Source organism: Corvus moneduloides, chromosome Z (genome assembly GCF_009650955.1).
Source record: "Corvus moneduloides isolate bCorMon1 chromosome Z, bCorMon1.pri, whole genome shotgun sequence".
In the NCBI taxonomy this organism is placed as follows: Eukaryota; Metazoa; Chordata; class Aves; order Passeriformes; family Corvidae; genus Corvus; species Corvus moneduloides.
In genome coordinates, this window is record NC_045511.1 from 46,829,867 (window position 1) to 46,901,955 (window position 72,089).

The 72,089-nt window shown below is 42.4% G+C and overlaps 1 protein-coding gene across 1 annotated transcript; it reads right to left on the reverse strand.

Annotated features, from left to right (window-relative positions):
* Positions 1-36,043: 36,043 nt before the first annotated feature.
* FEM1C (fem-1 homolog C) lies at positions 36,044-53,510 on the reverse strand. Its single transcript, XM_032097464.1, has 3 exons — positions 53,394-53,510; positions 52,121-52,848; positions 36,044-38,592 (listed from the first exon to the last, which is right to left on the reverse strand). Exons 2-3 carry the CDS (start codon positions 52,662-52,664, stop codon positions 37,283-37,285), a joined length of 1,854 nt encoding a protein of 617 aa, XP_031953355.1. The 5' UTR covers positions 52,665-52,848; positions 53,394-53,510; the 3' UTR covers positions 36,044-37,282.
* Between the last annotated feature and the right edge of the window lie 18,579 nt (positions 53,511-72,089).

A 72,089-nucleotide genomic window follows, 5' to 3' on the forward strand; every position in this document is an offset into this window, starting at 1 on the left:
TCTGCTCTGACCCTTGGACCTGCCTGCAAGCAGAGGGTATTGTTCAATCAAGAGGGGATTCCCTTCAGTTGGCCATACCATTGTTTTCCAGTTGTTCAGTAACTAAGACTTGGTATTTCAAAAGTGGCTTTCATTTCGATGTCGCCTGTAGTTTTCATATTCCCAAAATCTTTTGTCAGGCAATCATATTTATAAGGCTTTCCTGTTTCATCTTCCCCAACAGACATGTCCTTAAGTTTTTGTGTCTTAGTGCTTGTCTTATTGAAGAAGTTGTCAGTGTACTGAAAGAGGCCCTTGGGAGAAAGCCAGAAAATGCTATGGGCAAAAAATGCCCCAGAATATGCTATTGGCAAAACACACGTCTTCCTCTTAAACACAACCGAACTCATCAGTCCCATGAAATGCACCACTCTGCTTGTGGTGGCATGTAGCTAGGGTGATTTTGATAGCACAGCTCTAAAATAGAAGTCAGTACATTCATTGTGGGGATTTCTTGTTATTTGGAATGTCCCATAAAAAGTTCATCTTTAAAGTTACGTAGGAGTGTGAAGAAATGGATCCTCTCAGGATATGAAGTTCTTTGCAACCAGTATGAAGGTTTAGCAAGCTAGGAGCAAGCACACAGGATGTGGGTAGGAGTAGAAAACTAAAAAAAGTAAGCCAAAACAGACCCAGTCAGGTCATGTCTCCAAAGGTGTTGTATCTGGGCTGAAACCACGGCCTTCTGCAGGACAGATGACTGCAGGAAGAGAGGAGTCACTGGAAGCAGGCCTACAGCTCCTTGCAGAAAAGTCATTGCCTCAGCTCTGTGTGAGATAGGGTCAGGAACCTGTAAAACCACTTAGCTGCTGACTGCAGCATGGCCTGCGCCGAGTGGTGCTGGGCATGACCAGAGTGCAGCGTGCTGCTCGGTGCTGCAAGGCTTCAGAGTGGAGACAGGCAGCAGCCCCTGAGCAAGCCAGCAAATCCAAATTACAGACTGATGTTAAACCTGCAGCCATCCTCACTAACTCATTTTTTAAGTTGTTGCCCTGTCTTTCTAAGAGACACAAGGCTTGCTGTATCATTGGGAATGTACCTGCTCATGGTGCTGTGGTGGGGTGGGAGGTGTGGAGACCCATCCCCAGCCACCAGCCCTTCTTACAGGGACATCTCAGTGGAGAGGTGGATAGCCCCCGTGCACCCTTTAATTTGGTGGGTTTATCTGTGGGCTTCTTGCTTCCCAACTGGTAGCTCTACCAGAGATTAGAGGTAATTTTTGTGTACATGATTATGGTACCGTGAAATCTAAAGATCAGTTTGCAGGAAATGTAGTGATGATGCTACTAATTATTAATACATATATTCTGATTTATTCCTTCTATAGAAATGACAGAGAAACATCTTTATCCCCAGATACCTGAAATCAAATGAATGTATACATGTGAAGGAAAAATAAAGGTCTCCTCCAGATTATGGAGACAACACACCTCATTTCCCTGTAACCAGTGACTTTGCCCCTTATGGGAGTGCCGTACTCCGAATCTTGTCAATCTTTGCTATGGACTCCTCAGACAGTTTTCTTTTTCTGATACTTTCCTGTTTCCTCTTCCACCTTTCCTCCCTCCTTTGCCCTCAAGCTCTTTCTCCACTGCTCAGGAATGTGCAGAGTTAACAGCTCCATCCCTGTCACTTGTCCCTGCTGCTTTTCCCAATCACCTGTCCCGGTTTCTGTGTACACCTCATGCTGAATTAGTGGTGAGGGGAGGTGCTAAGCTTGAAGGCAGCAGTGGGGAAGCAACTGAATTTGCAGCCATAGCCTTGGGAGACCAAACTCATGTGGTGAATATTCCCAATACATATTGCTGCTGGTGATCAGAGGAGAGAAAAGCACTTATTGTTTTCCTTTCATGCTCCTGGCTCTCCCAGTGATATCTTTGTTCACTGTGTTTTTTCTGCCTCAAATTACACAATTCACAGGAAGTCTTCTCATATAAGAGATTGTTGAGTAAATAACTGTTTACACAAATCAGCTGCAGGCTTAAAGATGTCACATACTGAGAGAACTCAGCTGCATCTTCTTGTCATATCCTGTTGGTTAAATTATGTTAAGATGCTGAGACAGTGAGTCCATTGGACTGGATTTCAGTCCAAGGAAATCTTCATTGTTTTCTGTTTTAGCATCACTGAAACATACCTTATGGGCAGAGGACTTGTCCTATGGTTTTATAAAAGTAGCATTATTATTTACAGAACAACACTCAGGGCAACAAGCAAACATGGCCTATGTGAAGATCTGATGGTACTACTTTTCTGTACTAGGGCAAATAAACAAAGTACTGATGGAAATTTATTTTTGTGCATCTGTGTAGGGCAATTAAAAAAATCCCAGAAGTCATCAAAGAAAGCACCTTTGTGACTCTCCACAAACAACTTCTCTTCTTGAAACTTCAAAATGTGATCCACTGGAAATGGGTAAAGAAAGTTTTATACACAAGAAACACTTACCAGCCCTGAACGGCATGACATTTGGCAAACTGCTTAGTCAATTCAATGAACAAATAAGGAAATTTAAACAACTTGAAAATTTCGGAAATAGCGTCAGCCCTGTTTTAACAGTATTGTCACAACAGAAACTTCTTAAACAGAGAAATTTCATTTTTAAATGCAGTGTTTCCACATTTTTATTCAGACACAAGTTTTGATTTTTTATTCCCCCAATTTGGCTGACCTAGATTTCACCTAAGTGCCTAATATCTTTCTGGAGAACAGGGGTTACAGCAGCTGACCAAACTGTGGGAGCTGACTTGTTAAAAACCAAGCCAGACAGGCAGCAGGAGCTTGCCATCTAGGTCAAAAGCAATCTGGGTTAGCAAGCGTACTTTTCCAGCCACACAGGATTATGCTAGTTTTGCTCTTTTGCAAAAGGCACAGGAGGTCTGCCAAAGTGTAGTTCTAAAACTGCTTGCCAAAAATGACATTTCAAGTCAAAATTTAAAGTCTTAAAATTTTTGGTCCTAGGAAGACAAAAAAAAGTCTCAGAAAAAAACCAGCAAACACAGATGTGTTTCAGTTCAGTTGCAGCCTGTCCTTCCACCATAATGCATGACCCAGCAGCAGGAAAGTCATCACCCTGGGTCAAGCTGACGCAGTACCTTGAATACTCAACACTTAACAGGAGACCTAAATACAAGTTTTGAAAGTTTTCTACAGGACGAAAAAAAAAAATGGAATACAATGAGACAAAAATGCATAGACTATAATCATTCATAGTCTATAAATGCATATATTTGAGAGTAGGGGAGGACAGTGCTTTCCAAGTATTGCATAGTATGGTTTTGAAAGTACAAGGAAAATGCCCTATTAAAGGCTAGTGGAAAAGAGCAGAGACACATGCTGCCTTTATCTTTTTGCTCCACAGGAGTGGTAAAACAAGGAACACCTGCAGCACTTTCCACAGCATCCCTTTCCACATGTGCCTGGTGGAGAGGCCTCTGGCACCCCAGGCAGATGCTGTGCTCAGAGCACCATGAAAAGCACCGACACCCAGATCCAGGTGGTTCCGTGAGCTGACATTGCCATCACACACTGAACAGCTGATCTCAGGCATCACAGCCCCATTTACTGAAGCCTCCTGAAGGCCATCCTCTATGCTCTCAAAAGTAACTAGAACTTTTTACATTTATGTTTGACTTTCTAGCTGGATTAGCACCAGCTGCTTCCATGCCATGTGTCACCCCAGTGACAGCATCACCAAGGAGGCCACCAAGCCTTTTGCACGTGTGATCTCACCATGTCGGGGAACCTTGGCTGGAAGCTCCAACCAAGCCAGGGCTGCAGTCAGAGAGCACGGCTATTACAGCTATTACTCTTTGATGCCTGCCTGGAGAGGAAACAACTGTCTAGTGCATGCTTCTGCTCAGCAAAGTGGTTGGGTAAGAAACACAGTTTTGTCTGTGTTAGTGCCCAGCATATCCTTGGGTGTCCTTACTGTAGATGATCGCCACTGTGGCAGCACTGATTATAAACCTGTTTGCAAGATGGGATTCAGCCCTACTAAAGCACAAATACTAAAGCTGTGGATGATCTCAGCTGAGGACTCACAGAAATAAGGGCAGCCTTAATCTCCCTGAGGAACACAGACGGAGTCACACAGTTGGAAATAGCATGCACGCAGTAAACAAGTGCAGCATTAGCTGCCCTCCATCCACATGCCAGCACTACCTGGCCAGTGCAAGGGGCATCTCAGGCCCCTGACACCCACCCACATATGCCCCAGGCACTCAGTTTCCCCACCAAGCATCAGTTGTGTCTTTGCTGTGTGAGTGCTGCATTTCCACGCAGAACTTCACCTCTGCTGTCACAGGTAGTGAGAAGCGTTGTTACATCATGTGCTCTACTGACAGCTTAGCAATTTGGGAAAGCTGGAATCATCTGCAGCAATCAGCCACTATCCCAGGAACACACTGTCCTGCACTGACCAGAAATTCAGCTGAGCTCTTAATGGCCAACCCACTGTAACTGATGCTTCCATTGCTTACTGAAATAACTATTACAGCCTGTTCTTGCTGTTTTAGCATAGTAACTGAGTATCTTATGAGAAACTGCCTTTTTGCAATTTGCAAATTTGTTTCTATGCTTTAACTTGCATTAAGGAGAACTAAAGGAATGGGATTATCAGCAGCTCAGGCAGAGGTCCGCTGCTGGCTGGGCTTTTTCACAGGCTCTATCCAGCCAAACTTCCCCAGCCTGTCAGTTTGCTCAAGAGATCAGCACTGACACTGCCGGCCGTGGAAAAGCGAGCTTTGACCTGACACAAATCCAGTGCAAGCTGATGGGGTGGTTTGAGTGATCTGGATGGAGTAGCACCCACATCAGGGTGCTACACACATCAGCAGAAGGAAGCTGCTGTGTAGGCACTGGTGGGAGAAACAAGTCCTTGTATGCGCTTCAAAATCGTTTATTGAATAGAGCCAAGAATTAGCACTTAAGGCAGTCTTCAACCTGAATAACAGAATGGTTTGGGCAGGAAGGGACCTTAAAGATCATCCAGTTGCAATTCACCTGTCATGGTCAGGGACATCTCCCACTAGACCAGGTTGCTCCAAGCCCTGTCCAACCTAGTCTGGAACACTTCCAGGGACAGTGCATCCACAGCTTCTCTGAGCAACATGTTCCAGTGCCTCACTACCCGCAAAGTAAAGAATTTCTTCCTAATAGCTAGTCTAAATCTACCCTCTTTCAGTTTGAAGCCATCTCCCCTTATCCTATCACTACATGACCCTGTAAAACACACCTCTCCAGCTTTCTTATAGGCTCTCTTTAGGTACTGGAATGTGCTGTAATGTCTCCCCAGAGCCTTCTCTTTACATGGAAAAACCCGAACTTCGTCAGCCTTTCCTCTGAGGAGAGGTGCTCCAGTCCCCTGATCATCTTTGTGTCCCTCCTCTGAACTCACTGCAGAAGGATCACATCCTTTCTGTGCTGGGGACCCCAGGACTGGACACAGCACTCCAGGTGGGGTCTCACCAGAGAGGAGCAGACGGACAAAATCCCCTCCCTCAGCCTGCTGGTCATGGTGCTTTTGATGAAGCCCAGGATATGGTTGGTGTTTTGGGCTGCCAGCGCACATGGCTGAGACATGCCCAGCTTTCCATGCACCAGTACCCTCAAATCCTTCTCTGCTCTCAAACCCTTCATCCCCCAGCCTGTATTGATACAAATGGCTGCTCCTCAAGCCTGTCAAGGTCCCTCTGGACGAGCTCTTTCTTGATAATGTGGGTGTGAACAAAGGGCTGGTTCTGCATTTGTTTCTGCGCTGGTGAGGTTTTAGACTCCAGCAGCTTAAGTGAGAGAAGAGCTGCTCCTCAAAGCCAGCTCTGCAAGCCTGGCACCCCATGCTGTCCTGGGACACATTGTCCCCTCCCCAGATTCACAGACACTCTCTGGCACCCAGCTGTCAGCAGCAGCTCTGCACAGAGCATGGCAGGCTCCCAGGAGGGGACCACAGACAGCTTTATCTCCTCACACATCACCAGTGGGCTCCTCTGGACGCCAGCCCCATAGGACTGGCTGCTGCAGCCCTGCCACATCCATATCAGGACGAGCTGGGCTGCCCAGCCAGACACTGTGGGAGAGGTGACTGCTCACAAGTGGCTGGGAGAAGTGATGCTGGCAGCTCGCTGGAAGGGACTGTGAGATCCTGCTCCATTACAGGAGGGACAGACAGGAACAATATCACAGCAGGGGCAACCTCTGCTCCTTCTACCTCTGTGCTGACCAGCACTGGTGGAGAGGGGCTCAGAACTTGAGTTAGCTCTCCTCTGTTCAGTGAGAAGTCTTTCTGCTGAGGCCACCAGCCACTGGTCACAGCATGCAGGTGACAGGAAATGCAAGTGCTCCACTGGGGCTTAAATGGACCAGTCATTAAATTATCCCTCATTAGCAACTAAGTGATTTCACATATGTCCCTGGCTATACTTTGAAAGGGATAAAGCAGTGATTGTTGTTAATTGTAGCAAGTAGTGGCGTGGAGGTGGAAGATGTGATCTGGCACTGCCACTGCCCCCACATCCAGCACAGGAGACAGAGCCATTTAACATTCATGCTTCTCACTAGTGTTCCTTAACATCTGTTCATCAAGTTATTTTAAATAATCCTGGGACAGTCACAGGTGCAAGTTATACTTATTCATTTATGACCCCTATTGCTGAAGTTGTTCTCAGTTTTGATTATTTAGGTTTTTGACACTGGCTCAGACAACTAAAAGGAATAGGAAAAATGTCTGATATTAGCTTAACAATACCAGTCTCTTTCCTCCATCCACCTATTGTTCCACTGTTTTTTCCTCTCTGATACATGCATAGTTTTGTTATTTGGGATTCATTTATGAACAAAAATGTTACATTTCAATCATGACCTGAGGTTTTTTTAATTGAAGTCCTTTACACTGCTTGCCAGAAAAAACCTCTTGCCACGCTATTATGTGAAATGATAGAGCAAAACATGCTCCTTTCTAGTGTTTTTACTTTTTTTTTCCTCCTTTCTTTCATGCCCCTTTGTAGAAAATAAAGTCTCTTTCTTGTGGTAAGTCACTCTATGTAGCAGTTTCCAGCAGCACAACCAAACTTTCTGAGCTGCAGTTCCTAACACAACTGATGTTACGCACAAAGGTCAGTTCGCCTTTTGCATGTTCAGCGACTTTCCTAAAGCTAAAGGTTTTTCTCTTCCACACAGATGAAGAGCTGCGTGTACATGTGTGAATGCACATCTATCTGTCTAGATATGTGCTGTGCTATACCCACATACTCTCAATATAAGTGCACTACAGCTCAGATTTCCCATTCCATACATGTGAAATGATTGCTTGGTTACAGACCATGATCAGAAAAGAGAGACTGCACGCACCCAGTACTCTGTGTCCCATGAGGCACACACGCCAAAGCCACCTTCAACACATCATCTGTCCCCTGGACATCAATGCCTCTCCCAGCAAAAACTGCTGAAACACATACAACAGAAATTGGCTTCAGATTATGAGGAACCAGAGGAAAAATCAACTATAAAGCAACAACAGGTATAAAATGTCCCTGAGTCCCTAGGGGGAGAGCACGGAGGAAACAAGACACTTCCAGACTTGCATCTCTTGCTTTAAAAGTTGGAGTTTAAAAGGGACAACAGGACTTTTAAATGGCTTTCTTGGGCACAGGATGCCATGGTGACCACTGCCATGGTGACATGGTGATCACTGACCATGGCTGGAGGAAGTTTGGATCCTCACAGAAGGCCCAGATTCTCCCTCCTCTGAGGGAGGGTACCCCTGCCACCAGCACCAGTGCTCTGAAAGTACTGTCACACCACTGCTCTGGCTGTAGCCCAGGACTAATATCCCTTGGGAGCACTTTTGTTAGTGCCTGAGGCACCACAACAAATACACAAAAGTATGGCACTTTGAAGGAGAAAGGCACGACATTTCTCAAGCTGGCTTTTTATCTCAGATTAGTTTAAAGAGATTTTGAGTTTCAACGGACTCCAAGAGAGGAACAGTGGATAGCGGAGAGTTAATCAAAACATAGCATAGCAAGTCCCTGCAGTACCTGTTGGAATAGCTCTTGCATGTGGGTGTATTAATATGTGTGCTATACTAGACCCCCTCCCTGCAAGTATAATCATGTTAGTCATGAAATGATACATGGTGCTCAATAACAGATGCAATTCCATGCTCAGGAGTATTTTGCATACTACATGGATTATTAATGTCTCATGGGCAGGCAGGTGAGGAACGGCTTTTTTCCTTTTTTTTTAATCCAAAGTATAATTGACTTCTAAGTAGGAAAGGGGCATATTTTCCCCCTTTCATTAAGAAAAGCATTTTGGAGATGGATCTGACGAAGCTGTTGACCTTCCACTTTGAGAAAGTTTCACTTTGGGTAAGAACTAGCCTGCTTTAAGCACCACTAACATCAAATTTCACTCTGAACTTAATCAAACATAGATGTGCTCTTTGCAAAGCAATAGTACAGTCATGCCACTTGAAGTGCAGCTGTGTATCTGCATGAAGCAACTCTAAGGCAGGAAAATGCCAGTCACAAAGGTAAGCAATTAGTTCAGTGGAGCTGAGGAGGGTAGCACAGACAGCATTGTGGGAGGCTCATAATAAGGCTAGGATGATTTTTAGAGTTTCTTATGGAGATAGCTTCACTAGGGGCCTTGTTAGAGTAGATCTTACACAGAGCACAGCTCTCTGAAAACTGCTGAAATAAAATTATGGTAATTTCAATGAGAGAGATGGGGAAAATGCAAGCTTTTAATATTCAGGAGGGTCAACATGACATTACTTACTCGTTTATTTATTTAGAGGCAACTTTATTTGTGATGTCAAGAGCACTCAAGAGGCTCATTCTAGGATCTGGCAATATGTTTACTTTGAGATATTTTTAAGCAGAGCAGAAGGACCTGTGCAGTGACCTTGCCTCATGAAAGCACCACATTAGCAGAAGGTTAGAGAAGTACTTTTGCCCTTGGAAAGGTACATACATATTTTAGCTATTAGTTCCTATATTATAAATCATCTTTTCCTGTAAAAGGGCTTTGAAGTAATAAAAAGCAGAAATATTATCTTTTGGTCAAGCTTGGTTTAGAGTACACTGCCTGAGACCCCAAGAGACCCCAGGCTTCCTTCCTCCCTCTGCTACAAGTTTCCTGTGTTGTCTTGTCAGTCGACTATTTCGGGGGTTTTGTTTCTTTGCCTAATAGTAAAATGAAAGTGTGTCTCCTTGGAATGTTTTGTGACCTAAATCATTTGCCATAGGCCCTAGGATGAAAGGTACCATAAAAGTCCGGCAATAAATACAGTCAAGACTGCAATTTAATTAAAGTGCTCCAATTATTTAGGGAAGAAGAAATATAAACCAGAAGCTGCCAGATGTTCTTTGCAGTCTTTTTGAAATTTCTCTGTCAATAAATTAGCAAGATTCTGTGTTCCTGGGAAGTTTTCTTCAGCTTTAAGTCTCTTCTTGCATCCCCTGTTGGAAAGAAATCCATAATAGCAGTACTTAACAGCTGTGTGAATTATTTTCTTCAGACCCACGGCTTTATTGAAAAGATATTGACATAAACAAAAAAAAAAAACAACCAAACCTACTGATGTTTACTCTGGAATAGATATCACCATTCACTTGTTATTCAGCCCATGGAAAGATGCATTTAAACCACCTTCTTTAAAATGTAATCCAGTCATGGAGGAGGGTGTGCATCGTAGGGACAGAAGGGAGAAACGTAAACTCACTGAATGGTTTGGGTTGGAAGACACCTCAGAGGTCATCTAGTTGCAATCCTCCTGCCATGGGCAGGAACACCTTCCACTAGACCAGGTAACTCAGAGCTCCCTTCAGCCTGGCCTGGGACACTTCCAGGGATGGGGCACCTACAGCACCTCCAGGCAACCTGCTCCAGTGCTCCACTACATTTGTAGTAAAGAATTCTAGTATCCAATCTAAATCTTTCCTCTTTCAGTTTAAAGCCATCATCCCTTGTCCTATCACTGCATCGCCTGATAAAAAAGGCCTTCTCCAGCTCTCTTGTAGGCCCCCTTTAAGTATTGATGTAATAACATCTCCCTGGAGCTTTCTCTTCTTCAAGCTGAACAATTCCCAACTCTCTCAACCTGTCTTCATAGGAGAGGTATTCCATCCCTCTGATGACCTTCATGGCCCTCCTCCCAGCTTGCTCCAACAGATCCATGTCTTCCTTGTGTTGGGGACCTCAGAACTGGATGCAGCACTCCAAGTGGGCTCAGCTCTCCAGAGCAGAGGGGCAGAAAAGCTTCACTCTACCTGCTGGCCATACTGCTTTTGATTTGAGAAGTTTTTACATCCAAGTTAAAGATTAAAATAAATGCCTTGAATAGTTCTGTGCTCATTATTATATATATATGGTCCTAAACATGTTGTTCTGTGTGAGTTGCTCTAGAATTATAATTCAGAAGACAGTGACCAGGTGCAGCACTGTTCTCAGTGCAGGGCAAAGCTGTGTCCATGCATACTGTGATGTACCATTTACACGTTGCACTGCCCAGCACTAATGCACGGACGAGGAGTGGCTTTTGGCTCATGGCAAATCCATGGGCACAGTGACTCATCTTACATTGATGGGCTTCACTGCTCACTTGATCAAAAATGAGAAAAAAAGGCTTGAGTTCAGGAGTTTCACCCCTCGACCAACAAACAGGTCACACAGCCTGGATCACTAACAACAGCTGCCGTGTTCTGGCTGCCTGCTGCTCTAGTGCCTCTCCCCTCTGGAGATGATGATGTCTGAGATTAGGGAGGAATGACCAAAATTCCCCACAGTGACCTCTCTTCAAAGACAGCCCTATCAAATGCTGGCTTACATAAAAAGAATGGTTGGTTATTTCCTCAGGAAAAAATGTCTTTGAAGAGTAGCAAAGGCACATTGTGAGGAGATAGCCATGTTTCACTTCGAGAGGTCTTTCTAGTTATATTAGAAATTATAGATAAGAACCAAGAGGCTGGGAATATACTAGGGAACATGAAAATCTTTGATTTTAAATAATTTTCTGCCTACTAATGGTAGTTTAATTAATTTTGATGAGGCTCTTGTTTTTTGTTCGGGATGTCCTAAATATTTACAGCAGGCCTCAGACACTGAAGTGCTTTGTGCAGCACAGTCCTTGCTGGTCCAAGGACGTGTGCAATGTCAAGAGCCTCCTTTACTGAGAGCCAGGCTCTATCCACACCAGGAGCTGTTGATTTCAAGCTTAGAAACACAAAGAGTAGTAGGGTTTCTTTCCTCTTGAAATAAATCAACCTGTGTCAACAATGTGTTGATCACATTGTTACTTGCTACATAAAACCTTTCCATATGAACACACATCACTGTGTTATTTTTCAGTTTTCATACTTTCATCTTTTTACAGTAACTAACTTTCTAGCAGCTCCAAGACCCTGCATCATTCAGGTTTCACATGTGGAGGCCATCCCATCCCTATAAATCACCTCTGGTCTGCAGGCTCCTATCACCTACTAATTTACTTCATAAAATCAATCAAGGTCTTCAACTGCAAAGCTCTTAGGGGCTCAAGACATGGTATACTACTTGGGCCCCAGCCCATCTCTTCATAGCAGCCCTTGCCAGCCACAGTTCATACTAAACATCCACATCGAAGTTTTTGTTCTCAAAGGGTGGAGAAGAAACTTCTGAGTACAGAACCCAAATTTTGCATATCCTTCCAAGGAGATGTGTTTATGTCCCAGTATGACTGCCATCGTGTCAAAGTGCATCAAATGCCAAATGATAGCCAGAAAAATCCACATACATGTTACTAAGGGGAGCACATTAACCCCCTTCTGATTCCTCCTTCCTAGTGGTACGTGAGTTGGCAGAGATGAACACTTTGAAATCGGGGGCAGGGGAGAACTTCTTTATTGTTACCAAATGAGGATGATTTCCTCCTGCACTTTTACAGTCAGGTTTTTAAAGGCAGGCATAAACCCTGCATGTATCAATTTTAAATTTCACACACATGGTTCAGATACGTCAATTTCCAAACCTTTAGCCATTAACTTGCTTGCTCTGAAAGAGTACAGCTGAAGGTGACCCTACACAGGTCACCATAATTTTCTTTTCTTACTGCCTGGTAGCTCTTACACTGAATTTCATCAGTACCTACTAACTCAATACACATAGTCTAAGTAGGTCATTCTGAATTTAGTTACTGCCCTCCTTCTGTACAAATCCAACCTTGTTAAGTGCCTGTGGCTACGCTGAGCTATGCTTACCCGGGGAGAACTGCTGTAGGGTCTAAACCTTCCACCCAAGATCACCGTCAGCCTAAGGAGGACGAGATCAATCTCACTGACCTCTCAGCAAGCTACAGTTTTTGTCAACAGCCGTAAGGCTGCCACAAAGAAGCATGTAAAAGAAAGGTGATCCTCATTGCACAAAATAAAAAGGAGAGAACACGTCCATCCCAAGCCTGTGGCTAAGGACAGTCTGTCCTCAGCCAGTACACCAGGCCTGCTCCAGCACTGTATTGGTTTTACCACTTAGCTATCAGTATCATTTTCTAACATAGATTTTGATTTCCCAGCCAAATCTCCAGCTGGCAGATTGGTAGTTGAGATTTAGTTGCTCTTTCTGTGCAGAATGATTACATATCTCTACATCCTGGCTTTTGCAGGCCCCCATAAGTCTGACAGATTAGTTGGTTTGACTTCCTGCTCTGCTGGTGACATACAATGAATTCATCCCAGCTGAACTGGTGATTACACCACTGTTTGTACAGACTCCAGGTGGGACTGAAAATTACATGGCAGGAAGTCTTGAAATACCTGTGTAGGTGACAATCAGGGAAATGATAGCCCTGGTGGGGTTGATTGATTTGGAGAGAAAAACCAGATTAGATCGTGGAACAGAAGAGTTTGCAGATGTCAGCCTTCTGAGACGTCTTTTAAGCCTGTGGCCTCCGAATTTTTTTGGTTGCTCACCCCGCTCAGTAAAAAAATATTTGAGCTAAATATTACATACATTATAAAACCTACATAAAAATAGAAATTTAAAAAAGTTGAAGTAAACACTGGTTCAAAACTATAATTTTACCTTGTTGATTAATGGTACAGAAGATATTTTCTTCCTGTACCCTAGTGGGTTGTCTTGCACACCACCTGGAGTTCATGCCCCTCTACTTTGAAGACTAGTGTTGCACCCCACCAGACCAAGATGAGGTGGGGGTTCCACACAGCAAGCTGTTGAAAGGTGGTTAGAAGGGAAAGGGATGAAAATAGCACTGTGCAATGAACATCGTGCTCATGTACTACATGTCTCTGGCTATTCTAGGGTTGAGAGAAGCACAGTCTCTGAAACAAGATCTTCATTAACTGCTCTTCTCAGGCTCATTATCCACAGATGTTATCGGCACTTTTCAGTGCCAACCCAGACAGCTGCAAACCGTGTTCTAAGAGGTACAGCAGGAAGAAAATACACAAGCCCAGGGAGGGATTTTGCTGGTCCTGGTTTTACAAAAAGGAACATGGGGTGAAAAAGCCCATTTTTCGGCACTTAAGCAAGCAGTATGTAGAGTGACACGGGTCAGACCCTGACAGATCCCTGCTGTCGGGCAGAAGGACACACAGGTTGTAGGTTTGGGATCCTGAGTGCCAAAGGCAGAGCTGCAGAGTGGCAGCATGCACTCAGCAATACAAGACAAGATGAAGCAAAACAGGAAGAGCTCACTAGTGTGAGATCAGTCTGGTCCCATATTTCAGTCAGACATCAACCAGCAATAACTGCTTACAGCAGGAGCAGAAAGGACAAATATAAAGCAATCCTTTCCCTAACATGCAATCTGGAAATCAATAGGTTCCGACCCAGCTGAGGGGCTCAGGTGAATGCAGACTAGGCAGCGTTTCCTTGAAGTGCTAGTTTAACAATCTAATCCCTTTCTAGATCTACTGGTACTTTTAGTCATTTCTGCCCTGTGGCAAAGTTGCAACAAAGACTGCAAACTGCAGGCAAAATAGCACAGGTAGGCGGCAGCCAGCACTGGTACTTACAGTGGGACCTTACTGTTGCTTCCTAGTGATGGAGCAGCCACAGCAACAGCTTTAGCATCCCTCTCCTAGCCAGTGTTGGGGCTCCAGCTGTCTTGATCTGACTTTGAGCAAGTGCATTCTGCTCTTGAACACAGCAGAAGCATACACTTTCCTGGAGAGTTTCCAACATTCAGCTCTTCTGAAATGAATACTTTTTTCACACTGAATCAGTGTACCTAAACAAACATCTTCCAATAATGTAGCCCTCAGTTTCAATTTAATTTGTTCATTCTGAGGCCCCTAAAAACATAAATTGCTTAGTTTAGTTGAAGTAATTCTTTTGGTTTACAGTCAGTTGGTGTTAAATAGTAAAACAAAGAGTAATCCAACTAACAGTTTCTTTGGGAGTTCTTGGTTGGATTGTTGGCTTGTTTTCTTCTCATCAAGATGTTAAATTAATTTCTAAAAGGCAACAAAGCAGTGCCATACTTGCTCATACTGTATGCTGAGCTGCTATTATTTCTCACTTCAGTGGCTACATTCAGAAGCTTCATTGGTAGAAGTGTAACAAGCCTTGGCAGTATTTCATCTGTTTTCATATATCAGTAGGCTTCTGTGCCTGGCCTAAAATCAAGATTCTGCTACCAAAGCTACTTTCCTCTGGGTTAAAACCACTTGTTTCCACCTTGGAAGAGTGGGCAATTTCAACCTGAAAAACAAAAATTTTAGTTTCTAGAAGATCACACCTTGCTGAAAGATCCTTTCTTGCTTTAAGTTCCAGAAATGCTTTAGTAAAAGTTTTTACAATGCAATATTTTATCCAAATAAACAAGAAATTAAGTAATTCCCTAGTACACTTCTTTAGGAAAAGTAACTGAGCTCCTCAGAAGTGAATTTGCAAGTGGAAAATCCTCTACATTGCAAAGTAACAGTAGTACAGAGAAAACAGGACTGACCAAATATGCACTAGTTCCTTCCCGTTTTAGTTTCAGATCTCTTTTCTGTAACACCTTTGAACACATATTACATGAGAGAAGTAACTAGGTTTTCCTTCTGTCGAGACACCACAGTTAAGGCAACTGGAACCCAATACTCAGAATCATATTAATATTTCTTCTCCATGGGACCTCAGCCCCTGCTTTGGGCAGCTGTCAGGGATTCCCACATCCTAACTGCCCCCCAGCAGAGCACAGCCACTCCCGCCCTGCCATGCCAGGTGCTGCCATCTCAAGCCTTGCCCCCTCTGGCACATGCATGTCATATGGACCAGATGCTCCTTTGCTTGAGACTCCAGAGCTGATTTGAGACACCCAACAAACCAGGAGCAGCCTTCTCAGGGATCCCAAAGGCTGCAGCTGGGTCCCTCAAAGCTAAGCCCCAGGAGCACTGAAGCCTCACTTACATCCCTCCAGGTCCCACAGGCCACGCAAGGTCTGGTTGCTGCCCCTCGCAGAGCAGGGCATGCAAGGAGAAGTGACGAACAGGGCAATGCCACTAACCTTCTCACACCAGCACCCACCTCGCACAAAGAGGAGAAGGCACAGACCTAGGAAAAATAGCGGGGATCTGCAGCAGCTGAGCATTTTGGTGTATTTTGCCTGGGTGTAACTTAATCCACACAGTTCAGCACCTGCTACAAATAGGTAATGGCACCTCTACAGAAACAATCAAAGCCACACAGCTACAGGTGTGCTCCTCAGCCCTTGTCATATTCCACTCACTAATCTCTGCTACTTTGCTACACTTAGCAGAACATCAAATGAGCATTAATGGTGGGATTTTTTCTTTAGAGGAAAGCTTATACATGCTGAAGGAAATAAAATGTTTTCTCATCTCATTCTCAGCATTATTCCTTGTAAGACTATCTAACAAACACTTCTATTAAAGAAATGCAAACAGCTTTGCAAGGAATTTGAAGAAAAGATCATGTCAAACTTAAAAAATACTATTTTGATTTGTTCAGCAAATGGACCTTGAATCATATTTATTTTAAAAGTCAGTTATTCTATTTCTATCTATGAAGAACAATGACACCAAGGATTATGAACCCTTAGCACTATTAATCAAAGAATAGCATCAAGAGTAAGCAAAGCGAACACCAGAATTTTTCTAACTCCTAATATCTTTGAGTTTTTGCAAGGCATCAACTCAGTTTATCATTCTCAAGGATCTCCTTTTTCCCTCTGCCCAGCTTGCAATGTCTGAGGCTCTCCTTGCACAGCTGTTGAACACACAGTTCCCACTGCTGCATCCTGAGTGCTTCACTTTTCCAACCAGAGGATGCAGAAACTGAGACACGAAAAATAAGTAGATGCATTTGAAATGAATAGACTTGAGTAACTTCTTAGAAGCTGATGGGTCTTGGTGCTAGCAAGATAGCCACTTCGCCTCACAGGTATTTCCGTAAAGATAATTATAAACATAAATGATATTTTCAATGTGTGGGTGGTTCCCTCCCGTGGCCTCAGCACTCCATGTCATGCTAAATCAGTAGTTCTCAGATTGCAGCCCTCTGAGAAGTGTCCAGGAGGGCAGCTGAGACCACCTTCGCCTCTACAGGCGAGAGACTGTGAATTGCACAGGTGCTGCCAGTATCCATATGTACATTGCTTAGCCAAATCCTCCCAGCTGAGCTGCTGCTGCTGCTGCTGCTACGGAGGTGCCATTTCATCCCTTGTCATTACCTAGTAGTGGAGGAGCACTGACACCTCACCAGCCACTTCAGCAGGCACCAGAGGGGACTCACATGTGGAGATCGTGCTGCCACTTGGCATCTCCCACTGCAGGTCAGTCGCCAGAGGAGCACACCAGCAGTTCCTTTCATCGACATCTCCCCAGAATAAACAACCTCCCTCAAAATAGCCCCAGCTGAGCAGTTTGGTCCACCAGACCTGTCTGCTGAGCAGGTGGCAGGCAGGAGGCATCCAGATCTTCCATCAAGTCATTTCAGTCACAGCCACTACTCAGCCAGCATTCTATAGTGGCAGACAGCCTGGGAGATAAGTTCCCTTTACATGTCATGTTATAAGCAGTGTCTGCTGGTCTCAGAGAAAAAGGGGGATCTGCTTTTTCCCTACCTATGGTGAGTCCTTGTTCCCAAACCTTTTTAAAACTAAGGAAATTTAAAAAGGGGAGAGAGATAGGGAAAAGAGAAGGGGACAAAGAGAAAACCTCTCTGTGTTTTGTATTTGTTGCAGTTAGTTGCATTATTTTCCTCCTGAGGATGAGTATTGATTCAGTCGTGACCAGACAAATGAACTGCAGCACAACCCACAGAGATTAGTCAAGTGGGCTGTTGGCAATATTAAGATATTTGGTATTAACAAATGTATAGAGCCATAAACCAGAGAGCTCATATAAATATAATCATGGTAGGAGGGAGAGGCAGGTGACATAATCAAGCAGCTGCACTCTCAGAAGTTTATAATAATCTTTGTTCCCTTGTATCATCCCACAAATGTTAGTCCTTCTCATCAAGTTGTGACTGTGATGCTAGAAGATGAGGTGAGCAGTAAGAAATACATTTTAGGAACTGGTCTTAAAAAAATATTGAAATGCAAGATAAACAGCTGTCTGTCTAACAAATTCAGCCTTCTGGAGTCTTCTTATAAAACTGCAGTGTCACTTTCAGTTAATATCTGACTTAACCTCCTTTGAAACCAGTATTCTTTGGAAATGAAACATGCATTGCTTCCTCACAAGCCTTTGGACAAGATTAGCATCACACTCGTTTCACATCAATCACACACTTCACTGGGGGCTTGTGTCCTGCCATTGTCCACAGGGAGCAGGGAGCATCAAGTAAATATTTCCCATTTAAATGTCTTCATGCTCAAGCAACTTACATTTTAGTAAATGCAGACGTGCTAAAATGCTATGGCAACACTGAAGTGGTGAAATAGAGGAAGTGAAATAGTAAATTCACCATGAAGGATTACACACAGGCCACTCCTCCTGTTACAAAAGAAAACCCTGAGACCATGACTGAGCATACCATCAGTCCCAACACACAGACTTCCCACTCATGCCAGTTCATTTCACTGTGTAAGTTCTATTTAGTGGCTGTGTAATGCTTTGTCACCTAGTTTCCTAGGATAATTTTCAATGTTATGGTTTACTCCCTCCCTCAGTTTCTCATATAGCTTCAAACCAAACCAGACCCTGAGGTAGCTCACTCCCATCAAAGGAGAGCTTTGTATGATGCAGACCTCACACTTCTCACTACTTTGCTTTCTAGAAGCATTGACAAGTGTTACATCAACAAAAGTAAGGGCATGGCCCCATCTGCATTACAGCATGCTGGAGCACCCTGTAGCCGCTGGTTTCCCAAGAAAGTGGCTCCTCTAAGGACAGCAAACGGTTCCTGTGTCTCCTCTGGCGGTCTGGCACTAAGCTGTGCTATAGATCAGCTACCTACAGGTTTCATTGATCATAAAGATGTTTGTAAGATATAGGCAAGCTGTAACTACATCCTCTATGTCCCGTCCCAATCCACAGACATACCTCTCTCATATCTGGGGCAGAGGCTATGAAAATTTTTATTTTAGGGGGCATGTCACATAAAGCCCTACAAGAAGTTGAAAAAAGATGTACATTGTCAATGACAAATAACCCACTTGTTAGCTTCACTGAACTAAATTTCATGTGACTGACTGCCATGGTTAGGAATGACAAGTGAGGATGATGAGCTCACTGAAGAACAACTGGGTGAGGCCATCTAGTTTGTCTGTGTTTCAGTCGCAGAGGTATGCACTACTGTATTTCACATACACCCAACCTCTGAAAGATCATGTCCCTCTTTCCCCTCTCCAACACTCTTTCAGCCTATTTAGTTGCCCCCAATTTTTGCAACAAAAACTTGTTCTTTGACAGTGTTTAGGTAAGAGTAATTTTCACGCTCAAACCACCACATTTGATTGTGGACTTTTGTAACTATTAATACACTTTTATACTACCTAGAAGAACTGACAATACTCTGTAAGATTTAAACACCAACCACTACTTTACTCTAAACCTGCAAATCTGCTTTTTAATTAGTATTTGAAATCACTGGTGTAGCTGAGTATCTGCCCCCAGTATTTTGCTGTGGACAGGGCCCCGCAGCTACTGTCAGTGCTAATTCATGGTACGGTGATTCAACGCCAGAGATGCTGACTGTACTGAGAAGCACTGCAGAGGTTGTATTTTCTTGGTGCAGTGCAGGTTGCTTAGTGACCTGACACCAAAACAAATGCATTCACTTGTGTATTTAAAGAGCAGCCTTTCCTGAAGGGTGCAGCATTTTGTGGGGACACCTGTTTCTTGCATGCTTGCAATTTCTGTCCTGAAATGACAGGCTTGATGTTGTACTCCAGCTGGTTAACACTTTTTTACAAGGAAGTCGTGCAACATGTGTGCAATCCTCTCTGACTCATCTCACACCAGCGATGGTTAAATCACACTTTAACGTCCAAGCCGTCAGACTGACTGCAGAGGCGAGAGTCAGTAAAGCACTACCTTCCCCAGACACATGGCAGCTGATACATTTGTTTCTTGTTTGTCCATCCCTGGTGAAAGCTGAAGGTATATTGCACACTTCCTATCAAAATAGATCACTCAGTTGCATGTGAACAAGGACATGAGACAGTATCTGAGGAGAGTGCTTCCCACCAGCAAGTTGCCCTGCACTGTCAGATCACCCCAGACACCCACAAGAGGGGCTGAACACTGAAGTCCCACTCATGTAGTGGAAGGGCTCTGTCCTGAAAAAGTCGCGCTTCATATTCCGTGGCTGGAGATTACATGGTGCACTCAAGGGTTGTGTGTGGAGGTTGGAGGTGTGTGGCAGACACTGCAAGCTCTGGGGTAGACAATGGGTCCAAGTATACTGGCTTATTTCTCTTACACTCAACTCCAAAATTAGCTGAAGTGCCAGTAAATACTAAATGAGTAACAGACTTATGTAATAAGGCTTCAAGTATCTGTAATAACAGAGGGAATGACACCAGAAGGACGGGAACTTAAGAGTCACTGATACCCATGGTCACATCCTGTCCTTGCCTCAGCTTGTCACCCACAAAACATAAAAGGCCCCAAGCCTAACAAAATGAAAATTAATAGAGACCTCTTAGCATGCCTATCATATCTGATTGTGACCTTCTTTTAATTTTAGAGCTTGAGAAACATTCCTAATGCTGTGTTAAACTAGCTGCGCCATACTTTCTTTTAAGCTTTTGATTTCCTACTTGAAATGTGAAGGAGCCAATTTTTTAAGAATACAGAAAATTTTTAACAGAATACAGAAAACATCTTTATACATTTAAAGCAAACCTTTCCCACTTACTTCAATTATATCTGTGAAGAGAGTTTCCAACACCAGGTATCAAGCAGGTAAGCACTTGGAAAACGTGAAATGCCTGCTGTTACTGCCTTTCAGAATTTAGGTGGAAGTCACTTGCTTTGCATCACCAAAATCTTGGACCAGAGTCATCCAAATGGCAGGGGCAGGGGTCAGTCCCCTTAAACACAAGGCTATACTTTTGCTTTTCCTGCAATTGTTGGGCCTTTTTGCTACAAATATCTCAGCTCCTGTAACAGCAAACAGCTTCCTTCAATGCACAGCCCTGACTCACACCCAGAATCACATCCTGTCCAAGGAACAAGGAAGGGTTTTGGGAATAAAATAGCATGATCATATAATTATCATCAGCTTGATCAGCCATGTGCATGTGGGAACAGAGAGTGAGACTGCTGCCAGCCCTTACTAAATTTTTGTTTGACTTTGTCATTGTATTTTTCTGTTAACTTTGCTCTTCTGCATAATTATATATACCCTTGTCTTACCACATGGAAAAATTACACAGAAGAAGCTGAACAGAGACAGTGACTAGAATATGCTGGGAGAAGTGTAGAATCAGAGAGGTGAGGACAAGGGTATTTGGAATACAGCTGGTGGCTGAAGAATAGTCTGCAACGAGGATGCACAAAAGAGAAATGAGACCACTACGGACAATTGGAAAATGTAGAGGAAGGAAACCTGCAGTTTGATGGTCTATTAAATTAATATTAGGGTAAGAAAGCCACAAATCCACATAGATGACGTGGCCTGTTCAACCTGATCTAGTGGGTGGCATCCCTGCCCATGGTAGGAAGTTTGGAACTAGATGATCTTTAAGGTCCTTTCCAACCCAATCCACTCTATTCTATATTTCTGTTCTCTCAAAATGCATGCAATTTACAGATGATGCATTCATGGAGCTTACTTTCCAGAGGCCGGTGCACTGAGCCAAGCAGGTCAAAAAGCAGAAATACCCCATACACTGGTCTGACTCCTGAAACAGAAGTCCTTTTCTCCAAATAAGCAGCAGAGAAGTTAGATGATTCTATGAGAAACACTTACCATCAAGATTTTCAAGATCCAACTGGATAAAGCACTGAGGCAACATGACCCAGATTAATAGCTGGTCATGCTTTCAGATGGAGGTTGGATAAGAGACATCCTAAGCGCCCATCCAGCCTGCATGACCCTGTGAAAGACTAACTAATGGCAGTAACAGCTAGAAAAAACACAGTGTCTTATGCATGCTTAGAATTTGGCTGACAGTCACACATGAAGTATATTTCCAGTCTCCTTGACAGCAGCGAAGCTACTCACAGGAAGAAGCTGAGCAGGAGCTCATGCTTAGATATCTGTCTGGTTTGATGGGCTGTGATGCTCTAAAATACACTGTTCCAAAACCACTCTGATTTGTGAGCTTCCAAGAGCATAACAAGAATGAAAGTTGGCTGAAAAGCATGAGACCATCAAACCCACGGATTCGCCAAAGCATGTTGCAAATACATTTTTGAAAGGTTTTGAAACATCAAACATGTTTGAAAATGCAACTGCCGTTAGCTTAATCAGAAGTGCCCTGTACCCCATGAAAATTTTAGTAATATTACATGTTTTAACATGCCTGGCAAAATTTCACTTTGCACAGCTGCGTACACAGTGAACTCTTACCTCTGTATGAACAGTTTAATCCTATTTCAACATATTGTAGCTTGATAAGATGTGGGAACACCAATAATTCAGCACCTACTGAATGTAAAATCTTCCCAGGAACAAGAAAGGAGCAAAGTAATCACATGGCCTCACCCCTGTGCACTTTACAAGAACACTCTTTGGGGCTGAGAACAGGAAGACTCCTGTAGACACATTTACCCCATTTCCCATGTCCATGGTGATGCTATTACTGTCTCCATTATACACCTCATACACAAGGTGCAATACAGTCAGAAAAAAAGCCAATTCAGCTGCTTCCCACCCATTCTGACTTGGGAAAATTTTAACTTTCCAGGGGATCTGTGCCGAACAGCTACCACAAAGGTTCGTCCCTGATTCATGAAGCCTGAATCCCACCGATGGAAGACATAAGGATTCCCTTCTGCTAAGGCACTGCATCTCTTTCCTTCTCTGCCCTTCAGCAGTTAGGCTACGTCATTACAGTTTTGAAAGCTGTCTGTATTCTAGCGGGCAAAATCTATCAAATCAGATGCTGGAGTGCCTTGAAACATTAAGAAATACCTTGAATTCCAGGAGGATGGGGAGAGTCCCAGCAGCCTGCCATGGTAGTGCTTTATACGCATGAGTGTTTTGATGGCACAAACTTCCTGTGTTGGCAAGCCCTTAGCACAACTTAGACTTCCTCCCAGAGAAGACTCTCAGCCTCAAAGGGCAGCAAAATGGCTATGTCAGATGGACAACCACATTGCCACCAGCAAACCAGTGACTTTTGTTCCAAAAAGGAAGAAGAAAGCAGCCCAAGTACCCTTCCACAGCAGGTGTTACCCTTCCAAGGGAGACGTTACCCTCACAGCTCATCTTTAATGGTGCAAGCTGAAGGAAGTCTGAAGAAATACTGTAGAGGGACTGCATGTGAGCCATGTGCAGACTGCTGTGGCAACTGCATGTGGGCATGCTCACAGCACCAGGAGGGAGACAGCAGGAATCAGGAAAAACTAGGAATGTGATGGCAACCTGCTAAGCTTCACTAAGTCTTGGGAGCCAGTGCAACACTACTAATAATCTTGACATTTCTTTGTCTTTCCTAGGAGCTTTAGCTGGTATTTGTATAGCTAATGATGCTGTGTATCATTGTGAGCTTTCACCATCGTCATCCTGGAGAGAAAGCTGGAAAACAACTTGCTTCCAAATGCCAAAGCTTCAGAGACATAAGAACAGGAGAATTCTACCTTAATGCTAGCATCACAACCACTAACAACAACATTCTTCATTTCATTTTAAAACACACAGGTCAGGAGTTAGGGAGGGAGTAAAAGGGATAGTTGTTACTTCTGCAACCTGCTGCCTCTGTTCTTTCCTGCTGTTGATAATTCACACTTGCAATTTGCACAATTTCAGACATGCCTCTTCCCAGTACATGTTCTGCAGCACAAATCACAGCTAGGGACATACTTTGGCAATAGCAATTACATACTGAGATAAATGCCAACTAAATGATGCTCTCTCTATTGCAGCATCTCTCTGGGCATGATAAAGAATTACTGTGCTTTGACCTCTCTCAGACACTGCAGGCAAGACAAAGATATTGTTCATCTTCATTTCTGTGTAGAACCAGGCAAGTTCCTAGTTAAACTGTTTTGCAAGTGAGATACTTAAGCAAACAGCATTTCCACTTTTCAGATAGTATGACCATTTTGAGGTAAAACACAGTTGTTTTGTTGTAGCTCTCTTTTACTTGCAGTAACTCCAAAAAAACCTGACAAAAGATTGTAAGAAAAAAATCCTACAGAACTTGAGTCTGTAGGTGTTCCTCTTAAAAACATCTTTATTTTATCAATATTGGAAAACACCCTTCTTCCTCCTTCCATTCAATAAGCAGCTTCAATGGAGATGTTTTGTGAATACCTGACAGATTTAATCCAAAGGATACCTGCAGGGGCATCAGGGCAAAAGTATATGTGGAGGCTTGCAATTGACTGTAAAATGCTCACAGCACAAAATGAAACAACAGCAGTTTGGGATTTCTTTTCCCTTCTACACTAGGTTATGACACATTTTTCTAACCATGCCAAACTAGAAAAAATAGTATCTCCTTATCCATATATGCAGTTGCATCATATGCCACCAAGTATACAGAATATGGCAATAGATATAAAAATTAGTGCTTTAATTAATGCCCAATTTAACTTAATTATTGCCCACGTGCATGTTTTTCCCAAGGCCAGTATCACATCAAGCCACATAAGCCATAAACCACTGATTGTGGTTAACACTTGTGGTTTTCTTAAAGCCTCAGTTTTGCCATCCAGTACCTCTGCACTGGCCTCAAAGACTAAGTCACTCTACTTTGTCCTTGCTACTTCGGTCAAATGAAGAGACACATTAAAAGCACAGCTAACGACTAAAGAAGGTTCACAGCTCTCTGTCTATGAGTACGTGCATGCCCATGAACTCAGCGTTTTGCTACACATGCACATGCATATTTATGCCATGAACTATACACACATACATTGATGTAATGCAGGCATGCTTGCTGGGCCTTGCCTGGTTAACAAGGATGGAATGTCTGACCCCCTCTCATCCTGTTGTTCATCACAGAGGTACTCAACTCCAGGTGCTGAGTCCAGGAGTTTCAAGACACCTTTCAGCAGTGTGCGTGGTTCAAATACTCAGGGTGGAAACAGGGAGTAAAAATTCTGTGAAATTGTTTGATCTGTACGTCTTTCCGATACCCGTGATTAACTAAAAATCCCACTTCTGTATGAAAGCAAATGATTTTGCTGATTTGAATAAAAGTAAGTTCTTCTTGGAAGAAGAATCATCAGCCATCCTCCAGAGAACTAATAAAAAGGATCTAGGTAACATTACTTAATCTTTTTCTTTTAGAGGTCTTTGTCCAATTTTTACAGGTAAGACAAATGTTGGGTTAGCTGTGAACAGACAGATTCCCTGAATTAAAGAAAATTTGTACATTTCTACCCACCTTCTGAAATTTCTCTTTTGAACAAGAACTTATTCAGGACTGAGGGGCTTTTTAGGTTTCGAATGCTTTTACACAATGCTTAGAACACTTCTGTCTCTGTGTCTCATGGAGTATTTCCTCATTTCAAAAGTGTTGTTTCAGCTGAGCAGATTGCTGAACAGTTGACTATGTAGACAACTTTGCCTAGAAGGTAAAGTGCTTGTGTCTGAGAAGTCCTTTACAGAAGACACTGCAGTCACTTTGCATCAGTCACAGTGGAAATGTAAGGAATTTTTAGCATCATGTCAGAGAATGGTTCTATGACTACACACAAAATCTTAACTGCTTAGAAAAGACAGGAAGCTACATTTCTACTCATATTTCTTTTGCTGGGATCAAACCTTGCTAAAATTACTGAGGTGATATTCCAGATTTCAAGCCTGGCAGTTCACAATATGTGAGCACAGACCCTGTTCTCTCTGTAGTGTTCTGTGTCTAGTGCCTTGCACTATTAGTACAAGTAGCGATACTTCATTTTCTCACTGAGTGTTCCAGCACCTTCTCACGCCCCAAATAAAATTTACTATTGCCTGCTAAATCAGACTGGCTTTGTAGTAGCTGTGTGTCCTTCTTTCACTTTTTTTCTCGGCTGTTTTCTGCTGGTGTAAGATCAATGTCACACAGCCAAAGACTGAATAAAGCAGGGTGTAAGGATTTATTAGGAAAGAGTGGTACTGCCCCAGCTTTTTGTCACACTGCTTTTAGAGCAGTATGTTCAGACACCTTGACTGGTAATGTCATCCAACTCCAGATCACACAGCCCAATTCAAAGAAGGGGGCTGCCTAGATCAACTCTTTCACTTCTCCCTGTTCTGGAGGACTGAGGGACAGCTGCTGTGTTCAGTGAACTTTTCAGTGAAAGGGACTTCTAGCAGTAGCCATCGCTATCTGTGTTGCATCAATGCTGGCTGCCAGAGCAAGAGCAGAATGTACACTCTTCAGCCTTATCCCTCAACTCGCTGCAACAGGAATGAGCTCAAACCTTTGCCCACCATGCAAGATGGAGAGGAAAAATAGCTATGAGGAGCTGGTGAATGCAGGGGTTGACACGCATCCCTCTGTGGCACCATTAAGTTACATATAGCCTGGAATGTAGTGGCCAACTGGCCACTACATCTTCCTCCTTCTGTAAAACCCTTTCTGGCCTTTCTTCCTCTTCTGCCGCAAAATACAATCCTGTGTCAATGCAAGATTAGATTTTCTTTTGCCTACTTTGCCAAGAAGCTTTCAGCTAGATCTGTGCATTTAAGTACAGGAGGGTCTAATTATCTAAGTTATCAGCAGCCTGAGTGTGACAGGGCCAGAAGTGAAACCACTTGCTTCTCCAGTTCCAGCAGTAGCATAGCACATTTGGTTTTTCATTTAGTAGAAGTATGCCCAGCATCCTTTTATTTTCCCCTTTTTGGGTTTAAGAAAACAGTTTCATATTCAATTCAGGTTCTTAAACATGCTTCTACAGTAGGAATTTACGAGTTTTCACTATCACCAATTTAAAATTTTCTTTTTAGTCTACTAGAACTTATCCTCTGAGGTAGATGACCCTGGCCTTGTTAATGGCAGGACAGAATGAGAAGAACACCCTGTAAGTGGAAATTTTAATGCACTTTCCACTTCTGCAGAGTCAATAAACAAAAATCTTCAGAAGAAATACATGAAATGTCACATTCCTAATACTACCACATATTTCTATGGCAGAGAATGGCGAAAGAGTCATGAAGCAGGAACCCAGTGGACAAAGTAGTGGGATCTGGAAAGACACTGAGAGAATGACAATTTTAAAGATTTTCAAGAACAAAAAATCAGCAAGTTAGGAAGCAGTAGAGGTGTTTAAACAGGCGCAAAGCTTTTCAAGTACCTTCTGCATGGGAGGAAATCCAGTTATTACTGATTCCAGGATGAGATCTGCTTATGTAATCTTTAACAGCTTACACCAGCAATACCTGCAGACTACATCTGCAACATGTGAAACAAAACCCACTGTGCAGTGTGATTAACAGAGCCTACGTTTCCTACTAATGAGGAGGTGTGCTAGTTTCAGATGAGGTAGAGTTTTCTTCAGTGGCTAGTATGGAGCTGTGTTTTGAATTTGTGCTGAACACAGGGTTGATAACACAGAGATGTTTTTGTTATTGCTGAGCAGGGCTTACACCAAGCCAAGGCCTTTTCTGCTTTTTGTCCTGCCACACTGGTGAGGAAACTGGGGCTACATGGGAGACTGGGGGGAGACACAGCTGGGACAGGTGACCTAAACTGACCAAAGGGATATTCCAGACCATATGACCAGGACATAAAGCTGTGGGGAAGGAGGAAGGGGGTGGACACCAGGAGTAATGGTGTTTATCCTCCCAAGTCACCACTGCACATGATGGGGCTCTGCTGTCCTGGAGGTGGCTGAACACCCTTCTGCCCATGGGAAGCAGTGAATTAATTCCTTATTTAGTTTTGCTTGCGTGTGTGGATTTTGCTTTCCCTATTAACCTGTCTTTATCTCAACCCATGGGTTTTCTGGCCTTTACCCTTCCAGTTCTCTCCTGAACACCGGTGGTGGGGGAGTAAGTGAGCGGCTGCTGGCTGGGGTGTAACCATGACAGGAGGCTAAGCACCCCCACCAGGCATATGAAGAAAGGACAAGCAAGCTGAATCCTGCATTTCTTCCAGCCTTCCTGCTTCCCAACTGACACAGCTTAGAAACAGCACAAGCTGCTGAAGGCATAGCAAGTGCCAAATCTCCCCAAGCATTTCCCACTTCAATGCAGGCTTGACTCAGCCACAATGGCAGCAGGGTAACAGTGGCAGGTAAGAAGCTCCACAGAGCAACCGGGAACAATAAAGGGAGGAAGCAGGGAACACAGTGGTGATGATGATGATGATGATGATAAGCAATGATGACACGTCTAGAAAGGGTCACAAAGGATGAAGGGAAATCAGAGCATTTAGTTTCGGTTTTTATTTTTAAATAGCTGCCATTGTGCACCACCTACACTGGACTTTACCAGGCATCACTGTCACAGAAGGGCTGACTGGTTCAGCAGCTGGCTCTCAGTGGCAGCCCAGGGCAGGGGCAGTCACTGCGCACTGCAGCATTCAAAGGGGCATGACGGCAAGGCACCACAGCTGGAAAAACACTGCTGCACCAAGAATTCATGAAGGCATGGTCAGAAGCAGGGATCTCCTGAAAATTTCTGCTGGAGGTGTGGCAGAGAACAGACATCGCTGGGCAGAAGTGCCAGATCCCTTCTTCCACGGAAAAGTTCTTCACCAGATACATGTTTTCTATTACAGATTTCATGTCACTTTGAGCTTTTTAATACCAGAGTTTCCATACTTGAGAACTGAAATGAAGGATTTTGAAAAAGGGTGATCATGGAGTCTGGTCTCGCTCATTACTTGTACCTAGGTCAACAGAAATCATGATGCAAACAAGGTCAGAACTCTTAGAGATGAACTGGGAGTCATGGTTTCCCCCAACCTTCTTAGCAGGCAATAATAACTACTCAACAGAATTAACTTCAGACCATTTTTGGCAAGTACAGTAATATACTCAGTACACAGCCATAGAATAGCCTAGAGTTTCTCATTTTTGTGCAGCTGGTCCAATTTTCATTTACATTCTGTGCCATTACAGCAAACTCAGGACACTGAGTGCCTATTGAGGGAGACTGTACAAACCAGGATAATCTGTTGGTCAGATGTTATCACCTTGATGAACAGGTTCAGGGACTGTATCTGATGCAGTGCAAACATGGCACATACTGAACAGTGACCAGATCTGCTGCTCTCTAGTAAAGCCTGGGCTGTGATCAAAGACTTTTTCATGGTCCTAAGTATTTTAATTCCTGTGTGGATTCTCTCATGCCTAGTAAGAGTCAAGCTCCTGCCAAATCCTCTTCTTCAGTGGGAACTGTTAGTACAGACACTGCCATCTGCTCACTCTGTGTGTTCTCAAGGAAGCTACAGACACACACAGGCTGCTCTATTTCTGTTGAGTTTATCAAACTGGCCTAACATGTTCAAAAATTAGGGAGAGGAAGGATAGACACATACATTAAAACTGTGCAATAACATTAGCCTGATTTCCCTAAGAAATTCTTGGTGGTTTTGTTTTGTTTGATAGCAGAGTCTTCATTTATGAAATTACCAATGTCAAACCATACCTGGAGCAGAGTCTCAAAATTAAAGCCCCAGGAGCCAGATGATCTGAAGCCTGTTCCTTGCTACAGCCCATACTTCCTGTGCTCATTTTAAGAGGTCACTGAGTCTGTGCCTTAGTTTCTGCTTTTGCATAATGGAGCAAGTATTTCTTTGCAACACATCAACAGCACTTTGTACTAAAGTCAGTCATGGTGTCAGGAGGAAGTATCAGCGATGCATGTGACACAGCTGACTCATTTTCCAATAGTTAATGATGTGGCAGATCCACCTTTAGCAATCAACTACATTATCTCATTTTCATGACCCAGCTCAAAGCAGAACATGGGTTACGGGATGTTATGCTGGATAGGCAGTAACCACCTGCAAGCAAGAGGAAAAACAAGCCAGTGTATGTGTCAACTTATGTTTAACATCAGAAGAGAAACTGAAAACTATGGTTACACTTGTATTAGAAAGGAGATTTGTAGCATGGAGGACTTGATGCCAAGGATCGAAAGTCTGCGACGCTCTGTGAGAGTCAAGGAGGAATAGGAGAAGATAAAGGGGTTATTTTGGAACAACTCATAGTCTGCTCCCATGAACTGGACACCCCTTAGTGGTCAAAGCCTGTTAGGTGAGATTTTGGAGCACTTTTTCAAGCTCAGGTGCATTCAAAAGTAACACAAGTTGTGCATTAAGAAAATTCAGTGACACGAACCCAAACAAGCTAAGGATGGACAATGGGGAGACTAGAAAAGCCCATCCCTGATCTGAACAGCAGTGCTGGGGTGGGTGCACCCTGCACAGACCAGCCTTCCCACAGACTACCCGCCGTCTGGCCCTAAGGTTACCGCAAGGCGGGACTGGAAGTGAGCCATCCACGCTCCTCATGTAGCAACCCATGAGGCATCTGCCTCACACAGCTTATTTTGTTACTTTACAGTAGGTCCTGTTTTCTGGTTTGGTTTTGAGGGTTTTGTTGGAAAATTTTTTTGTTGTTTTTTGGTTGTTTGGGTGCTGTTTTGTTGGGTTTTTGTTGGGCTTTCTTTCTGGGATTTTTTGCTCTTTTCTTTTGGTTTCCAACTCCCTGAAGTTTCCACTTCATGCACTACAGGAAAACAAAGCGTGATAAAGCAGGAGATGTGGTTCCCTTAGCCAGAAAACAAGAGCACAGTCATCTTAGGAGGACCCCATCTTACAAGCTAGCCAATAGAAAGTACAGTGAAAGCCTGGTAGCAGACATGCAAAAAAGAAAGAAAAGGAGAAAAAAGCAAGTTCACTGTTTTTAATCTATGGGATGGAAACAAAAAATGATCCAAGTCTGGCTCATTCACTGAACATTTTGCCTCACATGTCAGTTAGGATAATGCTGTATGTGAATGGAACAAAAGACATCCAGGCACCTAAAATATCAGGATAGCACAATACAAGCTACAGAATCTGAAAACAATCAACTGTTTACTGTAAAAAATCCCTCCCATTGTAAAAAGGAAATAATTGGCAATTTAAATCGCAGGTTCAGCAGCAAAAAGTGTTTAGTGAATCAGTGGATCCTGGGGGTTTTTTGGTAGCATATCATCGAGAGAGGAAAAGAGAAAACCAAACCATTCTGTCAGCTTATTCGACTGGATTATTCTGGTTTTTGCTCATTCTTACAGCGTGGGGGTTCTTTTGCTTGGTTGGTTTAGCCTAACCACATGAAGGCTGAGAGAGGACAATTCTCTCTGAAGGACAGACAAGTGCTGGAACTATGAGAAGTTAATACATATAAACCTATGAAAACGTGTATTTCAAACAGGAATTAGGTTTCTAGTTACTGATAGACAGGAGTTCCAAATAACCTTCTAAGGAGAAATTTTCGTAATGAACTTATGACTTGATAATCTTCAGGAGATATGATAGAACCAATCCTTTGAACTTCACAGAGGAATCTGATCATGTCTCACGATCTGATGGGAGACATGGTTGCCATTTTCGTAATTTACATTGCCTCACACTCACTGGCTTCTGACAGGCACTTACATGAATCCAAAAGCAATTCTTTTTTCCCCCCTTTGTGCATAAAACTGTTGTCCTTAACTTCTGAGTATAGCCTCTTCTCAATTCTTCTGAATGCTGGAGATCAACTGCAAGGTAAGACTGCGGTGTGAGGGAGAAGGGCCTTCTACTGTTCACTGTGGATGGCATTTAGCCCTCTGGATATTATGTGTGAAACAAACAGAAGTCTTGCCTTTGACAGACTGACACACCTCACACCTGGTCTCTTTTACCCTAATCCTGCACTGCTTTGTATGATGAGTTTTGGTCTTCAACTGACAGCCAGCATTTGCTACTGCCAAGAATCATTTTTGCATGGTTGCACAGCTTAGGTTAACAGCAGACATCTTTCATCAGCTGCAACTGCAGAGGGATGAATAACGACGTAAATGATCCTTTCCAGTTTTTCCCTTTCCTAATTAAGAGAATCTATATTTGATTCACTAAAGCCATCTGTGTGACAACTATCTTACTGTGAAAGCTCTGAAGCAGTTTTTCTTCATCCAGAACCTCATCTTTTTTGATCCTGTTGTTACTGATCAGGCTTTATCTAAAGTTCCAGCTCTCTAAAATGTACACTTCCTTACAGGCTGGACTGTGACTACTGTGCCTAACTACAAAGGTATTTTGAAATTACAATGGCAATGTTACTCAAATTCTTCAATTCTCTACCTGCCTCTAATAAGGATCTTCTGCTTCTCTCACTCTTGAGTTATTCTATTCCTCTATTTTTCAAATCGTTCATGCAATACAGAAGATCCTTCAAAAGCTTGAAGAAGAAACTAATTCATCCAACTTTCTTGAAAACTGTCTGCTGTTTACATCTTACAAGGCATTGCTATCTACTTTCAGGTTACGAACTGAAAGTAATGTTTCCACCCAGTTAATAGTATGACTAATTACTTTTTCTAGAAAGTTGGAAAATAATTTCTCCTGCATCATCCAGTTTAAGCCTTTTCTTTATTATTACCCACCACCAAAATTTAAAGGCTTTGCCAGACCACCATTTCACAGAAAGAAAGAGCATGAAACATGACCTTTTGCTTAAGGTACAATTCTTAATGACATGAAGGTCAAAGCTGCAGCATTCACATTTAGCTACTCAACAAGAAAAGTAGTTTACCAACCAGTACTGCAGTACCCTAGAGAAAACAGATATATACACTCGGACAGGTGTTCTCCAAAACATATTTTTAATGTAATGTGCATTTGGAGCCTAAAGAGAGTAAGAGCAGAGAAATATGCTTGTTATTCCTTTTTTACATTACTGTTAAAGCTAAATTACTTCACGTAAAAAAGAAACTGCAATATTTCCATACACGGAGCTAGTAGCCCTGCATAGGAAGTCTTTGCGATAGAATGGAACACAAGTACAATGTTAGTTAAAACCAAACCAACAACAGCTTTTTGCTCTGCCCTCAGTGAAGGCTCTAAAGTTACTTTTACACTCAAAGCCAAGAAATATGAGCAGTCTAGTATGTCTTTCATCAAAATTACCAAAATTACTTTGCAGTCTTAAATACCAGTTGGCTTCATTGTAGTCACAGAAGGTAAAATTAGTGTTTAGTCTACTTTTTCATGCTTCTCAACTTTTTAGAGTGTAACAGTCATTCCACTCTATATTTCAAAGCATGAGGAAGCTATTTAAAGAACAGCCATATCCTGCCACTGTCACCTTGCAGCTGATACAAAACTGAAGAGAGGCACGCTTTTCCTCAAAAGGTTTTTATCTAATTACAAATCCTCCTTTAAGGATTTTGCTATAGCACTGCATTCCTTTCTTTAAAATAGTGTTTGTAAAAATGGAAAGAGGTTAATTTTAACCAGCTGCAAAACAGTTGTTAAAAGACAGCTCTTTGTGGACTTAGGTAACACACAAAACTACTTCTTTTCCACTTGTGAAATATATATGGAAAATTAACCACAATGTTGCCTTGCATTTCAGAAAGTGTCTTTAACACTTAACAAACTCAACAAACAGAACAGAGACACTGCAGACAGCTGGAATCTTGTTACCAGCCTCAGTGATACAAAAATAGGAATATAATTTTAGATTTTTTTAAATGAGAATATTTTTCATCTTCCTCGTTGAAGGACTTCAGTTGAAACCCACAACGATTAGAAGAAAAGCTGCTTTACATATTTATCCCTTTCCCCAAAAAATGTAACTGAGAGGTCTCAACAAGCAAGGAGCTATCAGTTGCTTTGTCTCTAGGGAGCCATACCTGTAAGTTGTTTAATCAATTTAAAATCTGTTTCATCCCTGCAGGGCATATAATTATTTCTGCAGTGTTCTTAGCATTTTTCTGTGTCAGTAGCTTATAAGCAGTATGTTTCATCAGAAAAAAAGGCCAAATAGGAAAAAAAGAGAACAATGGTAAAAGAACGAGTTAAAAATATTACAAAATTAAAATTAAGATAAACAAAACAGAGTAGTGTAAACACACTTGTCTAAATGCAAAGTGGCCATATATGCATGAACTCATCTGCCAGGACACCTAAGTCCAAGTTATCTGGCAAGATAAGTATTCTCTTCAGCAGAGAGCTTCATCACCATGAAAAATTACATTCAGCATGAAGGTGATAAATCCTTCGGACTGATGCACATCAGTAAATACTTAGACAGAAATTCGTGCAATAAATCAGCATGTGCTAATAGACTGGTTTGTTTCTAATGAGCAGCTAACACAGTAAGCCTTTCTTGTAGCAATATTCACTAGATTTACATAAAACTAATAGTGATGTGCTTTCACTTTTGGGAATGCTTTCCATTTAAAAAATTGCTAAAAATTAACAATTTTTACATTATATTTCTGGACTAATGATCATAAATCATAGAATGATTTTGGTTGGAAGAGACCTTAAAGATCATCTAGATCCAACCTCTCTGCCATAGGCAGGGACATCTTCCACCAGACCAGGTTGCTGAGAGCCCCATTCAGCCTGGGCTTGAATACTTCCAGGGACGGGGCATCCACAACTCCTCTGGACAACCTGCGCCAGTGGCTCACCACCTTCACAGTAAAGAATTTCTGCCTTACATCTAAGCTAAATCTAACCCTTTTCAGTTCAAAGCCATTCCCCCTTGTCCTTTCACCCCACGACCTTGTAAAAAGTCCCTCTTCAGCTCTTTGGTAGCTCCCTTTAGGTACTGGAAGGTCCTATAAGGTCTCCCTGTAGCCTTCTCTTCCTCAGGCTGAACAACCGACTTATAATAGCCAACTATTTAAACAGGGCAATTGTCAGTTAGAAAGACAAAAATTTCAACTAAAACCACTGAAAAGCAGAACAGATTCCAAAGTAAAAAACTCTAAAATCCCCTTTCTCTGTGACCTATACAAAAAGAACTACTTTTATAACTTGATGTATAATGTATTTCTAGCATGGTATGATTTGTTGATTATCCCCATTTACAGAGTAGCAGAAAAGCATTAAAATACATAAATTCAAAAGCCAAACTACATGTCCTCACAAATGAAAAGCTGAGTGGCATGCATCTTAAGCATTACAAATCACAGCAATTCAGTCAATTGAGTAGAATTTAGTCTTCTGTTATGCAAGAGAAACCTGCACCCTGGCCTGCATCAGCAGCAATATTGCCAGCAGGATCAGGGCAGTGACTGTCCCCCTGTACTGGGCACCAGTGAAGCCATGCCTCGAGGGCTGTGTTCAGTTTTGGGTCCTTCACTATAAGAAAGATATCAAGGTGCTGGAGCATGTCCGGAGAAGGGCAGTGGAGCTGGGGAAGGGTTTGCAGCACAAGTCTGATGAGGAGCAGCTGAGGGAGCTGGGGTTGTTCAGCCTGGAAGAAAGGAGGTTCAATGGAGAACTCCACAATTACTCGAAAGGAGGTTGTGGCAAGGTGGGGGTTGGCCTCTTCTCCTCCGTAGCAACTGATACAACAAGGAGAAATGGCCTCAGGTTGAATTAGGGGAGATACAGATTGAATATTAGGAAAAACTTTTTCATGGAAAGGGTGGTTAAAAAATGGAACAGGCTGCCCAGGGAAGCAGTTGAATCACCGCGGCTGGAGGTATTTGAAAGACATGTAGATGTGGCACTTAAGGACATGGTTTAGTGCTGGACTTGGCAGTGCTGGGTTAAGGGTTGGACTCAGTGATCTTAAGGATCTTTTCCAACCTAAATGATTCTATGATTCTCATGTTATACAACATAGACACAGCAAGGGACAAACTGGTGAAAATTGTTTCAAAACAGCAAGTCTGATAGTGACAACACACAAACAGCACTGCATTCAGCATATCTTTGCTTAAAAACATCCCCATAATTTTTGCAAGAATGCTAAGCTAGTAGGCACCTGTACACTGCTGTACACTGGCAGGAATGCCAAAACAGACCAAAACCAAGGAAGGGCTATTCTTATGTGCTCTCAAGACATGTTCTTCCTCAAGTTCAATCACAAATGACACAAATGTTCTGACATCAACTTAAAAATTAAAGTATTAAAAAGACCCTCCTAACCTAATTAATTTGGATTCTAAATATCTTTTATCTCTGACAAAGGCATAAAACAAGTTGTTGGATTTCTGGAGCAAGAACCCCATAGATACACTTACCGCCCACCACAGAGTCAAAAATACCCAATATGCTAGACAACTAAATCTGCAAGTAAACTGTATCCTATCCAACAGAAATTAATTTCACTTTAAGACATTTGTAGGGCTAATGTGCCATAATAAATCCTACTATTAAGCAACAGTAAAGTGCTGAATTATATTAATTACCTGAATCGCACTCACATTTATGATCTTCATTTATAGACTTCTTATCAAGTCAAAAGAGCCCTTTCTGTTGTAAAAGCTAAGCTGTTGTGCAAATATTATAAAAAATAGGTACTTTAATTAGGAGCTATATACACAACAGAACTTCTGCTTTTGTTAAGTATAACTGACATAGTAGAGATGAAAAATCCATGCAAGTATTTATAAAGATACTTAAAATGAAGAAAAAAGGACACTGCTATAGAACTTTCGATACCCTGGCAGACAGCCACTTACTATACTAGATGATGTCTAGATCTGGACTGATAAACACCATGCCATCAACATGCTTTTGTTTTCTTTTGTAGCTAAAGTTGATTTGCAGATTTTAAAGCAGAGCATATATTCAACCTATTTCTCATTAAAAGTTTATCATTAAGGTTTGAGGTTAAACTTTGAGCAAACTTCACATCTAGTCACATAACTGGCACAAGCAAGACGTTAGTGCAGAGGGGAAGGTGTCAGTTGTACATAATGAGGACTCTTCCCCCAGCTGCATGATGCAATAGAACAATTTTCAGATTTAAAGTTCAAGTGGACTACAATCAGAAGAAGCAAGATTTTCTTCTCCCAAATTTAGGACAAATTTCCAGAAGATCAAAATGAAAGCAACCTCAGTTACAGCAGTCAAAAAAGTCAAACCCAAGTTTGGAGAGCTGATAAATAACTCCAAAATTCATCATGCTATGAAGACAGCATTCTCAAGAGAGCTCCAAACAAACTGCAAAACAAGATTGGCATTTAAGTTGAAATTGGCCAAGTGCTGCATAGAAATATGCTCACACACAACAGTCATGTTTAAGCCAGTGCATAGAGAAGGTAAAAGCACTTATGGTAGTTGCAAATGTTAACAAGTCCATACAACTTGCACAGTTTAGCAATGAGTTCATAGAAAAAGAAGAGAGTAAGAGTAGAAACGCTCAAGCAAAACCAAAAAAAGATGACCTTCCAACCATATAAAATCCACGTAACAGTTATAGTAAAAAGACATCAGTGGAAAATACTCAATTCAGTCCCAAACACTCAACAGGCAAATAAGACCAGAAAAGACAAGCCTTTGGCAGACAATTTAAAAAGTCTAAATATGGCATTACATTTCTAAATAATCCACAAAATATATTATATAGCATATTCATATTAAATACTGGGTAACCAGCTCTGCAGATCTGATGCTAACAACACTAGCCAACGAGAGCGAAATGGAGCAAGCTAAGGGAACGCTGGTGTATCACAACAGTGCTCAAGGAAAATATCACCATGTCGTGCTTCAGGAACAGTACTCTGGGACACCACACTATCATCTATGGAGCACAACGAAGTTCTCCAGTTTTTCAGGGATATGCCCTGCATAGGATATGTTATGATTCACTATTACACGAGCAGCAAGACACTGCAAAGTGGTATGATTTATGGGCTGGATTAAATTCTTTGCTATTTCCTTCTCATCCAGCAAATCACTAGCTGTTTGTTTACATGAGTTTGTGGCATCGAAGTGTGAACCTGACTTGATAAGAAGATTCATGATGTCCGGATGGTTGTTCAGTGCAGCAATGTGTAATGGACTGTTGTTATCAGAGTCTCTGACATTTACATCAGCACCACATTCCACCAGGATAGCAGTAACCTGGAGAGAGGGGAATTTACAAACTGGGTAGCGACCAACGCATGTAGTATTACTGTCAACAGCAAGGTGAAGTGGACTGAAGTTATTCTTTCCTCTAGGCTGAAGCTTAAGAAACTTGTAAATAGTTTGTTTCTTGAAATGTTCCTGTTCTGAGCTGCAAGGTACTTTCTCCAACAAGCAAATTAAATGCAAAATGATGGAAAGGGCTTTGTTCAGCTGTACTGGATCAGGCAGACATTGGGCTTGTTTCATGGCCCGTTCTATTTCAAGAACACTTTTGCACAGTATACCCATCAGATCATCAAAAGTGACAGTAGTACCTAGAAGGCCTTTTGCCCTATCCTGAAGCATGAAGGAGAAAAGTTCAGCAAATGATAGCAAACTGCTGGCTGTCATAGGGCTCAGTGGGTCAAGATTGCTCTGCTGCATGTCCAAAGCATACTTCCATAAGTTGATGCAACGCTTGAAGTTTCCGGAGTCTGCATACACAGCACCTCTGTATCTAATATAGTAGGATGTGTCTGGGTGAGAAGGGCCAAGAATACGTTCTCTAATTAATAATGCTTGCATTCTCATTTCATCTGGGTCTGCAATAAGATTTTCTAGCTCTTCCGAGCTGTTTACCTCTTTAGCATAATCATAAGCCATAATTAGTGTTTGTGGCACAGGTTTGCTGAGGATATTAGTCCTATCACTGTATCTCATCTCCATAGCTCTCTTCCAGTATTTCAAAGCACCAAGCAGATCTCTCTTTTTGTCCACAAATGTTGCTCCTAGAAGTTCCAGGGCATTTATGCGCTCAGCCTTACTAGTCTGTACATGCTGGGTCAGAAAGTCCACTATATTTGTGTGGCCTGTCACACTGGCTGACAGAAGGGGAGTCATTCCATAACCATCCTTTTCCATTTTAGCACAATACTTGAGAAGCATCTTCATGATCTCCAAACTTCCAGATTCTGCACAGTCATGTAAAGCTGTATTTCCTGCAAGAGAACAAATACAATTACACCAATCAAATTATAGTCAAAATCTCACCATGCTAATAGCTACAAAAAGTTTAAAAATCAAATACTAATAGATTCAAAATGGCTTTTGTTTCCTCATTTATGTAATATGAAAGCAAGGCTGCCAGGCACTTATAAAAAGCAAAATGTTTCATATTATTGCCTGAAAAAAATAAATAGATTAAAAAAAACCCAACCAAAACGGAACTAAAATGGAATTCTTCACTACATAAAAGCACAGGAGCAGGCAATTCCATTGTATCAAAAGTCAAGCAAATGGGACAGGAGATCAGTTTGGTTGGGCAGAGAACTCCTCACAGAGCTCAAAAGGAAAAAAAAAATTTATGTTTTCTGGAAACACGGACAGGCTTTGCAGGAATTTGACAGAGCTGTGACTCATATATGCAGGGGCCAAGATGCAAAAGGCCAAAGCTCAATTAGAGTTGAAGCTGATCAGTATTATGTCAGACAGTAAGAAGGGTTTTTTAAAGTACACTAGCAGCAAGAGGAGGTCTACAGAAAATACTAGATTGATACTTGTTGAAGATGGTCATCTGACTATTAAGGGTGAAGAAGTGTGGAGACATTCAATACTTTCTTTTGCTTTAGTATTTAATAACACAGATAAACTGTCTTCTGCCCAGTCCCCTGACTTCAGGAATGACTCCCCATTTGTTTAGACACTTCTCAGGGACTAGCTGCAGCAGCTAACTATTCACAAGTCCACAGGACCTGATGGTATTTGCGCCAGAGTACTGAAGAAGCGGATGGATGATATGGCAGAAGCATCAGCTACCAAATGTCTGGGGAGGTCCCCACTGACTAGAAGCTAACCAGTGTTACGGCATTATATAATAAGGGCAAGAGGGATGACACAGGAACTCACAGACCTGTTAGTCTCACCTCAACACGTGGAAAAATTACGAAGATTATACTGAATGCTACTGTGAAGCATTTAAATGGTGCACAATGCAATCACTGGGCACCATCAACTTGGGTTCACAAAGGATAAATTCTGTTTTAACTAGTTTGATATCCTTCTAGAATAAGGTCACCCATCCAGATGAAGGGAAGACAATGGATGTAGGATTTTTGCCTTTTAGTGAGTTTTGCCTTTTTTGCCTTTTATACTGTCCCTCACAACATCCTTCTGGACATGCTGTCCAGCTGTGGGATGAGAAGGGTCATGGTGCACTGGGTGTAGAAGTGTCTGAAGGACAGAGCTCAAAGGATTGCAGTGAATGGGGCTACAGGTGGCTGGAGACTGGTCACCAGAGCTGTTCCTCAGGGCTCAAGTCTAGGGCCAATGCTGTTCAATGTATTTATCAATGACCTGGGTGCAGGAGTTGACTGCATCGTTAGAGAGCTTGCTGATCATTCCAAACTGGGAGGTGCCTTGACTGTCTCATGGGGCAAGAGGCCTTCCAAAAGGGCATGAAATCTAGCAACAAACACTGGACCTTGTCCCTGGCACTGATCAGCACCTGGCACAAATACAAACTGGGAGAGGAGTGGCTGGAGAGCAGCCCTGCAGAAAAGGACCTGGGGGTGCTGGTTGGCAGCAGGCTCAGTGTGAGTCACCAGCGTGCCAGGGCAAACCCCATCCAGAGGTGTATCAAACACAGCACAGCCAGCCAGCCCACGGAGGTGATTATCCTTCTGTTCTCCGCTTTGGCACCGCCGCCCCTGGAGTGCTGTGAGCAGTTCTGGGCCCCACAATTTAAGAAGGATGTGAAAGTCTTTGGATGCACCCAAAAGAAAGTAATGAAGCTGGTGACAGGGCTAGAAGGAATGTCCTGTGAGGAGCTGCTTGACTTTGGATCTGTCAAGTTTAAAGAAATGGATGCTGAAGGGTCATCTTGTTGCTCTCTACAGCTTCCTGAGGAGAAGTGGAGGGGGAGGTGCCTCGGTATCCAGTGACAGGATACATGGGAATGGCTCAAAACTGTGCTAGGAGACATTCAGACTTGACATGAGGAAACTTTCCTTTGCTGAGAGGTGTTCAAACACTGGAGAGGCTTCCTCCAGAGGTGTTTGATTCCCCAAGCCTGCCAGTGTTTCAGATGCCTTTGGTCAATGTCCTTACTAATTTGATTCAGTTTTTAGTTAGCTAAAAGTTGGTCAAGCAGTTGGACTAGATGATCAGTGTTCATATTCCAGTCCCTTCCAACTGGAATAATCTATTCCATAAGGGATTTTGTATCTGCTTTTAAGTATGAAACAGAAACTTAAGCTGGCTATCTCCACATTACTTCACTTTTTCCACTTCCATTGTTAAATTTCCCTTCCTCTCAATCTCCAGTAATTATTAAAAAATAGTGGGATCTGTATGAAAAGTAAAGCTGGGCTAACTCAGTATTTGCTTTGTTTTCACCTACCCCATAGTTCTTCCTCTCTTCACCTGCCACATCTTTTGGTTTTCATGTTTTGAAGCAATGACTTTACACAATGGAAACCACAATCCATCACAACAGACCCTTTATCTCAGCTGGGACCTTTGAGACTGCTGGTATATTCTAAAGGAGTAGGACATTTTCTCAAGGGAATGTATACACCCAGACAAACTATTCTTAATACATTCTTAGGCCTTTATGCTTAACTCCCACTTTAACCCCTATGCTCTTTTTGTTAGGATTCCCAAAGACAAGAAGAAAAAAAATACCCTCAACACACAACATGCAAACATCTATGTTATAAGCAACTTATGATTTACACGCAGATTATTTTTCATTAGCATGACATTGCACAGTCTTTTATATTTAATGACATTCAGGTTCCAATACAATGTGGGAAAATTTCTAGTAAGTACTAGTGCCACCTGTTTGAAAATATTCACAGAAAATTAGAAATCAAGTATTGGACACCACAGCTAAATAACTATTAGGCTGCAACTAGATGAAGGTTTTACTTAACTTCAAATATGTGCACTTCACTGGAGGAGAAGGAAAAAATGGAGACAAACTCTCCAGGCCCCCTCCTAATATAACAAAGTCTCTTATGTGGTTGACTGCTTTTAAAACCACATGATTTACATCTACCTTTTTCTTTGTATTATATGATAGGTATTACAGACTCAGGCATAGAAGCTTCTCAGCCTCACAAAAAATTAATTAACAGAAAGTTCATGTTAATATCTACCCCCCAACCTGATCAAGATATCCTATATTGTTAGCCCTGCAAATTCAGTTAACTGCTCATCAAATCATCAGGTTCTGTTACACTGCTAGCAAGTTTCCTCATTCACAAAGGACACCTCCTTTTCTAATGGTTCTCTGCCCATTCCTAGTAATAAGATTGGCTTTTAAAAGTTAAGAGTTTCAGGAAACTTCCTTATTTCTATTTTTAGTAGGCTTTTGTTTTAAATGCCGACAAAACAGAGGTACATGGTGCACCTTGCTGTTGTATTTCTAGTCTCTAAGCAAACTATGGTGGGTTAGGAAAGAAAGCACCAGAAATCTTCGGGTCATGTGAGGGATAACATATTTGTACAGTCTATGGATCTAAACAGCTCCTATTTATCTTCATACACTTTCATTTTTTTTTTCCAGGCTCTGATACCTAGAATGCATACTTCACTCTTTGTACTAAAGTATTTAATTAATGAAACTCTAATCAAAAGCGTGCCTGAGATCTGTTTTAAAAGCCTAACAGTGTATAGAAATAAATTAAAACTAAAGGTGAAGTCTTTCTACTAATACATTCTTTCTGCCAAAAATGTATTGTTTACACTGGCTTAAATATGTCAAATTCCAAACCAAACGTGAAATTCATACATATTTAAGTTTATAAGAAACAGTATTTCATACTTACTAAATACACTTCAGAAATAGTAAATATGTCCCATTTACAAATCAATTATAAGAATTTAATGTAGATCTACACAAATAATTTTGAAATCTTGTAGCTTTTACCTATGTGACTTCATAGCACACATCTCCTTTCTAACAAGGCACAGTAAGAGTAAATAAAGTTGAAGGAAAAAAAAATAGGAAAGCAAAATTCAGAAGTATCTGGTCAAACAATAATTACTCTCCTCTAATATCCTCTTTCACCAGGAGATCCAGACACCTTAGGTCCACAATGTAGACCTCTATTCCGTGTTTTATATTAGCAGATTATCTCATAGCAGCTTGTTTTTATCTTCTGTTGTCAAGCCACCGAGACAGAAAATGTTTGTCTAATGCTTTGCAAGTTTTCGTATGCAGAAGAAGAACGTAGCAACTCAAAGATTGTTTAGATGAGTATTTGCTAACAGGCACTGGGCATTTTGCTGTGGTTTCATCCCTAGGATCCAAAACATCCACTCCTCACTCCTCTCCTTATCTTTCAGTTCCCAAAACTTCACATGTAAATTGATCTCCTGCTTCTTCCTCAAACTGTTTTGTGAACTATCTGAAAAAGAACTCACAGCACATTTTAAAGCCTCTTTGTTGCTCTCAATTCCAGCAACTAGAAAAATACCAGTAACAGAATAAGAACAGAGTTATCCAGAACAAACTGAGTCTCAGTCCAGGCACAGCAGATGTCAAAATTTAGCTGATACGCTAATCAAATTCATACAAAAGATGAATAAAAAGTTATTTTCAAAAGCTTCTGACTCAGGTTTTTGCAATTACAGCAGAGTTATGAACATATTTTGTCCCCTGAACCACATTTTAAGTGCAAAATTCAAACATTTTAGGAAAAAAAACAATAGAAAATATTAGATCGCTTCATTTATTGACAGAGAACTTAATTTGCAAAATATTCTTTTCCTGAAACATTTCTGAATAGTGGCCAGTGATTTTACAAGCATTTACTAACAAGTAAGCTAAGGAAGACATCCCAACAGAAATTAGCTCCTGAAACTACCTGTTAGATCAAGATTCATAAAGCTAAATCTAGTTCATACAAAGGGAAGTGATTTTCCACCTTTCTAAAACCACAGGCAATTTTTAACATTAATAGCGTTAAGTCAGTTATAGGTCTGGCCACACTACAATCACTACAGAGACCAACAAAATTTTCTATTGCAGGAGCAGAGATTTAAGCAAATTTAGGTGGATTGAAAGTTGGTGAATTTGGCATACATAGCTTACCAACTATAATTCCCTCTGTCTTTATGTGATAACACAGACTAGAAAATTTCAATACGCCAACTAAAAAAGGACAAGATCTTAACATTCCTAAGAGAGGACAATGTCAAATGCAGATCAATACAGAAACTTACCAACACACATATACACTTTAATGCTTCTTGGTATGCTGCCGAAAGTCTAATTAAAATGAAACTACAGCAGTCAATCCAGAACTAAAGAATGGCTGGTCCCTCAGACATCTTCAATTCTGCACTTAGTGATAAAGGCAAAACCAGATGCACATGGGTGTTGGCTGAGCCAGCAGTTAACACAGATGTTTCAGGGTGTACTCAACTCCATACACCATCCTTCACAGCAGAGCTCTGCAAGGCAGCTGTTTCTACCTTCAAGTCAGTATTTTTAAGATATTTTAAAAAATGTAACATAAAAGCATATTAAAGACAAATAAGCCAAAAGGTATCAGTAGCAATAAAGCTATTACTGGTGTTTCACAACTAATAATACATGTTTTGACATCTGAAACAGTGCCAGCTATTCATGTTACATACTGCAGATCCACCACCATGTAATGCTGCTTTTGACACTCTTTTATCAATCGCTAGGCATACATGCTATGACTGAAATAAATCCACACAAAATAAGCTTGGCCATTGTCCAGGTAAACTCAATCCAGAAGTCTGTATGTCATTAATTTACAATGCAGCTATGTAGAACATGTGGAAATATGCTTAAGACTCCAAGGAATTTCACTGCTCTTTCCAACTGGATGCTCTAAACTTAAAACAATTTAGTCTTTTTATTGATATTACAATTACCAATTTCAGTTTAGACAGCTGCTACTGACAGCCTATCAGAATAGTGACATTTTTCAGTTATTTATACTGCAGTATAAATTAAATTAGAATTAAAATAACCACAGTTTATAGTATGCCAGGTATAAACAAATAATACAAGGCAATCACCACTAATTTTTAGTGGCTGCACCTCACTGAAGTTTGACTGGATGGTACAGGTACAGCAGTGGGAAGAATACACTGTAAGAAACACAAGTTTCCATAGAAAAGTGCCTAGGGTAGACAGATAGTTGAGAGCTGCCAACTTAAAAGAACCCCAAACATAAACCCAAACCTTAAGAAATAACACTGCCATTCATCTACACCTAGCAAGCATCAAGTGTTAAATTTGAGGAAGAATTTGAAAGAAAACATGGCAGTGGCTTTAATGTGTAAATCAAAGGCTTGGCCACATATTGACCAGGAATTGAACAGCTCAAATAAATACAGCAAATCAACCACTGTTCTGTGAATTAACTCATCCATTTCAAAACACTACATTGTCTATAGTGTCACTATAGTCACTATACTGTCCATAGTGATAAATAGTGTCTGAACACAATTCAGCAGCTAATTCCATTTTTGTAACATTATCTATTCAGTAAAAAACTAAAAACCATCATTATATCTATTGCTGTATTAAGAAGAAAAAAGGCTAAAACTAAGTAAAAGTAATTTGAAAGTAATTTTCTTTGATAAGCAATTTTCCAAGCAGCACATATGATGGTGTTGGTCAAATTAGAGTATTTTTTTAAAGGTGGGAATGATTATTTCAAAGTAGGTTTCATTTAATTTTTTAAATCCATTTTTAATTGCAAAATGACCAGCAGGAATTTAATCATGTATCACAGATAGCTAGTGTTACCATAACATGAAAGGCTCCTCCTTGCACAGACAAAAAACTGGACTTCAGATGTTCTGGTAGTCCCAATAGTTCACTGCTAAAAATCGAGTGTCACTATATAGTATTGCTAATACTGCTTACAAACTGCTTCTCTCTGTATAAACTTTACTACTCACATTACCTAATAACTTCCTCTTAGTATAAATAGCAAAAAGAAACAGAATAACCCGAATTCAAGTCCTTCCAAATCTTGCAAAGTCAGGAAAAAGGTATGGCTAGTTGGCACCGCATCTTCACACTTTACTCTTTTTTTAACAGCACTCCTTTAAAAGTAGTTATGAGCATTACAGAAACACTTCACGTATCACAGAATTAGTTTTCTAGCTACCCAGTGTTTCCAAAAGCTTACTGGAGTGGGGGTGGGTATTCTAATTCATAAGGAGGACAGGCCTTTCTATGTCAGAAGCAAATAATTCCCAAATTAGACTGATAGCTTGTGACAAGGGAATGAAAGAAAACGAATCCATGACACAGAAAGTGATTTGACTTGATTTGCAACCAATTAAGTGCATCCACTTCCTAATACTTCATGTATTCATGTAAAATGCTTTATCAAATTTCCACACTGTAAAACATACATTAAAACTTAACGCCAATCTTATTTTATACCCAAGATCATTAAACATAAAAGAAAAAAAAGTATTTCAGTTAAATGACTGACCAATGTGCAAAATTAACCACATGTATATATTTTTGCAGCGTTACAGATGAATCGATCACTTTCATGAAGTGAAATTTTTCATGTAACATTCATTACTTTTTCTATCACAGCACTAGAAATAATTCAGTCTTCCAAGAGTCTTTACTCATTTAAAAGTATTGCCTGATAGATACAAACATGGACAGTGCACAAGAAAACTGTTACACATCCTTATGCATAGTATGCCTAGTGAACAAAAACTAAATGTCTTTCTTTCAAGAAACTAAACAATGCAACTAACTGCTAATCGCAACAATTTATTTTAACCTAATTTCCATATGCTGTAAGAGAATAATTGCTGTCTTGCTCACTGAAGTACTTCATGAGAACTTGTATTACCAAGATTATCAATTATTAAATAAATAACAATATGCTGTTAATTATTTAATTTAAACAAAAACTTCTTAGTTAGAATTAAACTTAAACTGTATCTTCATCTTCCTTATTTAACTTACAGACATTCCTTCTGAAGTTCAGTTTCCACACATGGTCAAACACAAAATATCTACAAGTTTCAGTGCCCTGTACCATGTAATACCTACCAAAAAAGGAAAAAAAGCAACCCCCCCCGAAAAGATAACAGTATACTTTTAGAGCAAGTGTTTATTCACAGCGAGAATAAAAAAAATATATAAAAAAAGCAACAACAGCAAGTAAAACAAACAAGCAGAAATAAAACCCAAGGACCTTTGTTCTGTGATTTTTTTACCCCCTCTCTGCCCCATCAATGATTCTATGAACCTTGTCAAGCAGACAAGACAAACACCCTCAGAAGAGAACAAACCTGTCAAGACTCCTTAATGTTTACGGCAAGAGAAAATTAACTATTTTTAACACATACTAAACCACACTTACCATAAAGGAAAGAGCATGACTCTATAATCCCCCTACTTCTCGGTCTGCCAAAAAAAAGATTTTTTCCCTTACCAGGAGGTTTGAGTATTACACCTTCCAGTACCCTTAAAAACAACAATACTGAAATGGCACTAGCCCTTGACACAGTACCCATAGCGACAGAGGTTTGTATGCTTCTATACTTCCCAAAATGAGGAAGCAAAGTCAACAAACCTTGTTTACCTTATTATTTTACAAAACTATCAAATAATGTACCAGTGGAATTTAAGAATCACAGTATTCTTTTTTTTTTAAATGCAATCAAACACTCCTTTGTATATCTCCAGAGACACCTAAGAGAATGCCTAATCCAGCATTTCTTACAAGGTTTTCTAATACTCTGGAGGAGAAAAACCAGTCTTTAGGCTAGCTGATGAGTCTGTTAGCTACAGAAGGGAGGCAGAGTTGGTGAAAACCACTAACAAAACCACAAAAAACACTTTGAAGAGAGAGACCATGTACCAAGCCACCAAGCAATGGAAAGACTTACCAGCTATGCTCAGTTAAAACACCTGCCTTTCAAGCAGGTATTTTGAAAAAAAGTTGCTATTTCCTTTCTTTCAGCCCATCCTGGTTACCAGCACATGTATACTTTATCTATAATTTAACTAAGTAATTGCTGCAATAATGGATATTTTTTTCCCTTCCCTTCTGCAGATCTGGCAGAGGAGAATAAAATATAACACAAACTATTAAAATACACACAGCAAATTTTCAAAATGCAAGACTTTAATCGTCCTGTCTGTAATTAAAATGGATGTATAAGATTTCTTCACAATCAGTCTGCGCAAAAAATAGTTTTATTGGGGAATTTACATGAAATATTGTACTTTAAATATAAAACCAAAGAAACATAGCCCCAAAGAGCCAAAGAGAGATGTATGTAATCCGAAATCCCTAAGATGACTGACACTTGTATTAAGAGAGTAAGCATTTCCCTGCCTACACGTTGCCGAATGAAGACTGCACAGAAACACATCAGCAAAACCCTGTATTTGAGAATTCAGTGGTCTATTCTGAAGGTAATAGTAAGGGAGCACCACTGTAACAACAAATCACTGGCAGGCTTCATAATGCAGCAGAACAGAAAACTGCATGCAGCCAACACAGAACGTGTTCCTCACCTGGCACAGAGACAAAGCTATGCTTCACTTGAGGTTTAGTATAGGATTCTACCTCCTGAAAAAACTGTGTTTCTGCTACTCAAACATTACCCACACTATTCCTACTTCTAGGAACAGCATAAAACTTTGCCATCTGAGAGATCATAAACCACAAGTGAAACTCACTGAGCTTTATTTTTAATTTGCAGCTTCTTAAACAACGAGTAGTTCTGCTGGTTTCAACTGGGGCAGAGCTAATTTTCTTCACAGTGGCTGGCATGGGGCTATGTTTTGGATTTGTGCTGAATACAGGGTTGATAACACAGCAATGGTTTTGTTATTGCTGAGCAGGGCTTACACAGAGCCAAGGCCTTTTCTGCTGTTTGTACTTCCACACTGGTGAGGAAGTTGGGGCTGCATGGGAGGCTGGGAGGAGACACAGCTGGGACAGGTGACCTAAACTGACCAAAGGGACATTACAGACCATGTGACATAAAGCTGTGGGGAAGAAAGAGAAAGGAGGGAACATTTGGAGTGATGCTGTTTGTCTTCCCAAGCAAGCGTTACGCATGATGGGGCCCTGCTCTCCTGGAGATGGCTGAACACCTGCTCGCCATGGGAAGCAGTGAAATAATTCCTTGTTTTGCTTTGCTTGTGTACACTGCTTTTGTTTTCCCTATTAAACTGTCTATATCTCAACCTGTGAGTTTTCCATCTTTGTCCTTCCAATTCTCTCCCTGGTCTCACTGGTGGAGGAGTGACCGAGCAGCTGCCTGGGGCTTGGCTGCTGGCTGGCGTTAAACCATGACAGTAGTACACTGGAGAAAGCTATGCATCAGAGACAGTGGTAAATTAATTCACTATGTAAAGTATTGCTTTGGCTGCTTCCTATCTACTGATATCTTTGCTGTTTTCCACAACTACAAAATAGTAAAACCCATCCACCCTCCTTACCCCAGCTATCAGTTTGTCCCCGTTGCTTACACTGTTCACGTAAACCAGAACATTTTTTTAAAAATCCTTTGCTTACAGTTCTGTGGCCTATGTCCTACACAGAAGTTCAAGGAAACTGTGAAAGTCCAGATCTGCAAAACAGTAGGAACAAATACAAACAAGTGCTCATACTTTAAATTCAGAACCACTGGCCATCTTTCACAGTTGAGGACCTATCTACTCCAAGTATCTTATAACCTCCTTCTTCAGCACCATCTACCACGCAACACTGCCAGACCTGCACTTCACCTCATTCGCCTCAGTGCAGCATCTTACCTGACACACTCTGAAATCTTTATGAACATCTTAATTTCCTGGCTGTACTTCTGTACTTTTGGAACCGTTTTTCAAAGACCTCTGCATTCTGAATTTCCATAGTCCAAAACACAGTTGTGGGATTCTGCATTTTAGAAGCAGGATTTTGCCACACGTTTTCACCTACTCTTTTATACATTTAGATGCATGTATGTTCACATACCTATTTTTTTGTATCAAAGTATTCAGATTTTTCCCTGGAACTGTCAACACTTTGAAACATTTTCATATCTATACTTTCCTGAGGCTTAAAATGTGTACTAAGTTCTATTCTGTATTATGAAAATCCAGTGGAAAACCACAAGAAATAGTTCAAGTAATTTTGCCCACCACCCTTGCACAGGCTCTAAGAATAATATCTGAAAAAGGATCTATAGTAGTCTCCAACAACAGCAACTCTACTGAAGCTACATAGCTCTGCTCTTATAAGGAGCACTGCAATTTTAAATGCAACAATTTTTTTTTTTACATCTTTCACAGAACAATAGGCTTCTCTATACATGGCCCAAGAAGGGGCCTGTCTAAAAAGAACTCACATACAAGGGCAGCAACAACTTCTACTACTCAGGAGCAGAACGCTAAGGTGCTCTGTTACCTTCCTGCTACAAGCACAGGACACACTGTCAGCTATTTAGTACATAGCAAGGAGGAGTACAAACTGAAAGTAATACACAAGACCCTTTGAGGGGGAGGGTGACAATGTAGAATTATTCCTGTTGAATTAATTTTAAAATTAATAGCATTTTTGCAAAACAAAGTTGAGGAGGTTACCTGCTCAATCTCAGTCACTGTTACAATACTTACGGCTACCTATTTTCCTCAGTTCTCCTGCCTTTCCATAGACAACTTTCAGTGTTTATAGTACTTTCTTGCTTGCTTTACCTCACCATTGCTTATTCAGTAACTTCAGATATCAGACTTCTTTAACACGCCAAAAAGTATGCTCCTGTCCTACCAGAGGGGATTTCCACACATTACCAATAGATGGCTATTACGTACACCCATCCATTTGCACACATGACAATTCGAAGTATAAAATGAGTTTTAATGAGCTGAACCATATCCAATCCAACTTCTTTAATAAGGATCATTTATCTACCTTAAGAATCTTTGCTCATGTACCTAGATGCAAGCCACACAGAAACTAAAGGAAGTAGAGACAGAAAGGAATTAAGATAATAATTGACAGCCCTGAGAAAATCCTCAGTCATTTAAACAAAGACAAATAATGCTAATGCACTAATAAAGTGAATAAAAAGGACGAGTAAGGTAAAGCCTACTCCACCAACACAAAATGAGGGAGAAAAAGCTGCAGTTACATCTTTTTCCCTATTACATCAAATATTTAACAGCACTGCTTGGTTCACACCTATCATATAAAGGGATAGGTTTAAAACTAAACCCAAGTTTTTAGCTGCTTACACACTTTATATTTAGCTTGCTATTCCAAGAAAGTTATGTAGAAAAATGACATTTTTATCCTACCACAAGTCCATGATGATTCATAAGCAACCTCAAACCCTTACAAAGGAAGATTTATTTTGCTCTGCCCACCTCTATGACAAATCTGTAGTTTAGCTTTCTTTACGCTAAACCCACATATCTGCATGATTTTCTGAAAAAAAGGCATATTTAACCAAGCAGCTTTTCTAAAGATTACTCTCACATTTGGTATTTACCAGTATCATACAATAATCTAGACACAAAGGGTATTTTAACACAAATAACTGGAAGGTACAGTATACAGGTACAAATGTAATTTGCCTGAAAAAGGCAGTAGATGTACTACGCTACAAAAAGGATTGTTAGCAGATTAGTTTTTTTATATATAGATATATATTAAAAAACCCAAAACCTGATGAAACATAATCCTGGCTCAGTTAGCTAAAAAATTAACTCTAACTTGCAGTAACTGATGTGCTTTCCAGGCTAATATTACAACCAAATACAAATTTATTATGTAATAAAAAATTTATATGTCCAAGTAATTATGACCACAGAAAAAAAAGCCAAAAATCTTCACTTGGAGTGGTAACACAAGAGCAATTGTACATAGGGGCAAACGGGTGTCCTTTGAGATCTGTCAGCCACTGGAAGTCCTTCTGTTGAGATCACAGTCACCTGCATCTTCACTTCTTTAATCCTAATATATATTTTTGTTTACTAACACTGAAAAAGGTACAAAATTACTCAATAATTTGGAGGGAGTGGGTGAAGGGTGGTTATTCATTTTCCAATGCAGAAAGTAATTTTTCTCCTTTATGTGCATTTCCTACACCAGCCTTCCTGGCACAGATCAGTTTTATGTACAACATATTTGATTTGTTAAGAAATAGTACAAAATCCAAGAACACATGCTCACGTATTTGAGTATGTTGCTAGACCAACCTACTACAGAGAGTAGTTCTCAGCAAGTTTATTAGCTTTTAACACATGCATAAATGCAACACTTCATATAACTAAGTCTTTCAAGAATTAAGAATTTAAGATTAAAAGGTATCAATTTTAAACCAAATTTTATAATCCATGTTAACAAAAGAGTACATTAAAAAGTAAAAACATAGCTTTGAACACTTTATCTCTTATGCTTTATGAGAGCAGAATAATATTTTATATCAAAGTCCTGAAGAAGTAAATTAGTAACTTTACCCCTATTTACCACAACAAAAGTGAAAAAACTAACTTACCTTTAACACTTTTTCTGTTCACATCAGCTCCTTTTTCAAGTAAATACTGAGCAATTTCTTTGTGGCCTTTGTAGCATGAGATCATCAAGCACGTATGCCCGTGACGGTTTGATACTTCCAGGTCTGCTTTGTGCTCCACAAGGTATTTGACTATTTCCAGGTGACCATCGAAACAGGCAGCTCTAAGCGGCGTTGAATTTGTCAGCGTTGTGTTGTTGACAGATGCACCATGATCCAACAGACACTGAACAACCTTCAAGTGGCCGGCGGCCGACGCTGCCCACAACGGCGGAGCCCCCTCGATGGTCTCACCATCAAAATTTACCGAGCCACCAACTTCTATCGAGGCAGAGCAATGGTCCAACAGGTATTCCACCATGTCGAGGTGACCATAGCGGGCTGCCATCAGAAGTGGTGTGGCACCATTGGTTTTTTCTGACATCAGTTGGGCCACCTCTTCCCTTGTTTTGCTTGCCAGTAGCTTGGAAAGGAGTCGCAGCTTGCCATCACGAGCTGCGTTGAAGACTGCTGTCTTTAGATCCATTTAGTCTGTACCTCTCTGCTTCCTGACAGATACACACCTGATTTTTTCAGTCAAGAGCTTACTGGAACTGCTTAGCCCAAATAGAATGTCCCCAGCTTCTTCTCAGATCAGTTTCATCCAGATAGGACAACATGGAGACTCCGAACAGGGTCCTGACGAAGGGCAGGGTATGCTTATCATAAATCTGCAAAAGGAGAATTCTCGATGTTTTCACCTCCTACTTCGCAAACAAGTAACCGCATTGTATTTTCCCACAGCTACACCCAAACAACTCGCTGTTGTGGCGCGCCGGTGTCCAGCTGCATTCCTTGGGACTCTCCCGGGCCGCGCGGCGGCCCCTGAGGAAAGCTACGGGAAGGAAGGGGCTGATCCTACCAGCGCGTTATCCATACCAGACACAGAACGATCCTCTTCTCCCTCGTTCCTCCGTGAGCTGCACCCCCGAGTCGTTTCGGGGCGTATCCCAAGTACAGAGCGCCTGGCTCCCGCCAGAAGACCCGCGGACATGCACCCCCAAGGGAGCCGGGGGGGAAGGTGACGGCCACACTCCGGCCAAGCTCCGAGCGGCGGAGAGAGCCAGAGCCAGAGCCCTCCGCTCGCCTCACGACCGGACCCGGGCGCCCAGAGCCCGCCGGCCCCATCCCCCTCCCTCCTTTCCCTCACGGCACCCAACCCCCGCGGCCGCCGTACTCGGAGCCGGCCGGAAAGGCCCGCCAGGCCGCGAGTTACCTTCCCGGGGCGCTCCGGGCCGTCTCCCACCGCCTCCGCCGCCCTCAGACGGACGCGCCTGCCGCCGCTGCCCGCGCTCCGTCCGGCGCCTCCATGACAGCCGAGCCCCGCCGCCAGCGCCAGCCCTCTGCAGGGGGCGGCGCGGCCCCGCCGCGGCCAATCAGAGCCACGCCCGGCGCGGCCGGGGGCGGGACTACGCCGCCGCTCGAGGGCGCAGGGCGGGCGCAGTCGGCCGCTAGGGGGCGGCGGGGAGCAGCAGCGCGGGGAGGCCCGAGGGGCCGAAGGGCGCCGGGATCGCCCAGCGGGGCTTTGGACATTGCACTGCATGGACACGCACTGCATGGACACGCCGTGGACTCTGTACGGACATATCTTTGCTTTATACCGGCACTGCTGGGTCCCGTTCTGTGCTCCGCAGCACGAGTGAGACAAGGAGCTACGGGAGAGGGTCGGCGGGGGCCTCAAAGATGAGCTGGGGTCAGGAGCATCTCTCTTACGAGGAGAGACTGCGGGAGCTGGGCCTGTTCAGTCTGGAGAAGACTAAGAGGGGATCTCATCAATGCACACAAATATCTCAAAAGCGGGTGCCAAGAGGATGGTGCCAGACTCTTTCCAGTAGTGCCCAGTAATACTGTAAGGAGTATGGCCATAAACTAAAACACATGAAATTCCGACTCAGCCTGAGGAAGAACTTTACACTGAGGGTGGCAGAGCACTGGAACAGGCTGCCCAGGGAGGTCTCCCTCTCTGGAGACATTCAAAACCCACCTGGATGCATTCCTGTGTAACCTGCTGGAGATGACCTGCTTTGGCAGGGGGATTGGACTGGATGATCTCCAGAGGTCCCTTCCATCCCTAACCATTTTATGATTCTGTGATTCTGTACATATATGCTTCACTAACTAAAAAAATTGGGTTAGAAGTCCAAATTTTGCAGCTCAGAGGATGTTCTGGCCCCAGACAATGTTTCTGTTTGGTGCAAAATTTGCTTTTCTTGATTGAGATTGCGCATGGCTTGCTACAGGCTCAGGATGTGGCATTTACTTCGTTCCTATGACAATAGAAAGGGAAAAAAAATCCTAAAAGGGAAAAAAACTCCTAAAAGCTGCACCTGAGCAAGGGAATGTAAATTCTATCACAAACAAAGATGTTACCTGCAAGCTTTAGAAAGGAGCCACATCCAGAAACAAGCTCAGAGAAGGCCCATAAGCATTAATGGGCAGTAATTTGTATATCAATTTGAAATGCAATCTAGTAGCTCCCTCACTCCAAAAAAAAAGGAAAAAAAAAGAAGAAGAGAGAGAGAAAACAGTTCTATTTGCAATTTTATGTACAAAAGCAATGTATCAGAGACTGGGTGGCCCTTTGTCCCTTTGTACCCAGTGCTGGCAAGATGGTGCATAAGCTGCTGATTATTTTGTCTGCCAGACTCAGAAGAAGAAAGATCATAAGAAACTAATGGGAATTTAGAGTAAGACCATTAAAAATTTTATGGAAGTGGTGGTATTAATTTATGGAGAGGGATTAAAAGATGTAACTGTGTGGAAAAGCTAAATTAAAAGAAAATGGGGGAAAGAAGAAAGTAACTTTTTCAAGAAATGTGAGTGCAATGGAGAATTTGTTTGAAGAGATTTACCAGGTGTAGTCAACAGCAGCTGGAAGCAAAATGAACAGATGAAAAGGCATACTTAGCATCAAAAATAATATCCTGGTAGGTAGGCTCTGTCAAGCCAGAAAAATAATTTGAAAGTTGTTGGAGCTAATTGTTAGTCATGGTGAGCTGTGCAAATCGTAGCATGTACAGCATGTATAGCTATAAATAAGGTGCTCTAGGGAACAGTTCTGTGCTGGAGGGAACATGGAGATGATGACCTGACTGACCTTCCCCTTGTTCAGTCACTGGTGTTTTCAAGGCAGGCAGTAAGCAGTGCAGTCAGCACTCATGGGCTTGCAAACTGCAGGGCAGTGGGCTCACTAATGCTTCTGTGGGTGTCAAACACAGCCTGTCCTCACTCCCTTCCAGCTCTGAATTAGGCCAAGGTCCTGGGACAGGGTCTGGGGGAGGAATATTGGTCAACTAGGCCAGAGGGGAATAGGAATGGCTTCTGCAGAGATGTAATCTGTGGACTGTGGCAGAATATAAACCCTTGCATGCAACCACAAGGCACAGTGATGGGGAGTTTAAGCACTGCCTATCAGAGCACTGGGCTTCTTTATGTAAGAATATCTTACTCCAGTGGCAAATAATAAGTCTGCCTGGATATTTCTGAAATTTACCTTGGAGTAACTAGGTGTAGCCATCTATGAATCAAGTAGAGAAATTAATTATTAAAGAAAATTTTACAGGAGTTATACTTCTCTAAGTGCCCCTCTGCCATCTTTCTTTCCTATCTCATTATACATACATCTTCAAGAATCATTTAATTATATTTATATTTTAAGAAGGCCATTCTGATTACATAAGTGGACTTAAGGAGGTCTAACAATGTGGCTGCCTCCTGACTTCTGTTCTATGAGTTTCACGCTTTCATACTGCCTCGTGGAGGGAGCATTTGCTTGGCAGTACTTGGCTCTGGGGGCACTGAGAGCTAGCATGGTATGGCCCCAGCCTGCACTTCCCTACTGCAGTTATTTTCTGGCTCCCAGAATGAACCTAAGCCCTACTTACCAGAGGTAAAAAGCAAATATTTTGACCCAGTGTACCAGAAGCACCATGAAAAATAAGAGATACCAGTCCATTCTTTAAGGTTTCAACTTCAGTCATTCATAGCTAGTCAATCTGTTATGGGCACACAGTTCCAGTGACAATTTTATTTGTCTTACCTCCCCCTCTCTTTGGCCCCATGCCAGATGTGGGAAAAATGGCCCCATGCCCATGGGGAAGAAGAGTGTTGATGGCAGGCTGGGATCTTTGGTGGTGCCACAAACACAATGCATGCCATTAAAAAGAGCAAATCGGTCTTGATGCTTGTTCAGTTTTGAAGTTTCCCTCCTTGCTGGGGTTTTAGGAGTTCTCCTTCTGTTCTCTTTTTCTCTTAAAGTATTTTCCCCATACATGTTGCCAGAGGGACAAATTACTGGGTGCTTAAGAAAAGCAAAAGACCTGGCCATAGGGGGAGTATTACAGCTGGTGATGGGGTCAGTGGCTCTGACCCAGGAAGAGGTGACCGGTCCGGGGAGATGGTCCTGAAAGGAATTGCCTTCCCAAGGCCCGGTGTCTTCCCTCAGCTGCTGGCAGGAGGGCCCTTGCAGAGACTGTCAGCTCTTTAGTGATATCAGCTCGTGATTCCAGCTCAGCTCTGCAGGGCAGCCTCCAGGCCAAGCCAGACCAGAGAGAGAGACGAGAGGCTCGTGTGGCTGGTTCCGCACGAAGGGAGCTTTATTGTGGGTCCCCTCCGGCGAAGGGGAGAGCCAGGGACGAGAACCCTCTGCACAGGGGCAGAGGGCTTGCTTTTGTAGGCATACAGGGGATGGGTGGGGACCAATGGGTTACAAAGGATCTGCATAGGGTCTCCTAAAGGATTGTGGGCTTGTCTTTTCTCGCTGTTACCACAGAAGTGGTTGCCTTTCCAGGGAGTCCTGCTGGGCAATTGTGAAACCTCTTATCTCAGCAGAGATCCCTCCAGGGCAGGGGCTGGGCATACCCCACAGGGGAGGGGTCCATCTGGCTACTCTCTTTCACCTGGGCTTGTGGGCTGTGAGTTCCCGGCATTTGGACGGAGAGAGAGGCTGGAAGGAATTCGTCAGCATTGAAGACTTCTGCTTTTTTGGCTGCCTTCTTTCTACCGGAGAAACCCCGGGACGCCCAAGCCTGCCTTCCCTGCCCAGCTGGGAGCTGAGCTGCGGCTGCCTTGCCCCCACCGTTGCTTCAAGCCTTTGCTACTCTGTAGCCCCGCACGCCCTGCCTGCCCAGACCTCCGGGGGTTCCCGCTGCAGCTCCAGAGTTCAATACATCTCGTCTGCTACCTGGGATTTGTGCTCGTCCCTGCCGTTCCAGCCTGCTGTTTCCGAGGGTCCGGCCAGACACCAGGATCGGCTGCCCAGGGCTTTGCGAAGCCTTTGTCCCATCCCTTCCTGGGATCCCAGGCCGCCAGTGCTCCCCGAGCTCGCTCCGGAGCGCCCCCTGCAGCCGCGGGGGAACCATCGCACCTGCCCTGCTCACCGGGAGCCGCCAGCGCCCCTGCCGGCTGCGAGCGGAACTGCACCCGAGGGGAAATAGCCTGACAGCCGAGAAGGCTGGCACTGGGTTTGTGATTGTTTGCTGTCACTGCCAGAGTTATTGTTGTTTGTTTGACGGGTTATACACATATAGATAATGTCATAATAAAGAACTGTTATTCCTATTCCTCATATCTTTGCCTGAAAGCCCCTTAATTTCAAAATTGTAATAATTCGGAGGGAAGGGGGGTTGCCTTTTTTTTTTGCATTTCAAGGGAGACTCCTGCCTTCATTAGCAGACACATGTCTTTCAAACCAAGACACTCCTCAAAACCGTCTGGTTTTGAAAGCTATGAGTGGAGAATGGTGCTAAGGGAAATAATAGCGTTGTGATTACTTAGTTCTCACCTCAGGGTATTCTTGTCCTCACAGCTGTTCGCATGAGACAGCAGAAGGGATTTGTCACACATGCAAGGGACTAACGTGCTACTCACCTTGCAGACACCTCTGGTTTGCTGTGGAGTAGTTGCGCCCTCAGTGTCTGGGTCACAGCTCAGTAGCATTGTGTCTCATACACGCATTCACAGTGCATTCACGTCCCTCATTCCAGATTGAAGAATAGATATTCATTTTGTGTACCAATGGTAATACCATAAGGAAAAAGCCACAGGTCCCTAGACAATTCTTGACAGAGCTTGGTCTGAACCAGCTGAAGGGTTTTAAAGATCGCTATTGATAATATTTTGGAAGTCAGATTCTGGTTTCCGCAAGAGATGTGGTTGTAAAGTGCTGTATTTAGTTTCAACCCTTCACCTCCTTATCCCTATGACCCAAGTTGCAGAGATTTCTTCATCCTCAAGTCAGGTCATGCTCAGCAATGAGAAATCTAATCCACATCTCAGTTGTTAGCTTTGCCACTAGAAGCTATATATATGTGTTAATACAGTGATTTCCTCAAATTCTTTATCCTGCTTTTGTTCATACAACAGTTAGTATCCCCACCATAACTATACTTCTGTCAGGCCCCAAGCTAACTCAGAAAAATGTGTTACATTTTGCAAGATGGACAGGCACTCCAGCTGCTCTGTATTATGTCTGCAGTCTGTGTCTTCCCTAAACTGGCACCTAGTTGCCTACACAGACCTGGCTGACAGTCAGGTCAGGAAGGCAATATAGGATATTAGATCAAGAATGCTTCCAGAAAGGGGAGCTGGAGCAAGTGGCAGGCTGAGCAGAGAGAGGTGTAAAGCATTTGTGCAACTGCCTGCATGTGAGCTAAGGCCAAATGATTAAATAAACTGCAACACCTGTCAGCTGCTGCCAAACTTACCTTAGTAAAGCCCCTTTCAGGCTGCCAGTGCTTGCCCACACCTCTGGCACACCCCATGGTGTCACAGATGCCACCACTGATGCTACATGCAATCACTGAAATTTGCCCTTAACCATGAATATTTATGTATTTTCATATAAAGCAGAAGAGCTTTTGAGGGCAAACAGAGACACCCGTGTTGGAAACGTCTGCTGCCAGGGGCTGAGACACAGCAGGGAGACCCCCGCATTGGCTGGCCAGGGATGCAAACCGCACCCCTGGGCCAGGGCCAGGATGAAGGCTCAAGGGACTTGCTCACCTTGCCTGAGTCTGAGCAATGTCTGTGTGTGCTGTATCACAAAATATCCCTGTCTCCCTCAGGGCAGCAAGCACCACGTGCCTTAGACACACCCTCAGGTAGGGGAGATTGTACACATGAGGTAGTTGCATGTATAGGCTTCATCTCCTAAAATGTGTTTGCACACATTAGGTGACATTAATGATCTAGATGTTCAGCTTCTGGTCTAAAAACCCATCTCTTCATATGCAAGTGCACTCTGGACAAGCCAGATGACAAAGTTTCTTCCTTTAACTGGAAACTCTTCTTTCTATCATCCTGTCAATAAAATTCTGGGAGCTGAATCATTAGTTGTTATGTAAGCAAATAGATTTGTGCAGATTGGTGTTAACATCCTGAGAAATTATGAGATGGCTGGAGATGTGAGTCGGCAGGATCTGAAAAGTTTTGGCATGTTTGCTGAACCCCTGCAAGCTGTGAGCTTTCCTTGTCCCTTGGCATTTAACTCACAGGTGACAGCAGAAACTGTCTGCAGTCTGCCTGTGGACACAGACTGAGACAGAGAAGTCTGGTCTCTGGAGGTGCCTCATTTCTTATGAGGAAATAAGGATCTCTGCCTATTCACCCTGGAGTGTAAGAATGACATTTTGTTTCCAGGGGAGTCAGGGTTTTGTCACAACTATCCATGACAGTATTTGGCTGACTAATTTTTTCTGTACTGTGAAAGTGGAAATAAGAAGATAATGAGCTATGTTTTTTTACAATATGTAAAAAGTTTTACAAAGAATACTAATTTTACAAGTTATTTGTATAGCTGTATGCCTGCATGTATATATTTTCATATAATAGAAATAATTTATAGATTAACTTCCCTCAAATACACACAGTAGTTTAGTAATGGAAACATGCTACAGGACATAGGTGCTATTCCACATGATGCAAGAATTTCTAACAGACATAAATAAGGCAAATTTACAACTATCCTCATAAAAGCAATTCAGAGGTTTTATACATTCTAGTTAACCTATGGCTTTCCACATTATTTTGGTATTTGATGTGCAAGCGGCAAAATTTCCTTTCCTCTCTCCATTGCCCTGATATTATTTCAAGAGGTGGAAAGTACATTGACAGAGATTGCAATTTTCAGAAATTCAAACATTTATATCTTTAAAATCAGCGGCAGTGGTGCACCTAACTTTTAAGGCAGTACTTGCCTAGCTTGTGAAAGCTGAATTTCTCTCCCAGAAGACAAAATTTTCTCCCTCTCCTGGCAATCCGTAGCACGCGTTGTAAAAGACCCACATGTTTGAACTCATATATCCAAAGACATTCCTGCTAGCCAGTATGGCATTCTGGTTGAAACTGCCCTAGGCTTCATAGCAGATCTTGAGCAGTAAGACTTGTAAATTTACAGGGCAGGATTTAAATGTAACAAAATCAACTACCAGAGTAAAATTCACTACCAAAGTAACATCTGCAAAATATGAGATAGCCTCAGATTCACCAGAACAGTGGTTTAAAGTTGACAGTTGTCTAAGAGACAGTTTAAAAAAGAAAAAAAAAGCAAGCATAAAAAAATAGTTTTGGCTTACAAATAAGCTGCCTTAGCTCATGGGACTTTAACTGGGCCATTATTAGGTAAAGTCAGGCGTGTTCATTTTGCTAGTCATGCTGGGATTGAACAGTGTTCTGACATGGTGTGATCTTCTACCAGAGACATTTTGGGAATGCACTGTGATTTTGTTTACAATTGATTGGTTTGACTAATATTTAATCTCTGTTAAACTGCAGATTGTGCCCTTCTGACATCAGAAGCCCCTGGTGTCCCTCAGGCTGTACCCATTCAGGTATATTATAGATGTGAAACTTTCAGAACAGACTGCTCACAGTCTCTTTGCTGCCCTTTTTTGACACTACACAAATTATTTCCCTGTTATTTTCCTTTCTTATCTCCCAAGCCAAAGAAAAGATAGGCCCAACAGTGTTGATAAACAGAATTTTAGCTATTGAATTCACAAGATTTCCATAGTGGGTGGAATAAAAAATACTTTACATCCTCTGCTTTCCAAGAATAGAACAGACATTTCACCTACAACGAAACCTACTCGGCTAGTCATGATACTTGGGAATATGCATACTTAACTCCCAGGCATTTTTACAGACCCCTCCACTAATTCACTGCAGAGAAAAACTACAGAGCTGATCAGCCAGCAAGCACTCTGGGTTAACAGCATGTTCTAAAGGCTCCAGAGAGTTCAAAATAGTTGGGAGCAAACATCCATGTGGTAAAGCTACTTTTCCTCAAATAGATGGCAGTAGAAAGGGGTGCCCAGGGGTAATTGGATGAATACTCCATTTACTGTAAGCCCCAGCCAGCGCAACTGGAGAGAGCAAACAAAACAGAGGACGAGTGCTAGGCAACGGTCTGGATTGCAGCACGCCACGCGCTGCAGCTCTCACGGAAGCTGCTGAGTGGCTGGGAGCACACGGGTAGTATTTCAGTCCTTGGCTTCAGATGCAAGTGCCGTAAGCATCCCTACATTTTAGTCATCTGCAGCTGTAACTGTCACTGGAAATCTGCAAAGGCATCGAGCTGTTCAGACTAACCATGACCTTTTACACTGCCATATATATCCTGAAACCATTCTGTCTGTCAGAAAGAATCCCAGCTCCCAGTGGTTTCTGGCCACATGGGTGTGTGTGTGAGTATGCATGCACACTGTCACATGCTTACATGCTTTGGAAAGTTCTGCTCTTATTTTCTGCCTTCTAACCGTTTCCATAAGCAGCTGGTCAGAGTCAAGTGTGTGGCCTTTTAGTGAAGAGTTCTCTGGAGGTACCTTCCTACTAAATCATGACTAGGGACTCTTTTGTTAGTCTATCTCTGATTGCTGACTCTAGCTTGACCCTGAAGAAAGACAGGGCGTGGACTAATAGGAAAACTATTTGCAAACCTGGCTTAAGTCTATGTTAGGAAGCAGAGGGTCAGTGGTTTTTTTAAATGACATAAGGCTCAGCTACTGAGTTTCTCAGTTCCTTGTGCAGAGGTGTCTCTGCCTGTCTGGTGATTTTCTGATAAGAAGGACTGGTCTCATTTCAGTAGTAGTTCTCTTTGTGGAGCTGCTGTTGATCACAGCCATCCCCTTGGCATTGTCCCACATCCTCATATCCAGACAACCAGCCTGCTTGAGGAAAGTCCACAAGCTCTTAGCACTTGCCCTTTGACAATGGGTTTCACATTTCTGCATTAGTCTACAACTGACACTCATGTAACCAATTCCTTCCTTATCTAGGCTGTGTGTTCCACTGCTGCAGCGTATAAGCTTCTGCTCCATTTTCTTCTGCAAGCTGAATTACTGATACACATTTTACTGAGGCTTCTTGCAAGCATGCCTCAGAAGATTCAGTCAGAGCAGAGTGGAGACGCTTGCTTGGCTTTTAATGTTAACTGCGCTGAGGTCTTTAAAGCTGTTCTTCACAGATTGCCTTAGTTTACTTAAGAATTATAAATCTCTGGGATATATGCCACTGGTACCTTGGGTACCGAGGTACTGTCCTTGGTACCCTGGGTACCCCTGAACTCTGCCTATCAGCCAGGGAGTGCAGGCAGACCATCCCCAGCAGTGAAATCTGAGAAGAAGCTGCCTTATCTCAGCTTTGAGTTTTGCTTTTTTTCCTCCCATTTAGTGGTTACATCAAATGAGACTGATGGTTTTCTGAGATCGAAGAGCTGCTGCTTTTACCTTGCCCTTTCTCTAGGGGTTGGATACAGTGTGGGACAAGGTGGCAGCCTCAAGACTTCACACTTTCCGCAGGTCAAGTTGTTTGTAAAATAAATGCCAGAAATTTTGCAATAGGATTATACTTCTAAGAGAGAAAAAAAATTCCCAGAAAATGGCTTATTCCAGCTAATATGTCTCAGCACTTTTGCAGAAATCCTTACAAGGCCTTCAGGCAGAACAAAGAAAAAATTAAAATCACAAATATTCAGCTGCAGAGAAAGTCAAATAAGCCATTAGGCATATGAAATATGTTAGCTCTGTTTTCCATTGTACAATGCCTACAAGACTTTGTTACTAAAATACATGTAGCCTTCTGTGACATAAGGATCATTGTCTTCATTTAAAAGCTGAACATAGCAAAGCATGGGGCCATCTCTGGACATGTAACCTCCTTTGGGGAGAGGGGGCTGAGACTGATGCCAGAGTGCAGTTTTCCAGTGTGTTGCCTTGCTGTCTGATCCCTCATCCTCACCACAGTCTTTCCTCATCTGTTTGGGCACTTCAGATTTCCAACCATTAATAAAGCACCTGCTTCAAACACTGCTGTTGAACCAGGTGACCATCATTCCTTGTCTGTGCCACCCAGGCCAGTATCCTTTCACTCAAGTCCACATGATGCTCAGCATCCCCAAGGTCTCTCCCCATCTCTGAACGTTTGTTCACTCCTGCCAGGATAAAGTGTACAAATGGGACAGGTGTTATCAAGGTAGCATTTGGAACCTCCAGAGAGAGGAGACAATGTGGAGGCTGAGGGTTGCAGAGTGCTCTGAGACGCAGAAGAGAGTCTCCCTTGCAAATGCAATAGTCATGGCAACGGTTTTCTTCAGCTTTTCCTTCAGAGCAGTAATTCAGCTTTAGTTGTAATTCCATATATTTGGTTTGTAGTCAAAACTCTGGAATTCTTTTTCTTTTACCATTCCAAACACAGGGGAGGGTTGCTCAGCTTGCTTTTCCAGCACTAGCATCAGTGACTGTGTGAGCGGGATCAGGTCAGAACTGGATGAAATTCTCATTTCTTAGACTTTTCTCATAGAAGGATACAAATTTCCACCCTTTGCCAGGGTATCCCTGCATACCCTTTTGAGTGCTGCATTTTGCTGCAGTGCTCAGGAAACTCTGCACGTAGCATGAAGGCAGCTGCCTGGGAGAGGTACAGCAGAGCTGCAATCAGCAGTGAGTGCAGCCTCAGACTGCAGGAGTAACAGGAGCTTCATTTGGCTGGAGTTGCAGCAGTAGCCAGCCGGTCAGCACAGTAAGCATCGGGGTAAGTGTGGCAGGAGGATGGGCAGTGGTTAGTAGTGACAAGGAACACATCTCTGCATTGAAGTGAGACAGTAATTTTTATTCGCAGGCACCTAGTGTTCAAGACAGCTGTCTGTGTGGTTCTTGAAGGCTCTATGCAGGAGTATGAGCAGACAGTAACACTTGTGGGAACACTTTTTTTCTGAACTAGCTATTGAAAGAGGATTAAAGTGTAAACGACCTGAGGACTTTAACTGCCAAACATTGGCTGAGAGCTACACAGTAGGATACTACCTGCAAGTAATATGCTGGGCTTCTCACCAGCAAAGCAACTGGTACTTTCTGAGACCACACAGAGGGAATGATTTTATAGAGGTGGAACAAATAAGTAGCAACAACAATGGAACAGCTCAGGAGCTCAAGAACAGGAGTCTCTGGGTTGCTGAGGTTTGGTTCAAGCCTGTTTTTCCTCTCTGTAAACATTCATCTGCATAAGATTTCAGGACAGGCTGCATCTACCCCTGTTTCTCTTAGATACCTTCCCATTTTCTTTTCCTTCTGTTTTCTTCACATAAGCCTCCTATTGGTGTAATTTATAGACTGTATGCTATAGACATGTTGTCTTACATTTACCATTTTAAGTATCACAGGAAAAAGTACTTTTACACTGTGGGGAAAAATAAAAAAGGGTATAAATACTGTAGACAGCACTTCAATGAATCAGCACTGGCAGAGGAACGCCAAAAGCCTCCCACAGCTGAAGCTCTCCACCCTTGCTCACAGTGCTTGTGGCTCTCCTCAAGGAGCTTGGGTGGCTCCGGCCACCCCACTGTGGCATGGAGAGCAGAGAGGAGCAGAGGGGAGCAGAGGCCCAGCCCCACCCTGCTTATGGTGACCCTGCACTGCTGCAGGCAGCTGTCTGTTGTTGATAGGTACCACTCATAGTACTGGGGGTGATTAATTGAGGAGGCCTCTTACTCTGCTCAGGTCTTTCTGCAATCCCAGGCACCAAGACTGGCTGCACTGAGAGCACTTTGCAAGGGCTGTGGATACCCAACAGCCCCTCGACTCCACAAATTTACTTTCCTGCACCACAAGGGCACGGCCTGCATGTGGCTGAAGCACATGGCGTGTCCATAGATGATTCTTGGCCTAAATTTTTGACACAGACACGCAGCTGGTATTCTCCTCATTTGCAACAAAAGGAACAGTCAGGGCACAAAACAATGTATCAAAAATCACACCACATGAAAGCACTGTCACATCTAGCACACCAGCTACCTCCTACAAGCATGGTGCTGAACAACATGAGCAACATCACGGATGCTGATCCAGACACGAAAGCCCCTTTTACTGCCTTTTGTCTTCAGCAAGGAACTAATTGTTGCTCAGAGCTAACTGTCTTTAAATTTGGAACAGCCAGTTTTTGGTGTTCAGAAAATAATAAATCATCATGTTTAATCTAATTTCTACCAGAAAAAGCAAAGGTTTCCAGTGCTATTTTAGTAATTACATTTCACATCACCAATACAAAACTATAGTGATACCTAATGCAAGCTGGCTTACTAACTCACTGCTAGCAGTCCTACAAATCAAGTACTGCTTGGAGGAGAAAAGAACATTGAAGAATTGTCTTAAATCTGTTCAAATATGCTTGAGAACTATAATACATGAAATGCAAAAAAAAAAAAAAAAAATTTCAAACTGATGCCGTTTCTGTTGTTCTCCTGTTCCAGCCTCTGATCAAAACACTTGCCTTGCAGACAAATAAAGTCTCTCTCACTATTCTCTACAACATAATTGTCTAATATTTTCCTGTAAAGAATATGCCAAACAAAGTTTAGTCAGAATGATCCCGGAAAACGTTTGTTGATATAACAAAGCACATCAGCAAATGTTTTCTTTATAGACAAAACCTTCAAATGTCACAAAACCAAAATAACCTTGAAAGGCCTATTTCCCAAAGCAGTGATATATTTCACAGAATGCTTTTATAATGCATTGATTTCATTTTGATGACAGGAGTTCCTCCTTTATTAGTATTTTCCAATATCAGCTACAAGATGTGAAAAGCTGTACATTGCTAATGGAAAACAATACATGTCTGCCAGAGCTCACAAGATAAAGCCAATCATAGCTAAGGTTTCAATTTGGCAGCATGTTGTACCTCTAAGTAGACACAGTGACAGGTATGCCTTCACATATGGCATGCATTCAGCAGTACTTAATTAACATGCCTTGACAGAGAACTTAACCATTAGTTTTGTCAAGTAAGAGTTTCCCTTCCTTCATAAAGGAATAGCAAGGAATATAATTTCTGCTTTATTCTAAACATGGTCTGCTTTAACAATTTTCCACCATGAAAAGTGCTAGAGTTTCTGTTTCATCCTTTCCTCCCTCTGTATCTCTCACTGTTGCCTGTATGTAGAGTCATGGAAAATTTTCTCTCCTTGTTTTGCAAGGTCAGGGCTATCTTCTTACAGTGCATTAACAGCCTGCAAAACAAAAATTTTCTGGGTAAGCGGGTTGCTTAATGGCCTCAGAAGAGTTGTAATTTATACAGTTAAAAGCATTGACAAGGAAGGTGAAGGACTGAAACAGATGAAAGCATTAATTCAGAAAATTTTGTTGATAGCATAATAGTCCATGCTGAACCATTCATAATATTACTTAAGTTTTCTAAGACAGGTTCACTACAAGGTGTCACTGAAAAGATTATTCCAGATTTAGCACAGAATTTATTCTGAAGCAGGTTCTGAATGTTGATGGCGCCATCTGCATAACTGTCAGCATGCAGAATCACAAAAGTAGAGCAAACAGCCGTAGTCTCATTATTGCTGCAAACTTCTGAAATGCTGCTCATAGGCTCTGTAATTTCAGCAGAGAAGCCCCATAGTTTGCTAATTGGCTTGGAGACTCCAAAACCTGTAGTCAAGTCATTAATCTGCTGCTGCTGTCTGCTGAGAGTGGTTTACCTGGAGTTACTACTGCCCATTACAAAAATGACACACACATAATCCCAGTCTGCTCTGCACTGGGGCAGCCTCACCTTCCATATTGTGCACCGATTTGGTCACTGCAATATAAGACATTGAGCTGTTAGAGAGTGTCCAAAGGAGGGCACGAGGATGGTGAAGGGCCTTGAGGGGAAGCCGTGTGAGGAGTGGCTGAGGTCACTTGGTCTGTTCAGCCTGGAGAAGAGGAGACTGAGGGGAGACCTCACTGCAGTTACAACTTCCTTGTGAGGGGAAGAGGAGGGGCAGGCACTGATCTCTTCTCTGTGGTGACCAGTAACAGGACCCAAGGGTGAAGCTGTGTCAGAGGAGGTTTAGGTTGGATATTAGAAAAAGGTTCTTCACCCTAAGGTTGGCTGGGCACTGGAACAGGCTCCTCAGGGAAGCGGTCACAGCACCAGCCTGATGGAGCTCAAGAGGCATTGAACAACACTCTCAGGCACATGGTGTAATTCTTGGGGATGGTGCTGTGCAGGGACAGGAGTTGGATTTGGTAATCCTTGTGGGTCTCTTCCAACTCAGCTTATTCTGTGGTTCTGTGATTCTGTGATAAAAATGTTTTCATGGTGACTGTTACAGTGCAGATACTGCAACACGTGTATCAGACAACGAGGCCCATGGAAAAGAAATCTATATGGACAGATTCTTGATAGATGTTTCAGAGATGTTTATTTCCCCAGCCACATGGCCGGGCTCTGCCGAGGAACTGCGGCAATCCTGGGTCCTGAGGGTCCTTGCCCGCGCAGGGGAACACAAAACAACCAATGGGGAACGAGGCTGAGCAGGGGCAGGGAAACCCCGTGTCTGTGCCCTCAGGGCCCCTCTCCCAGGGCTACACGGCGGGGGGGAAGGGACCCCAACAGGTGACTAATGTCCTCTTTCTCCATTCATAAGGGGAAAATAAAAGGAAAAAAAAGAAAAAAAAACAAAGGAAAAAAAAAAAGAAGTGAGAGAAAGAAAAAAACGGAAGTACTACTGGGACACTGTGGAACTAAGGACTCTTTGCTTTTCTTTAAAAAACAAACTTATTTGACTGGATGAAGCTATTACTTGTGCCAATGAAAGAAGGCAAAAATGCTGAAAGAAAAACTGATATTTATATTTCTCAGACTGTTTCACCGGTGAACTCAATGCTCAGCACTCTCCGGCCTGCAACAGGGAAAACCACTTACCATGAAGACCCATCAGCCGCCACCAGTAGGAAAGTCCATCCAGAGGAGTAGAGCTCTTCTTGTAGTTCCCATGATGAAAAGGGAGGTATTGTGCTGAAGATGTTGGCATAGAGATGGCGGGATGTAAGATCATCCATCCCCTGTGTGATCTGTGCTCTCATTCGAATGAGATCAGTGATGGTCAGACAGAGGGTCAGTTCAGCTGCTGACAACACAGTGAAGCCAATGCTCAGCTCAGAGTGGGTTGATATAAGGCACCCCACCTGCAGAAACCAAGTGGTCAGCCTTTTCCTATCTCATTCCCGTTTATTTCTTTAATCATTTTTGCACAGCTCAAGCTGAACTTACAGGAGTCTCCTCCCTTTCTGCAAAGATGTTGCAGGAGCTGGAATTTTTAATTCTGCTAAGGCTGCTTGCAGACCTGAGCAAACCCCACAGGGGAGAGTGGAGCAGAAGGGGTCCTGCCACTTTCAGCAGCTGCCAAACCAATTTAGCTGTAGCATGAAAGTGCAGCCAAGGCTCACACCCTCCAGGTAATTCGTACAACTGAACTGGCCTTTAAATTAATCTGGACTCCAGTGCTTTTGCACAGGCTACAGAGGACATGTGAGGCAGAACCAGGTCTTGTATGTATGAGTGGTGGTACCTACAAAGAGTGTTTGCCTGCCATAACCCCACCACTCCCATTCCCTGTCCTTCCCCTCCTCTCTTTTAGTCTCTTTTCCCTTAAAATCCGGGTTGGTCACAATATCCTGGCTTAGGAGAAATCAGTAGGACCACTGGTGGGATCATTGTTTTTCCCCTTCACCAGCCAGAGAAGTTTCTTACAAGAGGCCTTCTGTGTCTGGAACTGTCTGAATACCTATCCTGTGGGTTTGATGCTCTCTCAGCACCTCCTGCTCTGAGAAGCCTCTGCCACGGTCTTCCGCAACTAGGTCTTGATCTGACCCAAGGCTTTTCTTTTTTTGTAGACAAGGTTAAGCTGGCATTAATGTGTTCAAATCTAAGTATAGAACAGGTGGCAGGATTCATCCACCGCTTTGTGTTTTCCCACAATTCTAGCCTTGTGCTAGAACAGTGTGCTCCAGTCCTTAAATATTAGTTTCATTTTATCAGGAGAGCTTCAGGTGTTTTCCAGTTAATGGGTAAAGAGCCAGCATCCATGTTTGACCTTAGAAGGGCAAAACCTCAGAGAGCAACAGCAGCTTGTCCTGCATTAACACAAAGCCCACACAGACCTTCCCTCTCTACCTCAATGTTACATGTCAGGCCATGACATTTTTCTCATTAAGTGAAAATCTGCTGTGAATGTTTTGTTTTAATGCTCAAAAACATGGGCAGTAGAACCAGCTGCCTCCAGAGGCAGGGCTCAAAACCCTGCAGGTCCTTTTGGGGTAAAAATAATCAATTGTATTGAAACCAACCAGGTTACTTTGTTTTTTTCTAAAGCAGGTTCAGCCCAGATCAATTCAACAAATATTGTAATAAGCATGTCTTTAAGGCTATGTGGTGATCAGCTTGGGTAGCAGCACACATGAAGGAGCTGGCTCTGCATATTAAAAGAATGATGGATTTGAAAGAAAGTGCTGTCCTTTGGAGATCAGAGCCTGTGTTATGTGTAATGAAGCCAGCAGTAGGAAGCTGACAGCACGAACAGTAAATATGTATTGCACATGGAAACAAAGCTATAGTGTAGCTGTGCGCTTTGTTACATACATTTAATCCTCTGCAAAACCATGAAAAGGCAGGTGTGGGATTCATGCCTTCTGCACAGCATCCCCAGAGCTGTGTGTGCCATTTGTCCAGCCATGCTCCCCATGGCACAAGATTTATTTTCAAATGTTTCACGGAAGTTTGTGCTTATTTCTTTTACTTGAAAGAAAACAGAAAGAAAAGAGTGCAATTCAGAGGTTTGCTTTTGCAGTAGGAACAAACTACTTGCAGGTTAAGTGCAGTGGGCAGTAATTAGAGTAAGGCACGGATCTCCTGTCCTAATGATTCCTTAAATTATAGTCCCATGTGACCTAATATAGGGCCAGGCATGCAGTTTCTGTGCTTCTTTGCTGCCCTCTCTTGGCAACATAACCAGCCACCGGGAGAGAAAACTGAAGCTTCTGTCGAGAAGAGCAAAGTATCGAAGCAAACTCATTTAGAGAAGTGAATGAAATAGTTTGTACCAAAGAAAAACAAAACATTTGCATCTTTTTACACACTGGAAGAATAATTAATTACATCTAAGGAGTCAGATTTCCTCTCTTCTCTCAGGTTCATTGACTCAGTGTGGAGGAAAAGGAGAACTGATTTGGGTGATGAGCCTATTACAGAGAAACATCGTCCTTTCCTATGCGTTATTGTGAGCAGCTACCAGCTACCTTGCTCTTCTTCCTCCATGAAAGCAAGTTTCTGAAGAAGAGTGATTTTTCCTTTTCTGTCTCTAGCATAATATTTGAGCAGACTTCCAAGGCCTCAATTGCCTTCTATAAAGATTTCCATCTGCAGTATACATATACTTATCTTTAGTTATCAGTGTCAGAAAGGCTAAAAGAAACTGGATCCTGTGAATAGTACTAATCCTTTATAGCAAATATGAAATCTGCTTTTCATGACAAGTCATCTTCCAGCTCTAGTTTCAAGAAGAGGAATCCATGCCATTCAGAATCCTCTTTGCAGATAAAGAAATGCAAGCCACGTAACAGTTTATTATCAACTCTCTGTATGCTCACATATCTTGCTATGACCCGATGTGTTCACAGACCATGCACACAGGCCATTCATACTCTAGGAGGTTGTAAACAAGCAGGTTTCTGACTACCCAGTGAGGAATACTTTTCTACATGCAAATCTTCTGTGTCTGTCATGTTCAGTATCTCATCTATGCAAAAGATAGATATCTCACCTATGCAGATAATGAAGGTTCTCCCATGGAGGAAATATTCCTCCTATTCTTGCTGGATAGTAGCAGTTTCAACCCTGAGAACATCCTTCTGCCAACAAGAGCATGTTGACACAAACCCTTGACCAAGGAGCATAAACAGTATCCTCCAGTCAGCTGCCATCCTCCAGGTCATCCTTCCTTGAGCATCCAGAGAGACCACCATTTGCAATAACACTGCAAGCCAAACAGGCTTGCCAACAGATCCGGTTGGTTTGATCCCCCAGGAAAAGGATATGTATCATATTTTACACTGAAAATTTCTGAAAAATGAAGAAGATGGAGAATTAATGGTACATAACTTCCAAGGTTTCTCGGAAGGATGTTTGTAAATTCCCATTATGAAAGCCATCCTGTAGTCTCATAGTATGAGAAATATATCCCTAGAACATTTCAAAGCTGTGTTTAAGAAAAATATAAGAATGAAACCGAAGGAAATTTCTAATTTTCTATATTTGAAGGATATTTTTCTTCTCTTTTCAGCTTTTAATTGGGATAATATTGCTCAGAAAGCCAGACCTGACTCTTCCCTCAACACATAATCAAGATCCATCTTGACTTAATCCTTTACAGTGTGCTTGAGGATGGCCCTGCTTGAGCAGGGAGGTTGGACCAGGTTACCCACTGTGGTCTCTTCCAACCTGATCCATTCTGTGATTCTCTGAGATACACAGGAGGGTGAAGCCCTGTCTCTCCTTGCATCTGCTTTCAGCTGCACATGTGTGGCCCCTAGCCTCAATTCCCTCTGGTTTACTTAGGCATGTGTTTTCATGCTAATTTGCTGCTGGC

Bases quoted from the DNA above. Each gene is read 5' to 3' on its own strand.
- FEM1C (XM_032097464.1), bottom strand. From the start codon at position 52,664: ATGGATCTAAAGACAGCAGTCTTCAACGCAGCTCGTGATGGCAAGCTG. The intron at 38,593-52,120 runs GTAAGTTAGTTT...GTTCTCTTGCAG, and splicing joins GAACAGAAAAAGTGTTAAAG to GAAATACAGCTTTACATGAC.